Source organism: Eucalyptus grandis, chromosome 8 (genome assembly GCF_016545825.1).
Source record: "Eucalyptus grandis isolate ANBG69807.140 chromosome 8, ASM1654582v1, whole genome shotgun sequence".
Classification (NCBI taxonomy): domain Eukaryota; kingdom Viridiplantae; phylum Streptophyta; class Magnoliopsida; order Myrtales; family Myrtaceae; genus Eucalyptus; species Eucalyptus grandis.
Genome location: NC_052619.1, coordinates 472,924 through 541,712, shown reverse-complemented (window position 1 = coordinate 541,712; position 68,789 = coordinate 472,924). Strand labels below are relative to the sequence as shown.

The 68,789-nt window shown below is 40.5% G+C and overlaps 6 protein-coding genes across 8 annotated transcripts; all 6 read left to right on the top strand.

Annotated features, from left to right (window-relative positions):
* Positions 1–17,951: 17,951 nt before the first annotated feature.
* LOC104456189 (formin-like protein 1) lies at positions 17,952–23,478 on the top strand. Of its 3 annotated transcripts, none has more exons than XM_010070931.3 (5): positions 17,952–18,144; positions 18,362–20,130; positions 20,296–20,495; positions 20,891–21,135; positions 22,242–23,478. In XM_010070931.3, the coding sequence occupies exons 2-5, from the start codon at positions 18,494–18,496 to the stop codon at positions 23,064–23,066; spliced, it is 2,907 nt and encodes a 968-aa protein (XP_010069233.2). In that variant the 5' UTR covers positions 17,952–18,144; positions 18,362–18,493; the 3' UTR covers positions 23,067–23,478. The 3 variants fall into 3 exon arrangements, with proteins under 3 accessions (XP_010069233.2, XP_010069232.2, XP_010069231.2); XM_010070930.3 differs by having other exon boundaries at positions 17,952–18,194; XM_010070929.3 differs by having other exon boundaries at positions 17,952–18,236.
* Positions 23,479–41,528: 18,050 nt separating this feature from the next.
* On the top strand, positions 41,529–44,377 carry LOC104456188 (UDP-glycosyltransferase 74F2-like). Its single transcript, XM_010070927.3, has 2 exons — positions 41,529–42,341; positions 43,323–44,377. Exons 1-2 carry the CDS (start codon positions 41,604–41,606, stop codon positions 44,082–44,084), a joined length of 1,500 nt encoding a protein of 499 aa, XP_010069229.3. The 5' UTR covers positions 41,529–41,603; the 3' UTR covers positions 44,085–44,377.
* A 2,692-nt stretch (positions 44,378–47,069) lies between these two features.
* LOC104456186 (UDP-glycosyltransferase 74F2) lies at positions 47,070–52,850 on the top strand. Its single transcript, XM_039298969.1, has 3 exons — positions 47,070–47,407; positions 50,274–51,035; positions 51,871–52,850. The coding sequence occupies exons 2-3, from the start codon at positions 50,388–50,390 to the stop codon at positions 52,630–52,632; spliced, it is 1,410 nt and encodes a 469-aa protein (XP_039154903.1). The 5' UTR covers positions 47,070–47,407; positions 50,274–50,387; the 3' UTR covers positions 52,633–52,850.
* Positions 52,851–56,680: 3,830 nt separating this feature from the next.
* On the top strand, positions 56,681–59,198 carry LOC104456185 (mogroside IE synthase). Its single transcript, XM_010070924.3, has 2 exons — positions 56,681–57,398; positions 57,889–59,198. Exons 1-2 carry the CDS (start codon positions 56,706–56,708, stop codon positions 58,630–58,632), a joined length of 1,437 nt encoding a protein of 478 aa, XP_010069226.2. The 5' UTR covers positions 56,681–56,705; the 3' UTR covers positions 58,633–59,198.
* A 4,487-nt stretch (positions 59,199–63,685) lies between these two features.
* LOC104431435 (UDP-glycosyltransferase 74E2-like) lies at positions 63,686–65,847 on the top strand. The gene is made up of 2 exons (XM_039301068.1): positions 63,686–64,393; positions 64,994–65,847. The coding sequence occupies exons 1-2, from the start codon at positions 63,686–63,688 to the stop codon at positions 65,732–65,734; spliced, it is 1,449 nt and encodes a 482-aa protein (XP_039157002.1). The 3' UTR covers positions 65,735–65,847.
* A 1,978-nt stretch (positions 65,848–67,825) lies between these two features.
* LOC104416140 (UDP-glycosyltransferase 74E2-like) lies at positions 67,826–68,564 on the top strand. The gene is given in 3 exon segments (XM_010027574.3): positions 67,826–68,198; positions 68,201–68,386; positions 68,389–68,564. Coding segments are annotated over 3 exon segments (735 nt in total).
* Positions 68,565–68,789: the final 225 nt, after the last annotated feature.

Here is a 68,789-nt window from a genome sequence, read left to right as displayed (position 1 = left end):
GGCTTCACTAGGTCACCGTCGGGCGGCAGGTGGTTGGGCGAGCTCGGCACAGTCGGATCGGGCGAGCCCGAGCTCACCCAACTAAGGCAAGGCTGCCGGCCCTTGTTGGCCGATCGCCGGCCATGGCCGAGGCTGGCGACCAGCCAAAAGAAGAAAAAATGAAAAATAAAATAAAAATATTAAAAATTAAAAAAAAAAACAAAAAAAGAACACAAAATTACCAAACGTGTTTCGGTTCTTTTTTATTCTCGAAACAAGTTTATCAAACGCGTTTTTAGTAAAAATTGTTTCCCGAATAGAAATAATTTTTTCTATTTATATTCCTTAGAACAATTTTTGAACAGAAACGTTATCAAACGTACCTTTAAACTCAAATTTAGATTGAAAAAAAGCAACCATGAGGTAGTGGTTGCAGTTGTAGGCCATGAGCCACGGTATAGAAATGCAGATGATAAATGCCTATATTCTTTTTATATCCCATCATTTTTCAAAAGTAGCGTAGGACACAAGTAGCCTAGGATTTTGTGTGCAAATCAAAACAAAAAATCCATCTTCATATTCATTACAAGGCCACGATGTAGCATTTTAAGTGAGTATAAAAGCATCGTAACATTTCATGAAACTTTTTAATCATTATGAAATACTGTCATAAGACTCATACTCACGTACTGAAGTATTGCAGAATAAATTGTTGCCCAATGTACTACTAAATCTTTAGAAATTCCGGTTGTGTTTGTACTCACTTGAGAGAGGGCGGGGGAGGGGGGCATCAGGTAGAGTTGTGAATTGCAAGAAAGAGGGAAATCTTATAGAAAAGGGTTAGACAAGATGCAAGACGCAACCGTTAGCATTCAATCATACGAAGCATCTTATGATAGTGATGCTATGCGATCACTGTTTTCTTTATGGACGGATATCCATGGCTTGTATATATCAAAGGCCTAATCAACGATCCAATCCAGGTAAATTATTGCCTTATAATTGAACATTAGGGTAAACCCCTTTACATCCTAATCTAGTGCCCACTTCCTCTCCCCCATTTTCCCCTCCCCAACACTTCAGGTTCAAATTGCGCTTAACGCCGTCCAGAAGTTTGTCCTGGGAAAAAGTTGGCTTCCATGTACTTATGGCTTCCCACGTGTGTAGGCCAATGCAAATATTGGATCATCTAAAGTTAAATATATTTGGGGTATCGCTGAATTCATTAGCAATGGTCGTCATTAATTGCCCAACAAGAGGATCATAGACCCATTCCAAGAATGAGATAATGGTCATGATCGATCTGAAGGCAACTAGATCATTTATTACTAGTGGACCTAAGATATTTCATGCAGGCCGTGCCAGAGATTAGGCAAGAGAATGCCCTTAGTTTGGGAAAAGTTTTGGTACTTTTTTGTGAAATAGAGGATACAAATTCAGAAGTATGTACATGAAATCAACGGTAGAAAATAGAGAAAATCGAATTGAGGGAAAGAAGTAGAGAAAACTCAGCGATGCCAGCATAGGCACCTAGGAATTTCCTGGAATTTTTCCTAATCCCAGATCGGTGGCAGTCCAAGAAAATTGATGTTTGATAAAGTTTCAAAATAAAGAAGCCGCCACCAATCAATTAGTAACTTAGGCCGTTTTAAAAGTTGAACTATCAAGGGGACGTGTCAAGGTGACTAATTTATTTGTGAAAAAAACAATTTGAGATCAATGTTGGCAGAAGTACAGCATAAGTGCCAAAAATTGGCATGTGAGGACATTTAAGTGCCAAAAGTTATGAAATGTATATATAAGTTCTATTCTCTTTGAAAATAAGTCAATTTCAGCGAAAGGTGCCAAAAATCTTAAGTGGCATTTTTTTAATAATATAACTTGTTTACATGGCTCACCATAGAGTTAAGTCAGCAAAGAAGAAGCAAAACGACGTCATTTTGCCTCTTAATTGAATTTTAATATAAATATTAATTAAATTTAAAAATAAATTAAAAATGGATCTAATTGTAGAACAATGAGGACTTGCACAGCCCTCACCTTATGCAATCTTCTTCTTCTTCCTTTTTAAAAATAAATTTAGTCTTAAATTTACTTTAATTAGTATTTATATTAAAATTCAAATTCGAAGCAAAATAACGTGGTTTTTTGTTTTTTCTTTCCACATCAACGTGCATTTTTTGCTTATCTAACCACGTCAGTATGCAAAACAATGTTGTTTTGAACTTGCTGGCTAGAAAAATGCTAAGTTAGTCTTTTAATCGGATTTTCTTGTCATTAACACTTGATTAATCGATTTTGTTCCGATTTTGGCACTTAAATGTAATTTTCCGAACTTTTAGCATTCAAATATCCCTTACTAAGTTTTGATACTGGATATCTCGATCTATTTTCTAGGGGTTTGGTTCCGCGTGAGGAAGGATAGCCCCCTCACGCCACCCTTTTCGTTTGACATTCTTCGATCAAGTCCTTCTTGATTCACTTATCATTTGATTTTCTGAAGTATGTGAATGTGACCTTTTGTGTTTATGCAGATGTAATTTGGCAAAAGATTCGCATCACTTTATGCCCGAGAATGACTCCACGTGCCACTAATGTACATGTATCTTGAAAACATGTTTACATGATGATGACGTAGCAAAGTATGGCATGTCATGTGACGATGTGTATGCATGAGCCCTAATGTGATGTGCGTGCATGTGTGGACGATCAAATGCTTCGATTCTTTATTCGATGCCGCATGTGTGTATGTTTCGAAAGCGACGATATCGTTTTATTGCTAGGCTCATTCCGGCGCATAAACTATCTGGGAGGACACTCGCTATGCCTTCCAGTCGATTTATATTATATGGGATTCAGAAAGTCTAAATTAGTTTTATGAAATTATTTATGATGTTCGAAAGTAATATCATAAAAAATAAGAGCATGTGTTAGGCCTCAAGTCATGTTGGTTGGCGATCGACTATGAGCGTTTTGGCTTGAGTTTGGTTAGTCCTCGACAATTGACCGGTTTGAAAGTAATATCATCTTGAGCTGAATTGACCAATTTTACCTTAAGCCGGGTAGAGGTCTGTGCGGCTCACATGAGTCGGATAGTTCCTAGTTTGGTTTACCTTGAGTTAGATCATGCCTCCCCTAATCACCTTGAAACAAGTGAGCTGATGTGATTAAGTGTAGTTGATTTTTTTTTTTTTTTTTTTTTTTGCGTTTTCAATTATTCATGTTTTATTCCAAAGTCCATAACTTTTTCATCAGTCACCGGATCCACCCAATAAAAACTTGTGTTTCACATATACCCTCAAATCACGTTTAAGATTGGGATTTTAAATAAGAACCCGGGCTGTACATTGACAATTCACGCAAGTAAATTCCTAAGAAAGTTGCAAGAGTTAATAGTTAATATCAGGTCCTAAGTTTGTTTTGAGCACGTTCTCTTTTGGGGTTCCAATCGAGTTCTAGGGTTTGTCAAACAACAACGCGTCTTTTGGTCTCTCTACTCCTAATTCAATTTTTTTTAGGAGTGGTTGTTCTTAAGAAAAGTTTGTGACGAACTTTTGACTCGCCATTTCTCCCTCGTTTTAAACCCTGTTAAATGAAAAAGCTCATATTTAGACAAGAAACGTCGACAGGAGGACAGTAATATCCGGAAGGGGGGGCTGCACATAAACTTCTTGCTGAAGATTATGGCCATTTTAAAAAGGCAATTTGGACATCCTTCTGCGACAAGTTACGATCACGAGCCGTAACAAGCAGCATAGTGAGATTGGAATTGATCTGCGAAAATGTCACTGCAGCTGAAACGGACCATTTGAAGAGCCAAACCTTTTTCCTTCTCTCTCTCAAGTCACCTTCTTCCACATCATTTCTTGTCTTCGAAATGCACAATGGTCGCCGAAACAAGACGGAGGCGCCTGCAAAGGCAAAGGCAAGAATGATTTAGCTTTTGGAGTGGTGGGATGTAGTCTGCGTACTTTGTTTTTGCCATGATATGGTCATTGAATGATTCATTGATGAGATGTTAGGTATGATTATCATTTTTTCCCATTAGAACTATGACAATGTTGGTTCTTATTTAATGCGTGATATACATGGATATATGCTTATAGCATTTCTCATAGTCAATATCTGAGTGGTTTCATTTGTGATAAATAGGTAAGATATATCATGTACATACACCGAACAAGGTCCGTTTATGAACATATTGTTTAGTGATTAATTTCAGTTGAAAGGTTATTTTGGTACGGTTGCTCTAAGTCTTTTTTTTTTTTAAACTTGAGATAAAATTCTAACTAGATCATTGAATTTTGATTCTAATCACTCTTATATAGTAAAGTTTTCGTATTTTTTGTAAATGACACACTATAATACGAATTGGGTGAAGTTTTCAGCCAAAAATCGATGTGGTGGCCATGTGGGACTGATACGGCATCTAATTGAGCCACATTAGCCCTAACTATTTGAAAAAACTCCAATTGACTACCACTGGACGTAAGTTCGAGCATTGAAGCAAAGGTTTCTTCACAGTTAATGTCCTACTCCTACGAAAAACCTGTTGCTAGTAAACGAGCCTTATTCCTCTCTATAGCGCCATCAGAGTAAGTTTTAATTATATAAACTCAATTGCAACCTACGGTAACTTTTTTTGGACAAGAAGGATCGAAGAAGTCCCACGGGTGAGTGTTTCTGGAAGCCCCTAACCCGTCGAATATATCTTTCTATCAATGAGTGTTCGAACGACCTTTACGATAAAACTGACATTCATGATAGTAATAATAACGATCACAGAGATGAGCTGGGAAAAAATATTGGGTGGTCCGGGACCACCACGTTTCCCGGACCACGATAAAGGACGAAAATCGGGGTCCACTTTTCATTCTTTTGATAGTAATAATAACGTCCCGGACCACCCAATAGATGAGCTGGAGGTAGTTTACTCTATCAGAGAGTGACGTACAAGACGATCAACATGTGGGGTAGTGGAATTCTTAGACGAAGCATATTTGGTGGGAAAAGTCGGATCAGTTGAGATAGAACTAGTGAAAGAGAGCATGATGTTCCCAGGAGACCACGTGAGAAGAGACATGAAAGACCGCACAATCTAAAACTTACTCCGACTCGATGAAGTTGACGGTGGTCATCGATTCATTGTCAACGATTATTACTTGACGAATGTTTTACACAAGAGAAACCTTATTTAAAAAAGCACTTTCGAAGTACTCGTTAAGGATGCCCAATCGGAAAATCATTAATCAATCTTCAAGACCCTGGCAGGCTTAGTGTTCTAAAATCAAAATGTGTATCTTCAAAACGGTCAACATTTTACATGAGTGAATATAATACTCAGGAAGCCCCTTTCAATTATTGACATTCACCAGCCACAGGTGAGGGCTGGCCGACCCTTGCTGGCCAAAGTGAGGGCGCGTGACCCCTCACCCATAATTGGCAAGGGCCGATGAGCCCTTGCCTAGCCAGATCTAACGAAGGCATCATGGCCCTCGCCTAGAGCTAGCAAGGGGCTCAAAGCCCCCGCCTAGGGTTGGTGAAGGTCAGCAGGCCCTCACTTTGTGGCTAGCGGGTCAATCATCAACCCGATCGAGGCCTAGCTAAAAAAAAAAAAAAAAAAAATTTTTTTTTTTTTTAAAAAAAAAAGAGAAAAAAACCATAAAAATTTCAAAATATTATTAAAAAAATTATTACGTCAATACCGGTTGTCCATGTCAATAATTTCCACTCAAAATTGATTGGATAGATTTAATTGGCAAGAAGTGAAAAGATTTAGGATTGAATTGATGAAATGTGAAAATGTTTAATATTGAATATGTAAAATGAAAGGGTTAGAACTAAATTAGCAAAAATACAATAAGTTTAGGACTTTTTGGACAATATTGCCCTCAAATCACGTTTAAGACTGGGATTTTAAATGAGGACTCCAGTTACACATTGATAATTTATGCAAGTGAATTCAAAAGAAAGTGGCAAGAGATGGTAGTTAATATCAAGTCCAATCGAGTTCAAGGTTTGTTAAACAACCCCTTTTGGTCTCTTTTCTCTTAATCTTTCTTTCTTTTTTTGGGGGGGTTTTCTTAAGAAATGTTTGTCATGAACTTTTGACTCGCCATTTCCCCCCAACCCAAAAAAGAAAAGGTTCATCGCCAGACGAGAGACGTCGACAGGAGGACAATCATATCCAGAAGGGGCGGCTGCGCAAGAACTTCTTCCCGAAGATTATGGCCATTTAAAAAGGCAATTTGGACATCCTTCTGCCATAAGTTACGATCACGAGCCGCAAACAACAGCTTAGTGAGATTGGAATTGATCTGGGAAAATGTCACTGCAGCTGAAACGGACCATTTGAAGAGCCAAAGCTCTCTCTCTCTCTCTATGTCAAATCACCGTCTTCCGAATCATTTATCATTTACAAAATGCACGATCGTCGCCGAAACAAGACGGAGACACCTGCAAAGGCGAAGGCAAGGGCAAGAATGATTTAGCTCTTGGAGTGGTGGGATCTAGTTTGCATTACTTTGTCTTTGCCCTGATATCGGTCATTGAATGATTCACTGATGTGATGTTACGTATCATTGTGATTTTTTCCATTAGAACTATGACTTAATAATATCGGTTCTTATTTAATGCGTGATCTATATAGATATATGCGTATAGCAATTTTCATAGTCCATATCTAAATGGTTTTGTTAGGGCCTGCATGTTTGTGTTCATTTTTTTTGTTCATGAACACAAAACCTGTTTTTTTGTTCCGGAAAACAAAAAAGAACAAAAAACATTTATTTGCATTTTTGTTTCAAATCTATTTTTTTGTTCTCGGAAACACATTTGAAACATAAACAATAAATAAATAAATATTTTTTTAAATAAAGGTAAAGAAATATAATAGCTTTGGACAAAATACAAAAGACGGCGCCAAAGGCTTACACTCTAAGGAAGACCGAAGAGTGGAAGGGAGCTGTGACAAAAGCCAAAGGCAAGCAGACCAAAAGGAGAGGAACCACAGTTACAACACAAAAGAAGCACACCACCAGACCTCCGCCAACCATTCGAAAACGAAGAAACGGAATGATGATGAAGCTTGGAGCAGAAGGAGAGAGGAAGCGAGGAGATTAACGCTCGAGACGATCCGTAAAGATGGAGGGATCAAGATCCCAGCTTCTTTGGAGACACCTATTTCTCGGAGTGTCCGGAACACTTGTGAATGTAGTCGCTTTATCTTTGACTATCTTCATAAGGTGGTTCTTCAAAGAGGACAAAAGTGCTTCCCCTCGGAAAATAATATCATTCATTTTCTTCCAAATCAAATAACAAAGGCCACCGAAAGAGAACCGCGCAATCCGATGGTAGAAATCCTTACGGGAGAAACCCGATCGCCCAAGCAAGGTTGTCCATCCATGGCCTCGATTTCCAAGGTAAATTGCATCTCGTCGCCCAAAAATAAGCGAGCGTGGCCGAGATACGACAGTTGAAGAACAAATGATCAATAGAGTCCGGAGTAGCATTACAGTATGCGCAAGTACCCGAGACGATTCTACCAGAATGGATTAGGAATTCTGGGTGGGTAATTTGTTCTTGGTAATCAACCACAAGTTAAATTGATTTCTAGGGACAATATCGAGTTCCAAATAAAGGAGTCCCAAGAAACTCTTTCCTTCTTTGTTCTAATGAAATCCCATGCAGAGGCAACGTAAAAGGATCCGGATGAGTGATGATTCTAGGTGAAACAATCCGGTGCATCGTCCGATCCGGAGAGAGAAACCACAGCTCTCAAGTGAACTCTTAAATGCATGATCGAGGGGAGAGAATAGATCTGCAACAACAGCATGCTTAAGGAGACCCGACAACTCAATGATGGATGTCGGAAATAAAAGATCAAGGGGACCATTTTAGCCATTGATCATACCATAAAGAAACCGAAAATCCATTACCAATCTTCCAAGCGAAGCAAGACCTAAATGTTCTTAATTGCAATATTTTTTCCAGCCCCAAGAACACGTAGAAGGTGTTGAGGTGATCCAGAAATTGTCATTTTTTAAGAAATTAGAGTGGATCCATCGACACCACAACGATTCTTTGTCGGTGAAAAGGATCCATATGTACTTAAGCATAGCCGCTTTATTACAGTCTTTCAAATTCCTCATGCCAAGCCCACCTTCATTTTTTGTTCCCACGCAACCTTAGCCCCACCTTTACCAAGTGCGGATCTTTTCCATAAGAATTGTCTCAAGATTGTTTCAATATTAATCGAACCGACGGTAAGGTAAATACACTCGACCAATATGATTGAATGGAATGGAGGACTGACCTGATAAGCAGTCTTCCAGCATATGATAGAAATCTTTGAGTCCAAGATTGAGCCCTAGCAGTGATCCGATCAATTAGAGCAATACAATGAACTTTCCGAAGTCTAGAGAAGATGATGGGAACCCCGAGGTATCGCACAGGCAAGGTACCTTCTTGGAATCCAAATGCCATTTGAATATAATTGCGAAGAGCCAAAGATCCTCCCGACATAAAGATTTCGCTCTTGTTTCTATTCGGGATTAAGCCACTCCATGAAGAGAACATATCAAGGCCCTTTGTCATTAAGGTGATAGACGCCGGTCGGCCCGGGCAAAAAAGGAAAACGTCATCCGCGAAAAAGGTGGGTCGGCCCGAGTCGCCTTGCACCTCCAATAGGGATTGAATTCCTTAAGAGAAGTCTGGGAGACTAGAATTCCAGAGAATACCTCCATCACAAGCGTGAACAGATAAGGGGACATAGGATCTTCTTGTCGTAGTCCTCTCCCTCCAGCAAAGAATCCATGAAGCTCTCCATTGATTGAAATGGAATATTTGGGAGTCTGAACACAAGCCATAATCAACCGAACAAAAACATCAGGGAAGCCAAATGCCGTGAGTGTTGATTGAAGAAAATCCCAGTCGATAGTATCATATGCCTTTTGGAAATCCACTTTTATCACACATTTGGGGAGGTAAGGTTCCAAATGAAACCCGGCAAATAATTCTTGAGCCAAAAGAATGTTATCTCTAATTCTCCTCCCTTTGACAAAGGCGTTTTGAGAGTAGTCAACTAAGTTCCCAAGGACAGCAGCTAGGCGATTGGCTAATATCTTTGTAATGATTTTATAAATGGTGTTGCAACATGCAATAGGGCGAAAATCCGAGACATCACAAGCATTATGAACCTTTGGAACTAAGGTAAGGATGGTATTATTCACCTCTCTGAGCAGACAGCCCGATGTGAAGAATTCCTGCACTACCTCTGTTAAGAGCGGGCCAACAGTATCCCAGCATCTCTTGAAGAATTCGGCAGTGAATCCATCAGGACCTGGCGCTTTCCCCTTCGCTAGGGAGAAGACTGTTTCTCGAATTTCAGGGATTTGCACTGGTCTGGTTAGGTCACCGGCCTGGTCCACCGACAGGGGATTGCGTATGAACTTCCTTACCTCCTGCAGGGAAGGCTTGGACAATCCAGATTGAGGAGAAAGTAGATCAGCAAAAAACGTAACAAAGACTTGGGGAACCGCCTCAGGGTCATCGATAAAAGCACTCGAGGAGTCCTTCACCGTAAGGATTCTGTTTGTAAGTTGTCTTCTCTTGATAGAATGATGAAAAAACTTTGTATTTTGGTCCCCTTCCTTGAGCCAACGGATTCTCGATTTTTGCCTATAGAAGGATTCTTCATCTCTACGCAAGTTAACAAAGATCTTGCGGCAAACTCTTTCTGTTTTGGCGAGGTCGAATCATTAGGGTTGAGATGTAGATCAAGCCGAGCCGAGCGAAGAGCTTCCTTGCTTCCTCTGTTCTTACCTGAAATGTTTGAATAAGTATCTCTATTTAAGAGTTTAAGGCTCTTCGAGTTTTGAGTTAAGAAACAAGCCTAAACATAGCAAATCCTTGAACCTGGAATGTCCCATACTTGCTGCACAATGAGGAAGAAGTCAGGGTGCTGAGCCCATAAATCAAAATACTTGAAAGGCCTTCTCCTACGAATCGGGTCAATGACTCTGACTACCATTGGGGAGTGGTCGGAGATACCCAGGTTTAGGAAAGAGGCCTCGGAGAAGGATAATTCCATATTCCAAGTGGTATTAACCAAAACACGATCTATTTTCTGCATTTTCCTACTTGCACCCGCAGAGGTAGACCAGGTAAACCTAAGGCCAATGTACCCGAGGTCGTCCAACTCGGTTTGAGCTAGGCGGTTGCAAACTCATTAAAGTATGGAATCCAAGTATCAAGTAACTACCAAATCATCGAGATGGATCCTTGATCTTAAAATCTTATGATCAACCAACCAGGCCGTGTCTTGCATGAGAGCATTTATCCGAATAAGATCTTCCCAGTGGGCGACGGCGATAAACGAGTGTTCACCATATATAATAGAAACACAACACGTTTTTGTAGACGAGATAATCCTCACACGGCCATGCACAGCTTGAGCAGTAACCGAGATGGGATCATAGTTTATATAATCTGGGTTCCAACCAACCCATATTCTTCCACGATGGGAGTGATCATAATTTGCGATCCATTTCCAGCCATTCAACAAAGAGGAGGATAGGGAATGAAAAGTATTCTCAGGGACTTTGGTCTCAATGAGCCCAATCAAGCACATATTATGAAAATTGACAAACTTCCGTACTTCAACCCGAGTAACGGAATTCATAAGGCCTCTAACGTTCCAAGCAGCTATATACATATTTACAGAAGACGGGGGAGAGGGTTACCTCTTTCTAGAACCCTTATTCATACCCACCGTCGGAGGAGGATCTCCAATAGGAGGAGGGTCCGGGCATAACAGCAGCAGCTTGTCCTGCATTGTCACAGCTGGGGTAGTAGAGTGAGGTCCTTTCGGAGGGAAGGAGTCTACCGAAAGCAGGTCTTCATCTTCTGTCTCTTCCTGGAAGCTGGGATTGACAATCTCATCTGAATAATGAGGTACTGACAAATGGGAAGTAGTTGCTTTCCCTTTAACCGATATAGAGGGGTCTTGGCCAGCTTTAGAGGGTGCTGCACCCGCACCAGCAGACTTACGAGATGCTGGTACAGCTCTTACTCTCCTTAAAACAAAGTCTTTTAGCTTCAGCGATCGGCCTCCTTCACCAAGTGGAGCTAAACTGGAGGAGGCAGCCTTTTTTGTGAAAGGCTTTTTCTTCCTTTTGACTTGTTTCCACTCAGAATCACCCGGGAGAAGGATGGTAGATGGATCGTCTGTCATCCTCAGAACCAGTCCTTCTTCATCAGCAACGCCTTCAGTAGGCCTGACTGTGAATAGAGGATCAACTGCATCTGATTCTATAGTCTTGAGTATTCCGGCCGAGTTCCCCCCTCCCTGAGGGCTTCTGGGAATAGTCCTTGTAGCAACTATAGGGTTGATATGCGTCTCTGTAGTTCGAGTGTTCATGTGGTGGGAGCTCGATTGGCCCTGAGGCCGAGACTTAGTATGATCAGACACATTCTGAATACCAGCAGTTGCTTCAGCAGCTGGAGAGGTATCAACAGCAACAGGTCTAGCCTTAGCCGCATTGCATTTATGACCAAATATTCCACACACTGCACAGGCCGTTGGTTTCCATTCATATTCCACATCGACCATACAGGATTGGCCTTCATAAACCAGCTCAATACACTCACAATGAGGTTGGTTGGCTGTGATCTCTACACATACTCTAGCATAGGTAAGCATGTGCATCTGTTTTGTTCTTGAGTCGACATACAATGGTTTCCCGACACCACTAACAACTTTGCTTATTGATTGTGCAGACCAGAATGCAGCAGGGAGATTTATGAGTCTAACCCATACAGGCACAGTGAGGAGAGCATCTTTCCTCAATTCCAAGTCCGGTCTCCATTGTTGAAGAACTAAGGAAATCTTGGAGACGGTAATGGGCCCTCCTTCCAGCACCTTCATTCAAAATTCCCTGTCTGGGATATGAAAGAAAAACAAGCCCTTTCCATTAGCCATAACTCTCACCAAGTTGGTACCCCAAACCTTTTTAAAAGCTGCTTCAGTAACTAGAAATGATATCCTCCTCCCTATGTAGTATCCCACTAAACACTCCTGCAACTTTGGATTTGCAGCTAGGATGTCGTCCTTTGTCATTTCAACAACCGGGCGGTTACCAGCGCGGGTTGGAGGGAAATAATCAAGGTCATATCCCTTTGAGGCTACTTTAGTTACAGCCACATTCGCCCAAGAGTGAAGATTGGAGCTCCTTGAGAAGGCTCGCTGGGGGCGTTTGGAGGACGATCTTCCTCCGCTCCTGCCTCTACGTCCATCAAAGCGGAGAGAGCGAGCGCGCCCTGAATGCTTCTCCAGCAAAACAAGGACTTGGTTTTCACCACCAATGTTCTCATTCGCAATATCCATTGACAAAGATTGATTGTCACTTCCGGTTCGCATCCCAGCAGGAGGAAGAGCAGAACACGACCTGTCAGTTGCAGTCGGGGAGCTTGTGTTCGAGGGCGTGCGCCCCTTCTCGTTCGAAATAGGCCCATGAACCGAAGAACGGCCCTGGTGTTGGGGACGTGGATCAGAAGCAATAGGGCCTCCATCTACACCATGGGCCTTGGCCGAAGGCGAGGCCATCGCAGCAATAAAATGGGCGAACAGCAACAGAAACAGGTAAAAACCCTAACCAATCTCCTCCATAGCCGGCCTAAAAGAGAAACGAACCTGGGGATCTCTTTGGAGGGCTTTGAGAGGGGGCTAAGGTGCCTCTCTCTGCCAAAAACTTGTCCGAGCACCTAGAATCAACCGAAGGAGGCCCAAGCAGAGAAATTCGGTCGCCAGCAGAGGGAGCCCACTCGCTCGGGATGCCCACCGAGAGCGCGATCAACACGGCGCGGCTACGGCGGTCGAATCGGAGCGGAGTGTTCGTCGTGGTGGCGACGCGGGCTCACCGGCGCCGCTGGGGGGCGTTCGTCACTCGCTTTGGTGTCGAGGGCTCCTTGAGACCGCGTTCAAACCCGGCGGCCGCGACGGTGGTTAGATACGGAACCGGTGGCAGCGGGGGTGTTTCGCCGCCGGAGGTGACGCGCGGAACGACGAACCTGGTTGGTTGCGGGGCTCGCCGCTGCCTGCTAGGGCGAGGGTTTCGACGGACGCTCTACTTCTCAAGTCGAGAGAAGCTTTTAAATAAAAAACTTGTTTCTTGTTTTTGCAACAATTTTTAAGAACAAATTTTCTCTCTCCTATTTTTTTCTTCTTCTTTTTTCTTTGGATAGTCGTCGGCCTCGGCCACACCGACACCGGCCGTCGAGGGCCGACGACCTTGCGTAGGACATTTAGCCAAAAATTGACACTTGAATGATCGATTTTTCTACGATATGACATTCAAGTGAGCGAAAAAAGTTTTAGCATTCAAGTAAACATTGTACTAAAGTTTTGGCACTCCTCCTGTTTTTATACCCATATTACTTAGTGATTAATTTCAATTAAAAGGTTAATTTGGTAAGATGGTTCTAATTCTTCTTTTAACTTGAGATAAAATTCTAACTAGATGATAAATTTTAGTAATTTTATAAATGATATACTATAATAGGGTTTGGGTGAATTTTTCAGCCAAAAATCTATGTGGCAATCACATGGGACTGACACAGGATCTAATTGAGCCACATTAGCCCTAATTATTTGGAAGAACTCCAATTGACTACCACTATATGTAAGTTTGAGCAACTAAAATAAAGATTTCTTCAAAGTCAATGTCCTACTGCTACGTAAAACCTTTTGCTAGCAAACGAGCCTTAGTTCTCTCAATATTGCCATCAGAGTGAGATTTAATTATATAAACTCAACTGCAACCTATGGTAACTTTTTCGGACAAGAAAGATTAATGAAGTCCCATGGGGGAGTGCTTATTAAAACCTCCAATCCTTAGGATATATATTTTTGTTAATGAGTGTCCGAACGAGTCTCGTAATAAAACTGATGTTCATGATAGTAATAATGGTAATCATGGAGATGGGCTAGATATAGTTTACTCTATCGGAGAGTGACGTACAAGAGGATCAACATGTGAGGTAGTCGAATTCTCATACGAACATATTTGGTGGGAAGAGTCGGATTAGTTGAAACAGAACTAGTGGAAGAGAGCATGGTGGGCTCCCAAGTGACCACATGACAAGACATATGAAAGATCGCACCAAATATGTTGAATAAGTTGATCATGGTCATTGATTCGTTAGTGATTATCACTTAACAAACAGGTTACAAAAGAGAAACTTATACAGTAAGGGTGTGTTTGGCAAAATGTGTTTCTGTTCTTCGGAACACAAATTTTTATTCTTTTGTTTTGAGGAAAAAAAAAGAATAGAAACGCGTTTGTTCACACTTTTATTTAAAACAAAAAATTTTTTTTTGTTTTGTTTCCGGGAATAAAATCAAGAAGTAGAAAAAAACTTGTTTATTATTCTTGGAAACACTTTTTTCTTCTTCTCATTTTTTTTTTTTTAAATTTTTCTTCCTTTTGGCCATGGTCGACGACCAGCCATCGAGGGTCAGCGACCTCACCAGAGCATCGCTAGCCCTCGACGAGGCTCGGCCTCGTCTTGGCTGGGCGAGCTCGAGCTAGCCTTGATCTAGTGAGGCGGAGCTCATCGCTAGGTCGGCCTCACCCAACGGTGGCTTGTTGAGGCCAACATCACGTAGCGAGGCCGAGCCTCGTCGGTGGCCTCAGTGGCCAAGCGAGGTCACCGGTGAGGCTCAACCTCGCTTAGGTGGCGCGGGGTCGGCCTTGCCTTGCCTAGTGAGGCCGAGTCTCGTGCCGGCTAGTGAGGCTCGCCTTGCCTTGGCTAAGCGAGCTCGAGCTTGCCCAAATCTAGCGAGATTGAGCTTCACTGGTCGCTGAGCTCACTTAGCCACTAGTGAGGCTAGTCTCACCGGGCCACCATTGGGCGACACTAACCTGGCGGCCTCGTCGGTGGCTGGGCGAGCTTGACCTCGCCCAACCAAGGCGAGGCCGAGTCTCGTCGAGGTTGGCGATGTTGTCGGCCAGTCGTCAGTCATGGTCAAGGCCGACAACCTAGGTCAAAAGGAAGAATGAAGAAAAAAAAAGAAAAATATAATGAAAATATTAAAATATTAAAAAGAAAAAAAAATTATACAAATTTATCAAATGTGTTTTATTCTTGGAATATAAATTTTTTTAGTTATCAAACGCGTTTTTATATTCGAAATTGTTATCGAAACGGAAAAAAAAGAACTATTTTTATTTAAAAATTATTTTCGACATAGAAACGTTATCAAACGCTTCCTAAGTGTTTTTGTGACGTACTTGTCAAAGGATGCCTAATCGGAAAATCATTAATTAATATATGCGACACTGGGCGGGCTTAGTGTTCTGAAATCGGAATGCGTATATTCAAAGCGGTCAACATTTTACACGAGTGAATATAATAGTCGGGAAGCCCCTCTAAATTATTGACATTCCACTGTTTCGAGGATTATACTGTCCGCAGGGGAACAGAACAAGAGCGCCCCCCCTATCCTCACATGCTTTTGACGCCGTTCCCATCCAAATTTACCTGAGCCGATTCACGGGTTCGCCATTTCGCTCACCGCCTTGTACGGCCTCGGGCTTTGTGATGTGACGGTGGGGGGGTCGCTCCTCTGCTTTTCTTTTGTCTTGCCGACTGCACACGACGCCGTCTCCACTCCTACCACCGGCAAGTGTTCTAGTCCCCAGGTACTAAAATTAAAGAAAATCTGTTGTTGTTCGGTTTATCGTCTTCTCATGTCGTGCGCGATCGGTATATTAAAATTCACCGTATTTTCATTATAGATGTATGGGTCACGAGCGCACTTATGGTGACATTTCTGGCGACCCTAGTTTTCATAAAATATTTTCCTCTTGATCGGACAATAAAAACTTGAGATTGCATGTCGAATTTGGAGCTCCTCTTTGTTTGCTTTTTTGGAATTTACGGATTCTGACGAGGTCGAGTTCGTATGGTTCAGTAAGGGTCGCAGTCCATAAAGGGATGGGAGTTAAATGTTCACTGCATGCAAAAGACTTTCTAAGTGGGTTCGGTCGTATAAAGGACAGGATCGTCCTTTGAGTTCAAGTGCTGCTCAAAGCTTTTGACGGGAGTTTGACTGGAATAATTCACGTGTTTAATTTAATAGAGTATCTTTTCGTATAATTAATTGATAGCGTGGATGAATAGATGGAGTAGCATCCTTGATTTCGTTTTGCTTCCAGATTCCGAATTCGAGCTTAAACAAAATTTACTAGCTAATGTATTTGAACTTTAGATCATTAAAGACTCGATCGAGTCAGGCAAATGATTAATTAGAATGGGGTCATATGGTCCATATCAATTATTAGAGTTGATCATGTGGGTCCAATAAAAATTATGATTTTTTGACTGTGATCTAGACAAGCTTTTGTTTTTTTGTTGAGCCTTGCACATTTGAGTCAAGCTTGAACGTCGAATTCATCGATTGGATTTTGATTCATTTCACCAATTATATATAACTTTTTAAACGAACCTAATGCCAAGCGAAGTGACGTGAGCTGCAAGTAAGATTCGTTGCATCAATCATTGAAATTTGTTCGGTTCACTACCGTTAGGGGAATTTCTTCTTTGAAGTGGGTTCGAGGGCCTAAGTTTACAGCTCATATGTCATCACATAATAAATGGTAACGAGAGTCGATTAGAGATGTGCACTTTCAATTTCAATTTGCTTAAAAATGCACTTCAAATTTAATGTGTAGGAATTCCAAACGCTGGTTGTACATAATATGAAGACAATCAAACAATTCAATCTTTAAATTTTTTGAATCGGTTACTTGACAAGTATCCTCAAGTAATGATTAACAAAATCTTGATAAGATTAAAAGAGTCAACATGTGGTGTAGTGTCATCGGTTCCCGATTCGATCCAGTTCCATTTAAAAATCGAGAATCAAGGATTGGATTGGACGGTCTTTATTAGGGAACTAGAACAAGTTATCTTATCTGATCCAGTCTAATGAAATTGATCATTTAGTCAAACAAATATAAAATTATAAAAAATACTAGAGTTGTTACTATTTTAATTGCGATTTTAAAGAAATAAGCAAATATTTAAAAAAAAAAAGGCATTGATTTGGTCCGATTCTCTTTTGGAATCGAAAATCAGATTGAAAATCACTAGTTCCATTTTCGTGCAACCGGAACAAGATCGGTGCCTTCTGAAATTGGACCAAGCCGGCTAGTCTAGTTTGGTCCGGATAGTTGTTGGTTCGGACGGTCTAATATTCTCATCCCTAATCAAGCTCGGGCGACCGATTCTATAAGGGGAGGAGCGTCATGAAAGGGGAGGCAGTTGAAAAGAGAAAACAGACGGAGGAAATTACTCACCCTCGTCCTTTTTGGACCCCAAAACGAAACAAGAAACCCCCAGCAAAAAGTAGGGTTGGATTCGCAAATTCCTGCACACAAAAATAATATTCCCGAGTCTATCATTACCCCCCTCGAGAATGAGGACAATCCTCCCCAAAGATTTTCTTCTTTGTCCACTCCACTCCATTCTTCTTCTTCTTTTTTTTTTTCATTTTTATATGTCCTGTAATGTTCAACTTCAATCTCCTGTGTGCGTTAGGCAAGAGATTCAAGAAACAGCTTCCCCCTCTCTTCCCGGATCTTTTGTGCTTTTTTTATTTTTTTGGGTGGATGTGGGAGAGGCCCTCTACTCTAGTACGGGAGGGGGGGCGAGAAAGAAAGGGAGAAAAAGAAACGAGGGAAAGGAGGCTTTTCCCAAAGTGGCTTTCGCTTTCGCCCCTCTCTCTTCACCGTGGTGGTGTCGAACAGAAGTAGAACAGCTCATCCTCTTTCTCTAAACAGGACAGTGTGTCCCCCTCTCCGTGCGATCACTGTTAAGAATCTTTTGGTTTGAAATTTGAGAAAAGAAATTTTGCAAATCCCCATAATGAGCTTTGTCTTTCTCTGTCAGGCTCAGGTTTTTGACCTCTTGTGTTCCTCCCCTTCCCTTCCCTCCCTCTCTCTCTCCTCTCTGTTCTTTCCCTGTGCAATGCTCGAGTCCTCTTCTTCACCTGCCCAACAGCGATGATCTGCTGCTGGCTGTGACCGTCGCTATCACCATCAATGTCACCTCATCCTCCTCCTGCACTCTCCCTCCCTCCCTCACCCGCTTCTTCTCTTTTGGGTACGTTGGAAAAGGTCACTGTTTACTACTTACTGAAGCAGAGTTTGATGGTGGGTTTCGCTCTCTTTTCGGTTCCTTGGCTCTGAGATGGGGTTGGTTCTTAAAAACTGAACTACCATTCTCTTTTCTTTTTACTGCTTTCTCCACCCTCCTGAACATTCTCATTCTCACCCACCTAACGTGCTCTTTCTCTCTCTCTCTCTCTCTTTTCTTGCAGACATTCTTCTTGATCTTTGCAAATGCACATTCTCTTCCTTATCCTCACCTTCAACAGCAGTCATGAACTCCCAGACTGCCTGAATTGTTAGTACACCGTTTAAAAAGCTGAGCATTTTTCAACCCATAAACGATGATGCCCAGTCCCACCATTCTCTTCCTCACTCTGTTGCTCGCCATTTCCACACCCACCGCCAGGACCACCGACAGCCACCGCCACCACCGGCGGATACTCCACCAGCCCTTCTTCCCGGTAGAATCCTTCCCTCCAGCTCAGCCTCCATCGTCCTCTCCTCAACAGCAGCCAAAGCTTCCCTTCTCGACCACCCCAACAAAGCCCTCATCATCGTCTCCCGCTTCCTCAACCCCACAAAGGCCGTTCTTTCCCACCATCCCGTCGCCGCCGCCCGCTCCCTCCGGCTACCTCGCCACATTCCCCGCCAACATCTCCTCCCTCCTCTTCCCTCACTCCCCCGACGCCCCTTCCTCTTCCCCCCACCACCTCATTGCTGTCGCCGTCTCCGTCTCTCTCCTCTCCGCCGCCCTCATCCTCACCCTCGCCGCCTTCCTCTACTTCTATCGCAAGCACCGCCAACAGTTCCCTCCCTCCTCTGCCGCCGCAGCTGCCGCCGCCGACGAGAAGGAATCGAGAGTCGACAGCCTCCGCCTTTTCCCGCCCAATGCCTCCTCCACCTCTTCCTCCTCCCCTGGCGCTGCTCCTTCGGCCCGGAAAATCCCCAAATCTTCCTCCAACAATCCCAGCAGGGAGTTTCTCTATCTGGGTACTCTGCCAAATCCACAAGGAACGAGCGGCGAAATCGCCACTCCTAAATCCAGCAATGCAAGTGCAAAGATCAGCATCATCTCGGGCTTGTCTTCAGCTTCTGCGTACCAGAAGCTGGGCTCGCCGGAGCTGAAGCCGCTGCCGCCACTTCCTCGGCACAATTTCAGGCAGAGGAGTAAGAATTCTGTGGTGGAAGACAACCGTGGTGAAAATGGGAATGAGGATGATGAAGAAGAAGAGGAGTTCTTCTCGCCGAGAGGGTCGTCAGGCCGCAGAGAGAGCACCATTGTCGACGAGCCCGTCCTGTCAAGCTCCAGGCGAGAGTTCTCCGGCATAGCGGGAGTGGAACGTTATGGGAGCAGGAGCTTCAATTCAAGAACTGCATCGTACCCGTACTCGAATTCAGGGTCTTCGAGGCCTTCTCTGTCTCACAGTCCTTCTCCACCTCTGAATTCCAGTCCCAGGAGCTTGAACTCGAGCTCGCCGGATGCCTTCCTCAAAATTCCGGCTCCCTCCCGGCCACAGCCGATGATCCTGCCGCCAAAAACCCCCTCTCTGAGGTCGTGGTCTTCCTCCTCTTCGCAAACATCGGAAAGAGGGAGAGGTTCATACGATATCAAGTATATCAAGAATGCAGTAGCTTCAGATGTTTCGGGTGTGAATACAGAGCCTGTGGTGGGAATTCAGAGCGTCCCCAAGCTTCCTCCGCCGCCTCCTCCTGTGCCGCCACCAAGATTTTGGGAGAAGCCGGTGCCAATTCATGATCCGATCACGGGACGACCTCCGGTTCTCGTCGCACCTTTAAGACCTCCTGTGTTCCAAAACTTGGCGAATGACGAAATGCAGAGTGGTAGCTGCAATGTTGAGGCTACTAGGCCGAGTGACGAGACCCCCAGGCCGAAATTGAAGCCTTTGCATTGGGATAAAGTTCGAGCCAGCTCGGACCGGGCTATGGTGTGGGATCAGCTGAGATCTAGCTCCTTTCAGTAAGTATTTTCGTTTCTTTGATGAGTAGATATTAGCTACTCCTCGATCGATCCTTTTCATATTCGATATAGAAAGTTGCTCTAACGTGTCTTCTTTCGGAACATCGTGTGGATTCGGTCACTGCAGAAATTTATAAGTTTGTTGAATCTGGGTTTGGTTTGCAGACTCGATGAGGAGATGATTGAGACCCTATTTATGGTTAATAGCTCAAAATTAGGTCCCAAAGATAGCATTCCGCGTTCCGTTCTGACTTCGTTGAACCCGGAGAACCGAGTTCTTGATCCTAAAAAGTCGCAGAACATAGCAATTTTGTTGAGAGCACTCAATGTGACCATTGAGGAAGTATGTGAAGCTCTCTTAGAGGGTAAGTGCTTTTCTTCACTGGACTGTTGTACGTTCCTGCCTGTTTCTTTTTTTGGGTAAAGACCTATGTTGATTCCGTTCATATAATGTGTGCTTCTTTAAATCATATAGTTGGTAAGATCTCGACCTGATGATATCCCAGAATCTATTCCTAATGAGTTTTAAATTGTTTAATTAGGAATTTTAAATTGTTTGAATTAGTGTTTCGATTTTCTTTTTTAAAAACCAGGTAAGTGAGCATTGCGGACGTGGCCACTTATCTTTTCTCTGGCTGAAAGAAATAATGTGAGGAGGGAAAAAAAGAAACCAGTGTTCTACGTAATTGTGCAGGAGCTGCCTTTTATTAATTTGCCATCTTTCACTCTTAGTTTGAAGCATTTCGCTTCTTTCAAACAGGTAATGCTGATTCTCTGGGGAGTGAATTACTTGAAAGTTTGCTAAAAATGGCCCCGACCAAGGAAGAAGAGCATAAATTGAAAGAGTTCAAAGATGAATCACCGTTGAAATTAGGTCCGGCTGAAAAGTTTCTCAAGGCTTTGCTTGACATACCTTTTGCATTTAAAAGGGTTGATGCAATGCTTTACATCGCCAATTTTGACGCAGAAATCGAGTATCTGAGACGGTCTTTTGAAACTTTAAAGGTATTTTTTTTGTTAGATCGTGACAAAATGTGTGCATATCTATTTACTATGTCAATATATGTTGCTTCTCGCAGCCCACTCATGTGAATTGTAACTGCTCCCTACCATTATCATCAAAGTGGCATGAATGTGTTCTGAAGACGTTTCTTGGTTAAATAATTAGGATTCACTGGTCTTGTGTGATGTCTAAGCCCTGATCATCCTTTTTAAGTTTTTATCATCTATTGGACAGTTTAATCGCTCCTTGTGTGCTCAAACCATGACCAATGTCTTCTGTTTCAATCATTCCGCTTTTGCCAGCAAGCACACTATCACAAGATATTTACTTTCACTGACTTTCGAATCGAGGTATTATATGTTTACCTCATTCTCTTGTACTTTATTTTGATCTTTCAAGAAAACAGTTATGGTGTAGAATGCCCAATGGTAGGAATATTCTCTCTGGATACATGGCTATGCTTACTTATGGATAATGTCCTGCGTTGTGTATGTATAATATATGTATGACCACTATCAGAAAGGCTAGAATTTGCTGTTGGATCAATGTTAGGTCATCCAGACACGAGCTCTGGAAATGCTTTTGTTAATTGTTCAATTTAGACTGTACATCTAATATGCTGGAATACCTTCAGTCCCTGATATTCTGTCGCTTGGCTTAATGATCCAATAAATCGCAGAAAGTTCTGTTGGCACTTCCTAAAACTCCTTGCACATGGCTAAACTATTATGAACAGCTTTTTACTGAGCTATTGCTCCATCTTCTTCTCCTTTGTGAAAAACATGACGACTTCAGAGAGAAATCAACAGAAGATGAAGGCCTTGTCAATGGCCCAAGATCTGAATCCCGCCTTTCTTCACCCTTAAACGAATCAGCTTATCCTTAGTGCTGCAGTTCCATTCTTTGATGTTCCTTGCACATGGCCGAACTATGATTTATGTTTTCTTTCATGATCCTGGTGCCATTGAGTAAGATGAATGGCGTTTCTCTTGTATTCAAAATTCTAGAGGAGTTTTTCCATTTCGTGTTGGTTGATTGCTACTAATCCTGAAAAAAGAAGAAGGTTTTGTCATCCTCTAGAAGCTGCTCATGTCTTGAATGTTCACAGGCAGCCTGTCAAGAACTCAGGAACAGCAAGATGTTCTTGAAGCTACTGGAAGCTGTGCTTAAGACTGGGAACCGCATGAATGTAGGTACCAACCGGGGCGATGCGCAGGCATTCAAGCTGGACACACTTCTCAAACTTGTAGATGTGAAGGGCACTGATGGGAAAACTACTCTCCTGCATTTCGTTGTCCAAGAAATAGTCAGAGCTGAAGGTTCTCGTTTATCAGGGAGCAATCAAAATGTTGTGCCTGACATAAATCAACAGTCCTCTCTTCGGGATGATCTCGAATTTAGGAAGCTTGGTCTGCAAGTTGTCTCCAGTCTTAGTGGAGAGCTCACCAGTATAAAGAAAGCAGCTTCGATGGATTCATGTGTTCTTAGTAATGAAGTTGCAAAACTGTCTCAGGGTGTTGTGAAAGTGAGGGATATCATAAAACTATGTAGCGATGTCGCATTCAAAGATGGAGGTTTGAAATTCTTGGAATCAATGAAGGGGTTCCTCTCAAAAGCAGAGGAAGACATTGTGCGGATCCAAGCCCAAGAAAGCGATGCCCTCTTGCTGGTGAGGGAAATAACAGAATATTTCCACGGCGATTCAGCTAAAGAAGAGGCCCATCCGTTCCGGATCTTCATGGTGGTGAGGGACTTCTTGTCTATTCTCGATCAGGTGTGCAAGGAAGTGGGGAAGATCAACGAGAGAACGATATACGGTTCTGCTCGTCCATTTTCTCTGCCGGTGAATCCTGCCACTCCGCCACCTTTTCCCATTTTCATGGAGAGGAAGCAGTATGGTAGCTCGGATGATGAAGGACCATCTTCATCATGAGCATGCAAACTCTTCTCGTTCTGCATAGATGTTCTCAAGATAAATTTTGTCAGGCAATTAAAACCGGAACCTGGTCATGATGACCTGCTTGATAGGCTTCTGGGGAATTGCTTGCGGAATTGAGTCAAGCTTCACGATGTCTTTTTGGTTTATCTATTTCTTCTGTTAAAGGTCAAATATCTTATATTAGCGACTATGAAATAATTTATTTAGGAGCATCGTAATGGACACTGTAATTAGTGAGACATGTCTTTGTAAATGTATGGATTATAAGAGATGTCAGTGTAATATCCATATGACGGATCTCACTGCATGTACTATGGAACGATGAAGTTCCTCGGTGAGTTTATGGGCTATCATGTATTTTTCTGCTCATGGCTTGTGCTGTATGAATGCAATAATTTGCCTTAAATTCAAGGGCATGCGCCCTACCAAGTGCACAGCAATATAATCTCCAGATTTCTCTATGAACTGGACAGCAGGGGCAGCTTAGGCTGCGCATGGTAAAATTTCTGAAATAGATCAGAAATCAATTTCTCAATTTCTATTCCTCGGACAAGTTTCTGAACAAAGAAACCTGTTTGATAACGACTCAAAATTTCTATTTCTGAAACAGAAATCCGTTTGATAATAAAAAAAAAAATTCTATTTCTATGAATCATGCTATCCCCATCCTTTTACCTCACTCTTCTTGATGCTTGTGATGGTAATTTAATTTGATAAAAGCTGTAAAAAGAAGTGATGCAGCATTGATATGAATTCGATCTTTCCATTCACATGTTCAAAAGATAAGGAATGGACAGAGCGTGAATCTATGAACATGAACCTAGCATAGATCTTGGAAAAGAGAGGTCATGACAGGAATTCAACATGATATTACATGAGGTAGAACCAGCATGGGTGTTGGAGAAATCTTCTTGAAGTGTTTTGAAGTTGACAAATCGTTTTTATTGGCCAGTCGAAGAACTGCAGACTCTGCTATTTAAAGTCGAAGACCTTGGGACAGCCAGGACTCAAGACTCAAAGTCTATCCTTATGACAGTCTCTAATCAGTTGAAGAAAGGTTATCCAGAACTAGATGTTTCGTTGAGGATTTAACCTTATCAACTGGAGAAGATCTCATGGTGGAGAAGACATAAACGGAGTCCTTTGATTGATCGAAGATTGATTCGATAATTGAAGATCCGGTGATTGCCTAAATATTATCGGAAGGTTCTGTTTATGGAAACCGAGATCCTGATTGTATGGGCGAACATGATTGATGGGCTATCAACACGTTCCATTTATAGCTTGGACAATCTTCCTAATTGATTCCGTCAACGGGTAGATTGGAGGAATTCATTTGGTAAGTGCCAACGGGTATGATGGCATAAAGGAGTATATAAGGAAGACTGTCTTAGTTGTTCAAGGTGTGCGCGATAGAAGAATTCCAAAGTCTGAAGCTCCTTTTTGTTTAGACAAATCCTTTGAGCGAATACTTGTATACGAAAGAGAGAGTCTATATTTGTGAGAAATCTTGAGGAGGTGTGGTAGAACATCTACACTGTGGAATCAAGGCAAAGCCGTGTCTTGTAACCTCTCTCTTGTTCATAGTGGAATCCAGCCCAATAGGGTCATCGGTGAAGAAAAGAGTGGACGTAGGCTTGATATAAGCCGAACCACTATAAACCGCGTGTTCAATTTTCTCTTCTCTCAGTCTTACTTTCATTATCGTTTCATCCAACTGTCTAGTATTGTGCAATTGCTTGAGAAAAATTCTTTATATACCTATTCACCCCCCTCTAGGTACTCATACTAGCAATATCAATTGGTATCAGAGCCTGTGTACTTACTTTATTTGAAGTGTTTTACTTCATAGTAAAAGATCCATGACTAGTATGCTAGCACCAGGGCTGATGGAAGGGCAAAGCAATACCAGACCACCCTACTTTGATGGAAAGGATTACAACATCCGGAAGAACAAGATGAAAACTTTCCTTCGATCAAAGGATCCTCTGGAATGGGACGTTGTAGAAAAGGAATTACTCCTACCTGCATTAGTCTCGAAAGAGGAAAAGAAACGATGAAACCAGCGGAATGTCTCGGGAAGAAATAATCAAGAGACAAACACTCGATGCAAAAGCAATTTACTCCTTATATTGTGCTTTATCACCAACTGAATATAATAGAATATCTTCTTGTGGTACAAAGAAAAGAAGTTTGGGACAGATTGCATATCACCTATGAAGGAACAGATCGAGTGAAGGAAACTAGAATCAACATTCTTCTCGGTCAATACGAAGCCTTCAAAATGAAACCAGGAGAATCTATATCTGACATGTTTAGTCGTTTTACAGATATTGTGAATGGTCTTGAAAATCAAGGTCAACCAACTTCTAATCCCATGAAGGTAAACAAGCTATTGAGTGGATTCTCCAAGGATTGGAATCACATAAAGACTTCGATAAGAGAGACGCAAAGAATTATGCCACTATCTGTCGACGAGCTAATTGGAACTCTTCGGTCTTATGAAGTGGAACGGATCAATGAAGATGAAGATCCAAAAGGTAAGAAATCCATTGCATTAAAATCAAATGATGATTCGATGATACAGATTCGAAGAAGATATGGACGATGAGGAGCTTGCTCTCATGATAAGAAGATTCAGAAAACTGAATAAAAAAGGGAGAAGGTTCAACTCAAAGAAACAAAGCTTTCAAAGACAGCAGACCAAGTCGGTGATGATGAGGAACCAAACAAAGACATAGTCCGCTTTGAATGTAAGAAAAATAGACACATTAGACCTAACCTGTCATCTTCGAAGAAGAAGAAAGGAAAAGCTGAAAGATTTCGAAAAGCTCTCAAAGCCGAAACACGGAGTGACATAGAGTGTGAAGAAAGTGATAATGAATATGCCAATCTATATCGATGGCACAATGGCTCGGACTCTGGATCAAACTCGACAACGGTGAATTTGAGGCAAGTGATATTAAAATTCCTGTCAAAGTTTCTAAATATATTGATGAATTATGTTTTAGTCTTAAGACTTCTCTCAAAAGAATTTCCGAACTGAAAAGGAAAACTCAGCTCTAAAACAAAAGGAAAATGTTTTAGTAGAAAGAGTTAAAAGTCTTGACTTGACTATTTCCACTCTTAAAGAAAATGAAGATGATCTTTTAAAAGAAAATGCTTTTTAAAAACAGACTTATCAAATATCTCAAAGAAATTTTAATAGGGTCCGAAAAACTTGAGAAAATTCTTTCAGCTCAAAGACCTTACTTCAATAAGTCCGGTCTAGGTATGACAGAAGAAACAATTCCCCGATTGATTTTCCTAAAGTAAAAGAAAGAATTAAGAAAAGACTCTCGAGAGAGGTTTACAAAAACCACTTCAAGAAAGTTTTTGTAAAATGTAAGGAAGAAATGCTCTAAAATGTTCAAATGCAACAGTTCGGATCACTTTGAAAAATAGTGTCCTATGGTTTGGAAACCTGTTAAGAGAATATGGGCTAATACTACTTATGTTACTAACACAAAAGGACCCAAGAAAGTTTGGGTACCAAAGAAAGCTTGAGACTATTTTTTAAATGCAGGTCACCGTCAAGAAAAAGGTAAAGTGGTATCTTGACAGTGGATGCTCAAGACACATGACAAGAGACTCAAATTGTTTTATAAAGATTGCTCAAGTAAATGGTGGAAAAGTTTCATTTGGAGGAAAAAGAAAGGGAGTATTGTGGGATTTGGAACTGTGAAAACTGGAAATCTCACAATAAGTAATGTTTCCTTAGTGGAAGGACTCAATTACAATCTTCTCAGCATTAGTCAATTGTGTGATATTGGTTTCAAGATCTTTTTTCAAGAAGGAATATGTTCGGAATCGGTAAAAACTCTACTCGAGTCTTTCATGGGTCGTAGACATGGAAACATTTATCTTCCGGATGTGAAACCAAATGAATCGCAATGTTTTATCTCAATTCAAGACGAAGCAAGCTTATGGCACAAAAGCTTGGTCATGTCAACATGAAGCAATTAGCCAAAATCTCATCAAAGCAGTTTGTTTGAGGACTACCCAAATTACCTTATCAAAAGACCGATCCATGCACTCCATGTATTCGGGAAAGCGGTAAGAAATTCATTCAAGCCAATAAATCATGTCTCTACTAATCATGTACTACGATTCTTGCTGCATATGGATACCAACCAGAACACAGAGTATTGGAGGTAAGAAATATTGCCTAGTAATTGTGGACGATTACTCCCGTTTTATTTGGGTATATTTCCTTGCAAGTAAGTCTGAAACCTTCTCGTATTTTGAAAAGTTTGTTAAAAAGGTTCAAAATGAAAAAGGATGTGTTATCTCAAGTATAAGAACAGATCATTGAGGTGAATTTGAAAATCAAGATTTTACAAAATTTTGTGATGAATCGCTTTAATCATGTGTTCTCCTCTCCATATACTCCTCAAAAAATGGAGTTGTGGAAAGAAAAAACAGATCTCTTCAGAAATGGCTAGAACTCTTTTAATTGAAAGTAAGATTTCTTCACGATTTTGGGCTGAAGTTGCTTCAACAGCTTGTTATATCATCAATAGAGTCTTCTTAAGACCTATTCTAGAGAAAACCCCTTACGAATTGTTCAAAAATAAGAAGCCTATTGTTTCATACTTTCATGTATTCGGTTGCAAATGTTTTATATTGAAAAATGCAAAAGATCGAGTTGGTAAGTTTGAAGAAAGATCAGATGAAGGTATCTTCCTTAGATATTCTACATCAAGCAAAGCCTTCAGAGTCTATAACAAGAAGAGCTAGTCTATGGAGGAGTCAATGAATGTCAAATTCCAAGACTCAACACAAGATGAATCAAGTCAGACTCATCAAGAAGAGTCTGAACCTGCTTCAGATCTTCCAAAGCTTACATCTCAAGAAGCATCTCAGACTCTGGAAAACCAGCTTCAAGATGTTCGTGAAGATCCAAACAAAGAAAGAGATCATCAACCAGACAGATCAACGAGTAACTGGAAGCATAAGTCCAGTCATCCCAAAGATCTTATAATCGGCGAAATGAATGAAGGAATTCGCACCAGATCCAAAAGGCGAGAAGAGTCTAGTCTTTGTGGCTCTCGTTTCGAAATTGAACCAAAAAGCATAGAAGAAGCTTTATCGATGAAAGCTGGATTGAAGCTATGCAAGAAGAGCTCGAGCAGTTTAGCATTAATGATGTCGGGAATTGACATCCAAACCAAAAGGTAAAACTGTTATTGGAGCTAAATGGGTGTTCGAAACAAGATGAATGAGAAAGGAAAATCGTACGAAACAAAGCAAGACTCGTGGCCAAGGGATATACGCAAGAAGAAGGAATAGACTATGATGAGACTTATGCTCCGGTAGCAAGGTTAGAAGCTATTCGACTATTACTTGCGTTTGCTTGTTATAAGAATTTCAGGTTATTCCAAATGGACGTCAAAAGCGCCTTCCTAAATGGAAGTCATCCAAGAGGAAGTTTATGTGGAACAACCACCGGGGTTTGAAGACCCAAAGAAGCCGGACTCGTCTTGGACCGAAGAAGGCTCGTATGGTTTAAAGCAAGCACCTCGAGCTTGGTACGACAGATTAAGTAAGTTTTTAATACAAAATGGTTTTGTCAAAGGTAAAGTGGATATTACTTTATTTATCAAAAAGGTGAACAAAAGTTTCTTACTTGTTCAAATATATGTGGACGACATTATTTTCGGATCTTCTAATGAAAATATGTGCAAGAAATTTTCTAAGTCTATGCAGGATGAATTTGAAATGAGTATGATGGGAGAGTTAACATTCTTTCTTGGTCTTCAAGTAAAACAATTGAAGGAAGGAACCTTTATTTATCAAGAAAAATATGTTAATGATCTTGTCAAAAGATTTGACTGGAAAAGTGCAAAAAGACCGACATACCGATGTCAAGTTCTTTGAAGATAGACGAGAGATGAAGAAGGGAAGAAAGTTGATCAAAAGCTATACGAAGCATTATTGGTTCACTCCTTTATCTTCGCTTCTAGACGACATCTTGTTGAGTGTTTGCATCCGTGCTAGGTTTCAATTAGATCCTAGAGAATCCCATCTCGGTCTTTGCGAAATGCATCATTAAATACGTTGCTTCATCATCAAGCATCGGTCTTTGGTACCCTAAGAAGGAGACTTTAATCTTCTCGGGATATTCAGAGACGCGAGATCTGGCGGTTGCGAGTTGATAGAAAGAGCACTTCGGGGAACTTGCCGGTTGCTTGGAAGTAGGACGGTGTCTTGGTTTTCAAGGAAACAAAGCACTTTGTGTCTCTTTCAACAACGAAGCGAGTATGTAGCTCGGGAAAGCTGCTGTTCGCAAATTCCGTGGATAAAACAACAGCTAAGAGACTTTGAAATTGAAGACTCATGCACGGAGATTAATTGCGACAACACCGGCGCCATCAACCTCACCAAAAATCCAATTCTCCACTCAAGAGCAAAGCATATAGAGATTCGACATCATTTTATAAGAGACCATGTTCAAAATGGAGATGTTTCAATTCAATTTGTTGACTCAAAGAATCAAGCGGCGGATATATTCACAAAGCCTTTAGAGAAAAATCAATTTGAGTCTATACGCTCGAGACTCAACATTTTGAGGTATGAGGATATCAAAGTCTAAAGACTTTCAGACTCAGACTTACAAGACTTTATCTAAAAGACAGTCTTGGTACGTCCGTCAGATTGTAAGTCTTTCTCTCTTGAATCTCAACTTGAAAAGGTACGATTGTCAGACTGTGTTTAAATTGTTGCTATATTTAATTGACGTAAATATTGCATCGTTTCATTTTCAAAAGGGAAGTTATTTTTTGAAATGGCTATTTTTGCGGAAAAAGACAGTTATTTTGAAAAGGCATATTTTTATTTCCTTTATGACGGTTCGTTTATCCCTCTTCTTAACCGATCGTGAACTGTCGATTCCTCTTCACTTTTCTCTCAAAAACCCTAGAAAGCATCGATCCTCCATTCCTGTTTGTCTTCTTCGTTTAATCCTAAAAAAGTTGTCATCTTTCCCGGGAAAGTCAAGCAAGGAATCTTCCAAAAAGCGAGAAAGATGTCATCTTCAAGAAAGTCTTCGAGAATTGCAAGCAGGGGACCACGGCGGATGAGTGAGGGGCCTACGCACTTCGATCTTACTGAAGATGAAGTGACTCCAGATCAGCAAGCGAGCCCACAACATTCTCAACAGCGTCATTCTCCTCCATCTAGTCCTCAAGGTGTTGATCATCAACAACGGGGAAGAAATCATCGAGGATGCGAGACTCGTAAGAGTTCAAAAGCCCGCTTATATTTACCAGTTATATCGTGCCCTAAAAGGAATTTGTACTCCTTTGAACTATATTGATGATTTTCTTAAAGATAAAGGACATGGGAACGAATATATCTTTCGAAAAAAAATGAAAAGTTTGGGAATTGCTCGAAAAGGGGTGGTGAGGAAACCCTTGCAAATATCCCAAGTGATCCTCGTGGATTGGGGGCCGAATCGTAGATGGGAATGATGATGATAAATTGTACAGTCAATTCCAATCGAAAATGGGTGTTGCGGTTGATAACCAAGGAAAAAGGGGAGATTTGTTCAGATCAAAGGAGCAAAAGGATCTGTACTCGAAATTGCTGAAGCGTGGGGTGATAAACCCTAGGAGTGTAGATTTTGATTTTTCGGATCTTTGTGAATATGAACTTGAGGGAAAAGTTGGTTATCTTCAACTTGAAAAGTTCGCTCCGACTCTACTGAGAGGCCTATCTTTGAATTAATGCATATTTCTATTCAAATCTAAGCTTTTTGGATGCGAATAGATTCTCGTTCAACGTTAAAGACCAAGATTATGTTGTGGATATGAATATCCGAGATGTGTTAGAAGTCGAAAGAGGAAGATATCGGCCAATCAAAATTTCCATTGCTCGGGCCACTCTTGAAGCGGTGAAGGACGGGAGAACAGATGAAAAGATCACCTACTTAAGGATGGGTGCATTCAACATCTTGCTTCACAAGATTGTGATTAATTGCATCCGACCGAAATCGACTTCCAAAACTGATGTTTCAAGTTCAGAGGCCAAGTTGATGTATGCCATTCTCTTTGGAAAAATGTTTTCTCTCCCTCACACTGTGATGTTTCACATGTATAGAGCAATGATGAAGGACAGAGGTCAACTCCCTTACCCAAGCCTTGTTACGAAGTTATTCGGACATCGAATATTCAGCCTCCACAAATCTTTTGTGTTCGACCATGCGATCATATGGTGGTAGGTCTGAAAATGGTGACCAAAATGCGTCCGAAGGAACCGAGCAAGGAGTTGGAGAAATTCAAGGAGAAGACTCGCAAAATCTCATCAAATATCTTCTGCGGCTAAAAGAAAAGGGAAGGAGCCCATGGTTGCTCCATCCAAGAGAAGAAGAGCTCTCCTTATTGAGGATGAAGATGATGAGGAAGACATCACCATCTCGCATTGGCTTTGAAGAATTTAAGTCGTCTGTTCCAAAAAGAATCGGAGCAAATGATGAAAGAAGCAGAGGAGAAGGAAGAAGAAGAAATAGAAGCTGAAAAAGAAACGAGAGGAGGAAAGACCGAAGAAGAAAGAAGAGAAGAAAGAGAACTCGAAGAACACTCTTCTCCACCCGTAGGCATGGAAACAGGGGAGATCAAGAGAAATGAGTGAAGTCTTCATGTCCTGATGCTAGTGAAGGAGTCAGTCGCTCACCAGCAGACCCAGAGGATGTTTATGCATCTCAATTTTCAGAAGAAGGTCATGAAGTTTCATCGCCAAACCTGCAAGATTATGCTGATCTACCATCATCTGCATTTACTCCATCAGATCGAGCCGAAGCAAGTACTCAAATTGATAATGGAGCAGATTTTCGCAGAATCATGGATATTCTTTTGGAGATGCGAGGTCGATTTATGCCTTGGGATGCGAAAGTTCAAAGCTTGAAGAATGAAGGTCAAGCTTCTTCCTGTTCATTGAATGATAAAATGCAAGCCCTCTCTGTTCAGAATCAGGCCAATGCCAAGAGTGAGGAAATTGCACAGCTAAAGGAAGACTTTAAAAGGCTGGAAGGCATCGTTCAGTCTATGGAAGATTTCCAGCTTGTCCGTGTTCCCAAACAATCTTAACTTCATCTCATCCTTTTTAATGATGACAAAAAGGGGGAGAGATGCAAGATTTGATCAAAAACCTTTCATTCAACTTTTAAAGATTTGATCAAAAACCTTTCATTCAACTTTTAATTGTTTTTGTTGGATTGTTTTGTGGTTTGAATCTGTTTGACTTTGGTTTGTGTCTGGATGAGAACCGAACTAGACTTGGACTTGACTGCTTCTATTAACTAATATTGATATCTTATGGATGGCTTCATCATATCTTTGGACTAACCTATTTTTACGTGGTTGCGAGATTCTAGTGTTATTCGTTAAGACATTTACCTCTATAAGATATGCATATGTGTTTGAAAAATGTTTTGCGGGTCAAAGATATCCAAATGCAGGAAAGTTTTGTCACCATAAAAAATGGGGAGATTGTTGGAGAAATCTTCTTGAAGTGTTTTGAAGTTGACAAATCGTTTCTATCGGTCTAGTCGAAGGCTTGCGGACTCGCTATTTAAAGTCCGAAGACCTTGGGACAGCGAGACTCAAGACTCAAAGTCTATCCTCATTGTGAGTCTCTAATCCGTTGAAGAAAGGTTATCCAGTAACTGGATGTTTCGTTGAGGATTTAACCTTATCAGCTGGAGAAGATCTCATGGCTGGAGAAGACATAAACGAGTCCTTTGATTGATCGAAGATTGATTCGATAATTGAAGATCCGGTGATTGCCTAAATATTATCGGAGGTTCTCGCTTATGGAAACCGAGATCCCGATTGTATGGGCGAACAGGATTGATGGGCTATCAACACGTTTCATTTATAGCTTGGACAATCTTCCTAATTGATTCCGTCCAACGGGTAGATTGGAGGAATTCCTTTGGTAAGTGCCAACGGGTATGATGGCATAAAGTAGTATATAAGGAAGACTTGTCTTAGTTGTTCAAGGTGTGCGCGATAGAAGAATTCCAAAGTCTCGAAGCTCCTTTTGTTTAGACAAATCCTTTGAGCGAATACTTGTATACGAAAAAGAGAGTCTATATTTGTGAGAAATCTTGAGGAGGTGTGGTAGAACATCTACACTTTGTGGAATCAAGGCAAAGCGTGCTGTAACCTCTCTCTTGTTCATAGTGGAATCCAGCCAATAGGCTGTCGGTGAAGAAGAGTGGACGTAGGCTTGATATAAGCCGAACCACTATAAACCGCGTGTTCAATTTTCTCTTCTCTCAGTCTTACTTTGATTATCGTTTCATCCAACTGTCTAGTATTGTGCAATTGCTTGAGAAAAATTCTTTATATACCTATTCACCCCCCTCTAGGTACTCATACTAGCAATATCAATGGGCACTACATCATTGTCCAGTAGAGTTTCACTATGGAGATATACATCTAACAAGTTTAAGCATGCACCAATTCAGGACATTATAATTCAGTAATACACTTCCTTTGTTTTAGCCAAAAGCTCAGTAGCACACCTTGCAAGTTAGGAATTAACTCCTTAATGATTCGTACCTATCAAGTAGCAGCACCACAACAAAATTGTATACAGTCTATAACATGAACCTAATATGTGAAACGCCGAAATCACGATAAAATGAGGAAATGCCAAACAAGATGGCTTTAAACTCACATATTTGCCTCCTCACAGATCAACAAGTAGACATCAATTGCTTCCGCACCTACCACCAAATGCCACAAGACTTGGGAGCTGTTCTTGGATGCCAAAATATTACCAATTTGGTCGACATTCTTTAAACTTTGAATTTACAGAATAAACAGATAGCAGGGACAACATAATTATATGACAACCACTCAAACTATAAAAGCCCAGAAGCTAGGGTGTTGAAGAAAGTGTTGAAGCCAAGTACCCCCAAAACCGAAGAAATGAACAAGAACAGAGACAAGACAAAAGAGCACCATTTATTAACACAGTGATTATGCACAGAAACAGAGCAGCCCAGACTCGCAGCACAAATTGTAGAGCACAAGCACAGAACAAGCACATAACAACCAAGAAAGAGGCGAAAAGGGAAGGATCGATCGAACCTCGTGAGGAATCGAAAGCAGAAAGGGGTGACGGCGACTGGATCCACGGAATTGAGAGTGGAAGGGGATGCGGACAAAGATGGGCGACAGAGATGGGCGACGGCGACGGTGACTGGAGTTGGGCGACTGGATCCGCGGAATCGAGAGCGGAAGGGGACGCGGACGAAGATGGGCGACGGAGATGGGCGACGACTGGAGATGGGCACGGCGACTGGAGTTGGGCGACGGCGATGGCTGCTGGAGTTGGGCGACGACGACGGCTACTGGGCGATGGCGACTGGAGTGCGACTGGGGACGTGGACGGACGAGGCGGGTCCGACGGGACGATCGGAGCAAATTGGCCGGTCGAGATGAGCGGCGAGGGCGAGGGCGAGGGCGAGGGCGATGGCGATAGCGACGACGAGATGAGTGGCGATGGCGAGGATGAACAGCTTCGGAGTCGCTAGGGTTTTTGGTTGAGGTGAGGAGAAGGAATGGGAAAGCTACGGTAGTGAGGAGAGAAGGAGTCGATGTTTCTTTGAAGGAAGAAGGGGGATGGATAAGAAATAATTTATATTTCTACTTCAGAAATAGAGAAGCTAAAATTTTAGCTTCGATTTCTCACCAAAATAATTTTGAAACAGAAATCTATTTCAGAAATAGAGAAATCAATTTGCGTTACCAAACGGTTTGTTCCAAACATCCGGGGGAAGAGAAATAGAGAAACAGAAATTTTACCATGCGCAGTCTTAATGACTAGTTGGGGCATTGACGGATATAACTTTATACTAAGATTAGTCCATCACATTAAAAGGCTTCTTAGTCTTCACTCATCTGCTATTTCCAAGCTAAGCTTCATTGAGTTCCACCTTCAGGGTTGTCTCGATCAAGCTTAGGGGTGAGTATATCGGGTCTCCTAGGACTGGGAATTGCTTGGAGTGGAGTGAATTGAACTGACTAGTTTGGTCGGCTCTCGAAGACATTTGTCTGTTGTCGGTTCCGTAAAAATGGAACCGATGATTTTCGGTTTGGTTACTAGTTCCGAGGAAACCGGACCGGACCGACTCTTTCCAAAAAAATATTTTTTAATTTCTTAAAAATAGCAATAACTTTTAAATAGTAACAACTCTAATATTTTTTTAAAATGTTTTAGTTTTTTTGCTAAATGATCGGTTCCATGGGATCGGATTAGACCGATCAATTTGGTCTGGTTTCCAATCCTAGGATTGTTTATTCTGGTCTTTGGTTTGAAAAATTGGGAATTGGTCCTCCCAATTTGGTTCCCAATTTCTAGATGGAATCGGACTGGACCGGAAATCGATTATCCCTAATTAGGGCAATCAAAGGATAAAATCAACCCGAATTCTTCCTTTTGGTTAGTGCTACATAGAGGTGTCAAAATGAGTCTTAAACTCATATATGACTCACTTAAATCATAAATTAGTCATATATAAATCACTTACATCTTGAAGATATTGGTTAAATGAATTTAAAAACTGAAGGCTTAAGATAAACAGATCTTAAATAGGATGAACTTAGAACCCATTTCCAACCCAAGCATCTCTTTCCCTCTTTAACTTTTTTTTTTTAAATCGAAATTATAATTATTTTTTACAGTTAATTTTTTTTTTTTTTTCTTTCCTTTATTTTTTCTTTCTTCTTCATCCTTAGTCCTTCCTTAGCTAGTGGCTGACACAATGACGGTCAACAATCAGCCAGGTGAGGCTCGAGCTCGTTGGTGTGGGGCGAGCTTGATCTTGCCAACGACTGGCAATGCTTAAACCTTGCCAATTTGGCGAGCCTCAAGCTTGCTAATGTCAGGCAAGATCGAGCTTACTTGTGGCTAGTAGTCGACTATTGTTGTGGCTGATGACTGGCTAAAGAAGAAGAAAAAGAAAAAGAAAATTAAAAGGAGTCAAGGAGGAAAATTTAATCATCTATATTTCATACCAAACGGCAAAAAAAAAAAAAAATTCTATTTTATTTTCAAATTTGAGGGAAAAACAAAAAAATATTGTAATTTTCCTAAAAAGTACTTCTTGAAAAATATTTTAGAAACAAACTAACGTTTATTGTCAATTGAATTTGTATTGCATGAAATTTTTTTAGTAATGCAATTTTTTAAAAAATATCATAAGAAATAAGCTTTCTTAAGTTTAGTTAAATGGGTTAGGTATGAGCTAAGAATGAGTTGAGTATGAGTAAAAAAATTTTGCATTACGATGAATGAGTCATAAACAGATTAAATGTGTTGATTTGGGTCGAACAATTTATGATCCAACCCAAATCTGACCCAACTCAACACATTCCTTTGGTAGGTCTAATGCTGCATCAGTCCTTTATTCTGTCAAAATTAGAGGTGAGCAGTTTCAGGTTCCTTTCACGTTTCACTTGGAACTTGGAACCTATCATTGGATACATGTTCCTCATTTGTTAGAACCTGAAACTTGCTCGTCGGAATCTAAAACCTGGAATCTACCATGTCGTAGGTTCCAAGGTCCAACAAGTTTTTTTTTTTTTTTTGGTTTCATTTTTAGGTAAACAAAATGAAAATGAACGCAACAATACCAAACAAGCTTATCATTCACCAAAGAGAGTACAAAACGAGCAAATGCATGGTGCCCATTGGAGTTGCTCTTTTCGAGCAACTGGATGTATTTTTTCTTAGACAAGAACTAAATATCCTGTTTGTCACACTCATGGTAATTGATGGCTCTTCTTCACTTTCATTGCTTGAAAATTTCACTTTTGTGATCAGAGTCATCTCCTCACATCTAAGGTTTAGTGGTTTTAGGTTTTATACAAATTCCATTTGAAACCTAAAATTTACCAATTGGAATAAGTTATTCGTTTTTTAGAACCTAGAACCTACATATTCTAGAATTTGGAACCTACCATGTCACAGGTTTCGAGATCTATCTAAGTCTTACTTATATTATTAATTGAATGATTGAAGTAAATTAAAACCTTTAAGATCACCAGTTACTGTTATAATTTACCGACCACAACTTATATTTAGATACAAAAAAAATATGAACATTAAAATAGTAAAAGTCTTAGTTATAAAATGAAAGCCTAGACTAGTACTTTCAAATTATACACTTATCATTAAATAACCTAGAATAGTGAGGGATTGCACGAAAATTTGGACCAATAAAAACATTAAAACTTGTTTTAGATTTTAGGTTACAAGTTAGAAGTTTCGGGTTCTAGGTTTCAGGTTTCTCTAATTAAGTATTTGGAACCTAAAATCTATCTATTGAATTAGGTTCATTACTCTTTAAAACCCAAAACCTACCCAGCATTATTGGAACCTAGAACCTACAGGTTCCCATAAGTCCGGTCCTCAAGTTTCAAGTTCTACTCCAGAACCATGCTCATTTTTAATCAAAACTAGACAACCTATTAAGCCAGTCATGGGATGAACCTTGGTAGATACTTATTATTTGGCGATGTCCCACCAATTCATCATATCAAAGTGAAATAGTTTTTCCACTGCCAACCATATGCTTTATACGAGGTTTCAGCTCTCCATAAAGACCCTTTGACGGTACACGACCGTTGTTCCATAAAATGAGACTTATCCTAGGCCTCTTTCACATTTAATGTTGAACATGGCTTCATATTAGACCCAACAAGGTCTGAAACCGACTGGATTTAATTTGAGGACAAATGGAGCGATGGAAATATTTCGGGGTGCACAAAGAGGCATCGTCGAACCAATTTTCTAAATCATGTGGAGGCCGTTTGGCACGAAGCATCAATGTCAAGGCTACGAACCGGACGCACGGAAGCGAGACCGGAAAAGCTGGAAATTCCAGCATTTTATACGTCTGGTAAAAAATAAAGCAGGGACCGATTTTTGGACTCGAGCAGTTTTTTGAGATCAAGAAGATTTCGGACATCCGACTTGAGCAGTTTTTGGCCGAGAAGATTTCAGATATTTTGCCACTTCGCGCAAATGTCCGAACGCGGACCGGGCAGAAAGTAAAACACGTGGTTTGACCTACTTCGCTCGTTAGTCGTTACGTCATGTCTAAATCCAGAAAGAGCTTTCAAAGAGCCGTCGAAAGAAACCTGTTCTGGGAGACTTTCGTGATTAATTCTTGTAGGCATATTTAGGTGTAGTAAGAGTCTTGAAACTACTGTGAATGAGAGTAATTGAGCGGTTATATTCTTCGTTTTGCCCATTATAGCGGAACTATCTTTTCTTTCTCTCCTCATGGGATAAAATTACAACAAAAAAGAAATTCTAAATTTATTAAATAAATATCAATTCAATTTTATATATTTTTTTTAATTTAGCCAATATAATTTTAAACTTTTTGATGATTTGTCAATAGCACTTTTGATCAACTGATCAACTTTGGCTTACAGTGTCAATTATCTTATGAGATACGGCTGACGTTAATGTGAATAATTTTCATATTTTTAAAAAATATTTTCTGAATTTTTTATTATTTTTTTCTTTTGATTTTTCAACTATGGGCATTCAAGGGTTTCGTAGCCCTCACCAAATGTGGCCAAAGGCCATGGCCCTTGCTTGTGGCTAGTGAGGGCTTTGCGCCTATTGCCTAGTGGCCAGCAAGGATCCCAAGCTCTCGTCTATCCACAAATGGGGAAAAAAGAAGAAGAAGAAGAAGAGAAAATAAGAGAATCATAAAGTTTATGAAATTTTTTAATTTTTTCAAAAAAAAATGTAACATGCTATCTTTAGTCATGTCATGTAGGACAGTTGATGTTAATGATAGAGATTTCTAGTAATAAATCGTCAATAATTTTAGGACTAAATTTGTCAAATTAAAAAGTTTGAAATTGTATTTGCATCTGTACAATATTTTTGAGACGTTTTGGGTAATTATCCCCTTCTCATGAAGTAGATGCACCTCGAACAACCTAAACCCGCCTTGAATCATTTCAGTTTTGTCTACAGATTTTGTTCGACATTTAGGAAGACAAACGCCATGCCAGGCAACCCTTACACCATGAGCCTCGTCAGTTCTGCCTTTTCATAGGAATGCGGATCAATTTCTTTCTATAACTCAAAGCACCTTCCTCTGCATTCGTATAAAGCGCCAAGGAACTAGAGCTTAAGAAAAAAATCAAATATTACCAAGAAAAGTCGATGTTTTTCCATTAATAACACTCTAATATAACGTGTACAGGAAAGACACAATCTCCTATTTAAAATAGGAGAAGGCGGGCCAATTTTGAAAAGGAAGATCGGACCATGATTCCGAAACATACTAGGAATTGTCAAAACCCTCGATTAAATGATCAATTTCCAGTAAACCAAATTCAGAAGTTCGAAGTAAGTTCATTAAGTCTGACATATCCCCCTGTCAAGACTCCATGGAGTCCCTTTCTTGCACTCCAACCTACACGCTGGCTAGATTAAGTTAAAGAAGCCAACTCTCTAGTCAAACGATTCCTTTCTGATTGCATGCATGCGCCCACCTTGCAAAATTAAACAAATAAACACGCATGGACTACATTTGCTACACCTCTCTTACATCTATCTTTGGCATGTGGCCAGATGCGTAGTCCAATTTGCCTCATCTTTGATCCTGCCTCAGTCAAACGATTAGCTGAATAAGAAGAAGATCATTGTGTTGTTCTTCCTCAGTCAAGCATCTGCCTTATCTCACGAGTCTCAGACCATCTTGCTTTTGTTTCTTCTTCATCCTTCGATTTCATTCATACACGTACTAATCGAGTATTCAAATAACGTCTCAGCAAGCGAAAGCAAAAGGAGAAAGTAGACAAAGAGGAAACGTTTCGGATGTACAAATGTCCAACATTGTTAATTACACAGAAGATAATTAGAGATGTCTTGTTTTAAAACCAATAGAACTCTAACATCAATATATCTAATGGTTGAAGATATGTCACCTACTATTTTGCCAATCCGATATACTATATGTCCTCATCGGTGCTTAACAATGCCATATATTGAGCAATATATTGGATATTAGGAATTCTACTAATTCTATCCAATCTTTCTTTTTAATCATATTCTATCCCGTCAAATAATTTCAATATTGAAACATGAGGTGATTGATTGCCTGTATGGAAATCGAGCATTTATTTCTAAGGTAAAAACTTCAACACTACCTCACTTGGGAGTTTGAGGATGAGACAACAAGTCTATTTTTGGTCACGCCCCCATGAAATCAATATATACATGAAAATGAACAAGTATTTCAATGGGGGACCAAAAAAGTCTTTAATTTATTTTACTTGTATCAATTTAGTTTCAAATATTTCAATCATGCCAATCTAATCCTAAACTTTATCATATTTTGTCAATTGAGTCAATTCATTTAATTTTGATAAGAAATCATTAATATGTAATTTTTTTTGGATCGATCCTTGCTAGCTTTGGACAAGGGTTGCAACGCCCTTGCTGTGGCTAGCGAGGGCGAGGGCCACGATCCCCTCGTTAGCCAAAGTGAGGGCATGTGGCCCCTAGCCCAGATTTGGTTCAGTGAGGGTTGGTCGGTGATCTCTCGCCGAACTTAATCCAAAAAATATAAAAATAAAATAAAAAAACTACAAAAATTATTAAAATATTATTAAAAAAGTGCATAATTGCATTGCATTGTGCCACCTAATACAGTCAATGTTTACATCAATAATTTTGGTCCAAAATTACTTGGATAGACTCGATGAACAGTACGCGAAAATGTTTAAAGGTAAATTGACATAATTGAGATGTTTAGGACGTTAAAAAAAAAGGTTTAGAGCTAACTTTTTTTTAGTAATTTTCCCATTTGAATGGTGACCACTACTAAATTGGGATGTGAATCTCCTCAGTTACGCCCCAATTATATGTATTATATTCCTTCTTTATAAATAATTTCAGAGAAAGTCGAAAACTCACATTTTACTAGCAGAAAAAGACGCATGCGAAGGGTTTCAACGGCCCCTGCCCGAAACTTTCGGAACTCAAATGGAATATTGCTACAAAATAACGACGCCGGCATGTATAGACCTGCTCATGATCAGGGCACCTTATCTTGTGGTCAAAACTTGAGCGGCAAAATGAGAAATGGATTAATAAAAAAAGAAGGGGTCCCCCTAGCATGACGGTACGATTAGCGAACGGTGGAGGAACCCAGCACAAAAGTTTTCTTTCTCAACCACACACATTTCTCCGTGCTTGTGCTTCGCTTGGCAAGTATCCACGTGCTTGTGTTGGAGAAAGAAAACTTTTGTGCTGGGTGCCACCGTTAGCTAACCGTACCCTCACGCTAGAGGGACCCAAAAAGAAGAAGCAACTCTGTTTTCTTTCTCAGCACGTATACGCAAATGTATACAGAAGACAAATAGGAACGTCGTCGTGCTTTTTGCACTGAGGTCCGTTTTAACCTTTTTGGTTGCCTACTTAAAACCCCAGAACAATCCGATCAAGATGAGGACAACACATCTTGAGGTCATTAAATCTCGATCATTCTCTCTGGACGTCCACCAGAGAGAGAGAAAGAGAGGGAGGGAGTGGGAGATGGAAGATGATAAGGGTTGTAGAGGGCACGTATTGCTCGTGCCATACCCGAGCCAAGGCCACATCAACCCAATGCTCCAATTCTCAAAGCGCCTGGCCTCCAAGGGCCTCAAGGCCACCCTCGCCACCACCGTCTTTATCTTCAACTCCATGAAGCCTGACACGTCCCCCTTGGTCGGCCTCGACACCATCTCCGATGGCCACGACAGTGGCGGCTTCACAGAGGCCGAAAGCATCCACACCTACATCGCTCGGCTAGAGGCCGCCGGGTCCAAGACTCTGTCCGATCTCATCATCAAGTACCAGAGCACCGACCATCCCGTCGATTGCATCGTCTACGATTCGTTCCTCCCTTGGGCTCTCGATGTGGCCAAGGGGTTTGGGCTTATCGGAGCCCCCTTCTTCACTCAGGCTTGTGCGGTGAACTACATCTACTACTTGGTCCACCATGGGCATTTGAAGGTACCCGTCGAGTCTTTCCCCGTTTGCGTGCCAGGATTGCCACCGCTCGAGCTTCGCGACATGCCTTCCTTCATTTATGTGGCGGGCTCGTACCCGGCTTACTTCGAGATGGTGTTGCATCAGTTCCTCAACACCGACAAGGCTGATTGGGTTCTTGTCAACACCTTCTACGAGCTTGAGGCTGAGGTGAGAGGTTTTTGTTGGTTACTGGTGACTAGTTGTAGATGATAACACGTATAATTATCTAACGAGATGAGGCCCTTTGTCCTTTTTTTGTGGACTTTGTGGAAGTAATTTGTACTTTTTTAGCCTGTTGAAATTTCGTGTTAAATTTAGGTAAACCAGAAGATTCTTTTCTAGTCCATCACAAATGAAGTGAATTTCAACCATTAAAATGCTGGATATCGTTTGCTCAAAAAAAAAAAAAAATGCTGGATATCGCATCATGCAACAATGACTTTGATAATGTAAAATACGGTGGAGTAAATCCATATAAAAAAAATTGCATGACAAAATGCTTCTTGAATACTTTAAAACTTGCAGCTCTTACAGAGGTATATGAATCTATTGTTGTTGTGCTGCATGTAAATCTTCCTAATTCTACTATACTAGTGCTTTACATGGTCAACGAAAAGAGAGAAATCTACTTAAAAGTGCTGACCTACAGAGCTGATTCTTTCTGTTTGCTGAGCTAGTATTTTCCACCAGGCAAACTGCAGGAGCTCCATATATGGAAATCATTAAGTATTATTGATTCCATGCGAGACTCTTTGTTCTAGGACTCTATTATGCCGTCCTAGGACTTATGTGCGCCTCCTGAAGTTGATACGTGCTTCTTTTTCATCGACCCAATTATGCGCATCCAAGAATTTTTTCTAGCATTACTCATCTCGATAAATGACTACAGTTACCATGTCTTTTCTCAGCAAGACTTTTACCCCAAAATTGATTGATTAATCATCCTTAAAGGTTTTTGACTCCGAACCGTACTCAGCGCACCCCCAAGAAGTCTAAAGAACCAGTAAATGTCGTATATAGTGAGCAACGGCATGTGTGGAAAAGATGTATGCGGGCGCTGTTTTGGAGAAGAATATAGGGAAAAGAAAAACTTATGTGGAAGTTCAAATGCGACTCGATTTCATACATTTATCCAATATATTTTCGCAGGTGGTGGATACGATGTCAAAACTTTGCCCGGTGACGACTATCGGGCCGACAATCCCTTCAATGTACTTGGACAAGCGAGTGGAGAACGACATAGAATACGGCCTCAACCTCTTCACCCTGGACAAATCCACCCTCATCACCGACTGGCTCCGATCGAAGCCACCGAGCTCGGTTGTCTACGTGTCCTTCGGCAGCATGTCATCTCTGGGCCACCAACAAATGGAGGAGCTCGCATGGGGGTTGAAGCAAAGTGGATTTCAGTTCCTGTGGGTCGTGAGGGCATCTGAAGAGGACAAAGTCCCGAAGCACATCTTGAAACTAGAAGCTGATGATGAAGCTGATCACAAAGAGAAGAGCAAGAAGGGCTTGATCGTGAATTGGTGTCCGCAGCTTGAAGTGCTATCGAACGAGGCCATTGGTTGCTTTTTCACGCACTGCGGTTGGAACTCGACAGTGGAGGCGCTGAGCGTGGGGGTTCCGATGGTGGGGATGCCTCAGTGGACAGACCAGACGACGGATGCCAAGCTGATTCAGGACGTTTGGAAGGTTGGAGTTAGGGTTCGGGTGGACGAAGATGGGGTGGTGAGGAGGGGAGAGATCGAGGGTTGCATAAGAGAAGTGATGGATAGCGAGAGAGGGAAAGAGATGAGGAGGAATGCAAAGAAGTGGAAAGCTCTAGGCAGGGAGGCCATGAGCGAGGGTGGGTCTTCAGACAAGAACATTGATGCATTTGTTTCCAGCATCAAAAATCGTAGAGCCTAGGGCAAGTGGACTATTTTCTCTATCAAGGTTTGGCCCTCCTAAGACATTAGGAGGGATTTTCTGGAAGAATAATGCATGAATATTAAATCACATAGCTCAAGTCCTTTGGAGCCATTAATCACAATGATTTCCCGATTAGATTCGTATAATCAATGGTCTAGAGAGGCTTGATCCACATGATTTATGAATCATGTAATATGTATTTTTAATTTTAAATCATATGTAATTGGGAAAATAATATAAGGATTCTCATATCTTTCCCAAATAAAGAGGTGATGGCAGATTTTTTTCTACATGGGTATGATATCGATGATGATAAGGATAAATTTTAAAAGTTTCTTCCTTGGTCTCTCTCCCCTCAATTTTGACATTATCTAAGGTTATACCATAACCCTCCCATCAAATCGCAACACCCTCTCTCATCTCTCTTGTTCTTAGTCAACTTCTTGAACGAATTTGATCACTTCCAAGCTAATCGAACAGCCTCTCTTATACTGGCGAATGATATCCGCGAGAAATGACACCATAGGTATTATAACTTTTGTACGACACTTATTTAAGTGTCATAAGTTTTTTTTTTCAATCACTTAAGTATTGTAATTTGATCACTTGAGGGCCATATTTTTTAACAAGGTCTACCACAAATGCCATGCTGCATCGGATTTTTGGCATGAGTGAATGTTATCTAAAAGTTATGGCACTCAAGTGATCAATTAAAAATTATAATACTCCAATGATAAAAAGAGTTATAACACTTAAGTGAGAGTCATATGAAAGTTATGATACTTATGATATCATTGTTCCATTATCTTGCTAGTCATACGCACGCAACTCTGACCATAAGAGCTGCAACATTTCATGTCATCCTATGGGCTAATCAAAACTGATCTAGATGAGAGCCCATCTGCCTTCTCTCCTGTCAATGTCTTTGTAGGGGGCGTGCGAGAGAGAATGAGAGAGATTGTCGTAGATACTGAGGGCCGTGGCAAGATTTATGAGAGGACTGAATTTCGTTGGATCATTATGAATGAATTTTTGAAGGTTCAAACGATGAGATGATGACATTGGGTGTTTTTAACACTCCCTCACTCATAAATTGAGATTTACTATAGGATTTTTACAGGAGCGTCGTAATGTACACTGTAATTAGTGAGACATGTTTTGTAAATTTATGGATTATAAGAGATGTTGTTGTAATGTGCATATGACGGATCTCACTGTATATATTATGGAACGATGAAGTTCCTCGGTGAGTTTATGGGTTATAATGTATTTTTATGCTCATGACTTGTGCTGTATGAATGCGATAATTTGCCTTAAATTCAAGGGCATGCGCACCACTAAGTGCTTAGCAATATAATCTCCGGATTTCTCTATAGCACCAAGGAACTGGAACTTTAGAAAAGAATAAAAAATTACCAAGAAAAGTCGATGTTTTCCATCAGTTGTACTCTAATATATTGGGTATAGAAAGACACAACCTCCTATTTAAAATAGAAGAAGGGAGGTCAATTTTGACAAGGAAGATCAGACCATGATTCAATAACATATTACGAATTGTCAAAACCCTAGATTAAATGATTAATTTCCAGTACACAAAATTCAGTCTTTCGAGGTAAGGTCATCATTACTAACATAAACCCCCGCCAAGACTCCATGGAGTCCCTTTCTTGTACTCCAATCTACCCGCTGGCTACTTAAATCAAAGAAGCTACTCTCTAGTCAAACGATTCCTTTCTGATTGCACGCTCGCACCTTGAATAATTAAACAAATATATAAGCATGGACTAGATTTTGCTACACCTCTCTTACATCTGTCTTTGGCATGCAGCGAGATACGCAGTCCAATTTGCCTCATCTTTGATCCAGCCTCTGTCAAAACGATTAGCTGAATAAGAACGGGATCGTCTTGCTGTTCTTCCTTAGTCAAGCATCTGCCTTGGCTCACGGGTCTCTGAGCATCTTGCTTTTGTTCCTTTTTCATCCTTTGATTTCATTCATACAAGTACTAATCGAGTATTCAAACAACATCTCAGCAAGCGAAAATAAAACGAGAAAGTGGACAAAGAAGAAACGTTTTGGATGTACAAATGTCCAGCATTGTTAATAATAGAGAAGATAATTAGAGAGGTGTTTTGTTTTAAAAAATTAAGAGAACTCTAACACCAATATATCTAATGGTTGAAGATATGTCTCCTATTATTTTGCCAATCGGATATACAATATGTCCTCATCGATGTTTTACAAAACCATATATTGAACATCTAATTCTATCCAATCTTTTATTTTTATTTTATTTTATTTTATCATATTCTATTCCATCAAGTAATTTCGATATTGAAATATGATATGATTGATTGCCTGTCTGGAAATTGAGCATTTATTTCTAAGGTAAAAATTTTAACACTAACTCACTTGGGAGTTTGAGGACGAGGTAACATATTTTGCACAATTTGACATGTGTCACATAGTATGACCAATATCTACATCAACAAATTCCCCAAATTGATCAAATGAATTCAATTAACTAAATATAAAAAAAAAAGATATAAATTGACAAAATTAAAAATTTAGGACTGAATTGTCATGAGAAAATTGTTAAAAAAGTCTTAAACTTATTGTATGTTTGCTAATTTAGTTTTAAATCTTTTCATTTTGCTAGTTGTTGACACCTATTTTTAAACAAAAAGAAAAAGAAAAAAACAAACAAACAAGAGGTTCAAGCCCTCCTTCCAGCGACACCTTATTGATTTTACCAAAAAAAAAAAAAAGACAAAAACAAAAAGGGACGCGAGAGAGGGCGGGTCGGGCCGAATCTGGTCTTGGCCCAACCCGGCCCTCCTCTTTTCCTCTCTCTCGCGCTCTGCAGCCCGGCCCAGCCTCACTCTCCCCTCGGCCCGGCCCGCGCCAGCCTTCTCCCTACTCCAGCCATCCTCGTGCGTGGGGGACCTGCAAAAAAGCAAAAAGCAGCAACAGCAACAGCAGGGGACATCGGGCAGAACGGAGAAGATAAGGGAGAGCAGAGAAGGAAAGCAAAGGGGGAGGGAAGCAGACAGCAATAGCAGAGGATAGGAGCAGGAGCAGAAGGAGGGGACAGGACGGGGGCGGAACCAGAGAGAAGGGGGACCGAAAGCGAGGAGGAGGAGGAGGAGATAGAGAGGGAGAGGGACGGAACCAGGAGAAAGCCTGAGAGACAGAGCATCGTGAGTGAGAACAAAGCGAGAGATTGAGAGAAGAGAGCGGGAAAGAAGCTCGGCCTCGCCCGTGACCTCGCCCCCGGCCTCCATTCTTCCGGTAATAGCCCACGCGAGTCCCCGATCCCGGTGAGCTGCGATTTTGTTGTCTTAGACTTTGCTTGGTTGTTGCTTCTTCCTTGACTGTTGATTCATCTTCCAGTTGAGTTTTCATTAGCTTTTCAGTCGGCGCGCCCCAGGTTTTCGACATTCTGTCTAGGCTAGGTCTGCATATATTTTCTTTGTTCTTTTTGTGGGTTGGTCGTTGATGGTGCCAGGAAAGGGAAGGTTACCGGTAGGTGTTGGATGATGTCGGTATCAGGGCTATCTTGAATGGTACCCGGTCGTTCAGGCCGAGTTTTGTCCCCTCGGTTAATCTCGGTGGGGGCCGAGCCATGTCTCGGCCAGCAGCCGTGGCCGGCATCGGTCGGACTGAACGACCGACGCCGGATGGTGGTCTGGGCACGTCGGACGTGGTTTTATTTTGGTTATGGTTCGGCGAGGGAACCCATTTCGGAAGGAGTCGTTGAGGAAGAAGATGGGCACAGGGAAGGGACATTAAAAAAAAAAAAAAAAAAACAAAAGAAAAAGCAAGAGAAAAAAAGTGCAGCAAAAAAAAAAAAAAAAAAAAAAATGAAGAGAAGAGAAAGAAAAAGCAATTGTTGGCTTCGGGTGTGCTGAGGGGTTGTCGATGGGGAAGTACGGCGAAAAAGACAAAATGGGAAAAGACAAAAAAATAATTAAAAAATAATATTATTAAAAAAACAAAAAAGCAAAAAGGTTTTTTAATAGGTTTTGTCCTATTTAGGGTAAGTTCGTGTCCTTGGATCGGGCTACCAGGTCGGATCGGGTTTACCAAGTCCTAACCCGTTTTCCCGAATATAATAATAAATGTTAAATATTAAAAATATATTAAAATTTTCAAAAATTCAAAGTTTTTCCAAAAAAAACGAAAAAAATTTCGAAAAATTTCCCGAAAATTCAAAAACTCAGAAAACATTAAAAAATTCGACCTTTTTTTTAAAAATTAAATTTAAAAATTTAAAAAATTTGGAAAAATAAAAACTTGCAAAAATCCAGTTTTTGGGGAAAATTATTTAAAAAAAAAAAAAAAGAAAAATCATTTTTTTTCGAAAATGTTAAAATTAATCTCTTGATTTATTTTCTTTTAAACAAATGGAACTCTTTCAATTTAGAACTTGCTCAAGAGATTCTACCCTTGATTATGCAATTTTGAGTGTTGATTTGGGCTTCCATTTAGTCTAGTTAGGATTATTATTTATTTTTTATTTGATGTTAAATTTTTGCTCTTTCATGCAATTTATTTAAATGCTTTCCGTGATAACTAATTATTATTTTAATGATTGTGTACCCACATGATCACTTCACATATTTAATGATAAGTATAAAAAATAATCTAAACTGCATGACAAAAATATTTTCTTTTAAAATGAATAAGATTAGTTACCGAAATGGCTCAAATTGGTCAATTAGTATAATTAAGTCCTCGACCCTAGATTCTTTTGTTGCGTAGAAAGTGAGGTACATTCACATACCTCATTTGATTTCTAGTCAATCCCTAATAAGCTAGTGGAGATTTTTTATTGCAAAATTCTTAATAACACCTCAATGTCGCGCGGTATGGGTTTGGGAGAGTTCGAGCCTGACCATAATCATGAGCCTTAGATTCGTTTTTTAGGCAATACACCTAAACCTATTTTCTTCTCCAGAGGGGTAGGTCGCGACACTAGTTGAGTTCTAGTCCTTTTTAAGTTTTGCTAATTGAATTTATCTAGTCAATATTAGCCAGATATTGTTGATGTGAACGTAGTCATTCTATGTGGCACAACCGACGTTGAAGTAGACAATATTTAATAATAATTTAATATTTTTCAAAATTTTATTAATTTTATTTATATCATTTTCTTCTTTTTCCTTCTTTACTTTTTCTTTTTGCCCCCTTTTCCCTTCGTTGCCCATTGCTGATGTCTAGTGGAGGCCATGTGCATTAGGCAAGGGCAAACCCTTGCTCAATTTGGTGAACAGCAACCCTTGTTGGCCTGGCAAGCTCTCACTAGCCTAGGTGAGGGTGACCCTCGCTCAATTTGGTGAACGACAACCCTTATTTGCTTGGTGAGCCCTTGCCAGTCTAGGTGGCTAGGGCTCACCTAAGCTAGGGCTCCCTTTGCTAGCCTACATCCGAGCATCTCTTGCCTGAGGTCAGTGAGGATGACACCAATGGAGGGAAAAAAGGAAAAAAAAAAAAAAAAAAAATAAAAGAAGAGAAAAAGGAAAAAAAAAGAAAGAAGAAGTAAATAAAAAAAAAAGAAAATAAAAGAAAATAATTAATAAACATTTGAAAATATTAAAAAATTATTAAATTTGTTTGTATTAGCACCAATCGTGCCATGTAGGACTTGGTTAAAATTAGTTGGATAAATCCAATTGACAAGATTTGAAAAAATTTAGGGTTCAATTGACAAGAAATGTTTAGTATTGAATTGGTAAAAATATAATAAGTTTATGACTTTTTGGATAATTTTCTTGAATTGTCATAAGTACAGTAAGTTTAGAACTTTTTTGGTAATTTATTTGTTCCAATGGCGACACTACTGAATTGGGACATGAATCTCAAATTTTATTACCATCTATGCCCCAATTAAATGTATCATAGTCCATCCTAATAAATGATTTTAAAGGAAGTCTTTACTAGCAGAAAAAGACGCATGCGAGAAGGTTAGAACGCCCCACGGCCCGAAACTTTCGGAACTCAAATGGAATATCGCTACAAAACAACGACGTCTAACATTTATGTGTCTAAAAAAAAAAAAAAAAAAATGAGGCCACTCCGTATTCTTTCTCGTACACGTAAATGTGCACAACTTCAAAGGAATGTCATCATGCTTGCGCACTAAGGTCCATTTCATGCTTTGTTGTTGCCTACTTAAAACCTCAGACCAATCCGATGAAGATAAGAGCAACATCTTGAGGTCATTAAATCTTGATCACTCTCTCTGGACGTCCACCAGAGAGAAAGAGAGAGAGAGAGAGAGAGAGATGGAAGAGGGAGATGGAAGATGATAAGGGTTGTAGAGGACACGTATTGCTCGTGCCATACCCCAGCCAAGGTCACATCAACCCAATGCTCCAATTCTCAAAGCGCCTGGCCTCCAAAGGCCTCAAGGCCACCTTCGCCACCACCGTCTTCATCTTCAACTCCATGAAGGCCGACACGTCCCCCTTGGTCGGCCTCGACACCATCTCCGATGGCCACGACAGCGGCGGCTTCGCGGAGGCCGAGAGCATCCACACCTACATCACCCGGCTAGAGGCTGCCGGGTCCAAGACTCTGTCCGATCTCATCGTCAAGTACCAGAGCACCGACCATCCTGTCGATTGCATCGTCTACGATTCGATCCTCCCTTGGGCTCTCGACGTAGCCAAGGAGTTTGGGCTTGTCGGAGCCCCCTTCTTCACTCAGGCTTGTGCGGTGAACTACATCTACTATTTGGTCCACCATGGGCATTTGAGGGTACCCGTTGAGTCTTTGCCCGTTTGCATGCCGGGATTGCCACCGCTCGAGCTTCGCGACATGCCTTCGTTCATTTACGTGGCAGGCTCGTACCCGGCTTACTTCGAGATGGTATTGCATCAGTTCCTCAACACGGACAAGGCTGATTGGGTTCTTGTCAACACGTTCTACGAGCTTGAGGCTGAGGTGAGAGGTTTTTGTTGGTTACTGGTGACTAGTTGTAGATGATAACACGTATAATTATCTAACGAAATGGGGCCCTTTGTCCTATTTTTTGTGGACTTTGTGGAAGTAATTTGTACTTTTTTAGCCTGTTGAAATGCTGTGTTAAATTTGGGTAAACCAGAAGATTCTTTTCTAATCCATCATAAATCAAGTCAATTTCAACCATTAATATGCTGGATGTCTCATCATCCAACAGTGACTTTGATCATGTAAAATAAGATGGAGTAAATCCATACAAAAAAACTGCACGGAAAAATGCTTCTTGAATACTTCACTCTGCTTACGTGGTAAGCGAAAAGAGAGAAGTCGGCTTGAAAGTGCTGACCTACAGAGCTGATTGCTCTGTTTGTTGAGCTAGTATTTTCCACCAGGCGAACTGTGCGAGCTCCATATATTCAAATCATTAAATATTGTTTGACTTCATGCGAGACTCTATTCTAGGGCTCTATTATGCTGTCCTAGGACTTATGGACGCCTCCTGAAGTTAACACGTGCTTCATTTACATCGACCCAATTATGTGCATCCAAGAATTTTTCCTAGCATTACTCATCTCGATAAATGACCAAAATTCCGAAGTTGGCTGCACGTCCTTTCTCAAGGTGTTCGACTTAGAACCGTACTCAGCGCACCCCACGAAGTCAAAAGAACCAGTAAATATCGTATATAGTGAACAACAGCATGTGTGGAAAAGACGTAAGCAGGCGCTGTTTCGGAGAAAAATTAGGGAAAAGAAAAATTTATGTGGATGTTCAAATACGACTTGACTTCATACATTTATCCAATGTATATTCGCAGGTGGTGGATACGATGTCAAAACTTTGCCCGGTGTCGACTATCGGGCCGACAATCCCGTCAATGTACTTGGACAAGCGAGTGGAGGACGACATAGAATACGGCCTCAACCTCTTCACCCTGGACAAGTCCACCCTCATCACCGACTGGCTCCGGTCGAAGCCACCGAGCTCGGTCGTCTACGTGTCCTTCGGCAGCTTGTCGTCTCTGGGCCGCATCCAAATGGAGGAGCTTGCGTGGGGGTTGAAGCAAAGCGGATTTCAGTTCCTGTGGGTCGTGAGGGCATCTGAAGAGGACAAAGTCCCGAAGCACATGTTGAAACTAGAAGCTGATGATGGAGCTGATCATGACGAGAAGAGCGAGAAGAGCTTGATCGTGAATTGGTGTCCGCAGCTTGAAGTGCTATCGAACGAGGCCATTGGTTGCTTCTTCACGCACTGCGGTTGGAACTCGACAGTGGAGGCGCTGAGTGTGGGGGTTCCGATGGTGGGGATGCCTCAGTGGACGGACCAGACGACGGATGCCAAGCTGATTCAGGACGTTTGGGAGGTCGGAGTTAGGGTTCGGGTGGACGAAGATGGGGTGGTGAGGAGGGGAGAGATCGAGGGTTGCATAAGGGAAGTGATGGATAGCGAGAGAGGGAAAGAGATGAGGAGGAATGCAAGGAAGTGGAAAGCTCTAGGCAGGGAGGCCATGATTGAGGGAGGATCTTCAGACAAGAACATAGACGCATTTGTTTCCAAAATCAAAAATCGTAGAGCCTAGGGCAAGTGAACTATTTTCTCTATCGAGGTTTGGCCTCCTAGGATATTAGGAGGGGTTTTATTGAAGAATAATTTATGCATATTAAATCATATAGCTCAAGTCCTTGCTAGCCATTAATCTCACTGATTTCGTGATTAAATTCATATAATCAATGGTTTAGAGAGGCTTGGTCCACATGGTTTATATATAATGTAATATATATTTTAAATTTTAAATCATATGGAATTGGGAAAATATATAAAAATTCTCGGATCTTTCCAAAATAAAGAGGTGATGGTAGATTTTTCTCCATATGGGTTTGATGTCAATGATGATTTGGAGAAATTGTAAAAATTTCTTCCTTGGTCTCTCTCTCCCCTCATTTTTGACAAATCTAAGGTTATACCATCCCCTCTCATCAGATCACAGCATCCTCTCTCGTCTCTCTCGGTCTCATCAACCTCCTAAATGAATATTGTCACTTCCTACTTGATTGAACGACCTCTTTTACACTGTCGGATGATATCTTTGAGAAATGACATTACAAATATTATAACTTTTGTAAGACACTCATTTAATTGTCATAAGTTTTTTTTAGTTACTTAAGTATTATGACTTAATCATTTGAGTGCCATAATTTTTTAATAATGTTGACCACAAATGCCACACTGTGTTGGATTTTTGGCACCGATAAATGTTTTTTAAAAGTTATGGCACTCAAGTGATTAATTAAAAGTTGTAAAACTTAATTGAGCAATTGTTAAAAATTATGACACTCCAATGATAAAAAAGAGTTAGGGCATTTAAGTGTAATCCATATGAACGTCATGACACATATGGTGTCTTTTTTGTTATCTTACCAGTCATACGCACAGAGCTTTGACCGTAAGAGCTGCAACATTTCATGTCATTCTATGGGCTAATCAAAACTGATCTAGATAAGAGCCCATCTGCCATCTCTCCTTTCACTCTCTTTGTAGGGGGCGTGCGAGAGAGAATGACAGTGATTGTCGTTAATACTTAGGGCTGTGGCAAGATTTATTTGAGGACTGAATTTCGTTGGATCATCAAGAATGAATTTTTGAAGGTTCAAATTGTGAGATGATGACATTAAGTGTTTTTAACACTCTCTCTCATTTATAAACTGAAATCTACCAAAGATTAAATTTGTGAGGCTGGCTGAGAGTATAACCTAGAGAGTGAATAGGTAAAAAAACTTGATAAAATATTGCGGAATTAAATGTGATAAGTTTAAAGTAATCGTGACCAAGTAAAACAAACTGTTGATATAAGCATGTTTTGATTATATCCAACAATGTAATGCAGTGTTTCCATCAAATAGTAAGTAAGAGCAAAGAGATAGAGAACAATGTGCAAGAGCTTATAGTGGTTCGATTTGGTGTAAGCCTACATCTACTCTCCAAAGCTAATAGCTTATTGACTAAATTCCACTAGTTGGTCATTGAAAAGTTATAGTAGTAGATATTGCTTATACTTAAGAACTTCTACTCAAAACTGATGTTACTTATATCTAAGCAGATAGGTCTTTCTATCTCACATCTAGATATAAACTATAGTTTTGCCAACACTTCTAAAAGAGATTACGATATTAAGCTCATAGAAGATAATTTTTTTTTTTTTTTGGTTGGACACAGAAGATAATTCAAAAGGATGTAAAGCTCTTTTAAAATTTTGGAATTATGAATTCTTAATCTTTTTTATTTTTTATTTTTCTTTCTTTGGCACTTTGGTCTTCTTTTATAGTCTTTTTATCCAAGCTTCCCATTGGACAATTTTCAAGGGGATCAATCTCCATTCTAGTTGTTGCACAATTTTTGAGAAGACTAGGTAGCCATTGAGGTTGATCAATCGGAATCCCCGTTGATTTGGTTGCCCATTCAATCAAATCCTAATTTTCAAAATTGGAGTGCTTAGCTATGGAAAGAATCATGGCTTTGATCATTATCAATCAATCAAGATATTTCGCGTGATTAAATATATTGCAAAGACAATCTTTAATATAATGGTAAATCAAAATTTTCTAACATATGAATACATACCATATTACAAGCGGTCAAGTGATAAATTTTTTCAAAATAATAATCTTGAAGTTCGTGATAAGAAAAATTATTGTTGCGGGTTGCATAAGTACTCTGCTCATATTCACAATCATCACTAATATCTCATTTTATAGTATATTGCTGATATCCAACTTATACACTGTTTGATATCTACTCAATATGCTACATATATCCATGTAATACTTTGCTAATATCCAAGCTATACATTTCTTATATTCAAGTGATAGATGTATCTAGCTTCCTAGATATATTCAACTGTTTTTCTTGAAATACTTTGATTACAATAATTAGGTTTTGTAGACTTAACACCTTGACATATCCAAGATTATATGTGCTCCACATAGCTTCTTTAAGACAATTAGAATCTTTTCACTGACCATATCAAAATTCTTTTTCAACTTGAAATATAAATGATTTATGCAATTATTAATATTGATATAAATCATGAATAGTTCTGTCAATTTCAAAATAATAAAGAAGGTTGCTTGCATACAATGGATAATCCCAGTCATTTTCACAATCATGCTTTTGTTCATAGACTTTAACTTGCACTTTGATAATATCCACCAAAAGCCATTCTGTTTTACGTCGTGGCCTTTGTTTTGTCCATATGACTTGCAAGTTACTTGCTTTCGTAAGCCGTGACGAGAACATTAGTATGTTCTTGCCCGTCTTCATCTGAACGAAGTGCCGAACGAATCTCACCTAGGCACTACTTATAACAAAGCAAAAAAGTCAAGACTTGCCTTGTCGTGTAACATAATCGGTTTTGTCTTTTGTCCCCTCAAGAAATAATGGTTGGCAAATTTAAAAGAAGCAATCGATTCCAAGCTTGACCGGTTGGTGAGGTGCGTCTTTATCCTAGAAAGGTGTGGACAGGCTGGAGTCAAGACATGATTGTATTCCTCATCGACTGCAATAATTTTTATTTTGACGTGGATTGTGTGTACGACAATGACTCGGGACGATGACGATAGGCATGTTGCTCTACCTTGAGTTCTTTAATTTCAGGAACCTAGGTTCGTGAACGTGATGATCGGCGTGGAGGAGATCGTTCTAAAGGTTGGGATGAAGATCTTGATTATTACCACTTTGAAAAACAAATAAATGCTGTCCCTATATCCTATAGCAATAATTGTGGAAAATTATCTACAAAATCCTAAATCTAATGTGCAATGACCAAATTCAATCATATGCTTTTGAATAGTATTAATTTAGTCCAAATCTTTTAATGATGTGTCACTTTAAGTATAAATATTTCAATTGTGCTAATTTAGTCCTAAATTTTTTGACAATTTATTAATTTAGTTCTTTCAATTAATTTTGGTTAGACATTGAGAACATGATGATCTAATTAGCTCTGGCTATCTTACATGGTTTGATTAGCATTGATAGGGATAATTTTTGTAATTTTTCAAATTCTATTTTTACCTTTTTATCCCCCCTCTCTCTCTCTCTCTCTCTCTTCTTTTCTTATTTTACCCTTTCCCTCCGCTGGTCACCGATGAGGGCTTGATAGAGGCAGAGGGAAAAGGGGAAAAAGGAAAAAGAAAATAAAAGAAAAGGAAAGGAAGAAAAGGAAAAAGAGAAGAAAATTTTGGAAATTTTTTAAAAACTGCAAAAATTGTCCACGTTAATGTTAGGTGTGCCATATAACACAATCAATGTTGATTAGACTGCCATATCAATAGCTTTCAGCCAAAAATAGCTAGGATAACTAAATTGGAAGATTGTTAGAACTAATTGGTAAATTGTTTAAAAAGTTTAGGATTAAACTAACATGATTGAAGAGTTTAGAATTGAATTGACTACTATACAATATATTTATTACTTTTTTGAAGAATGAATATATTTATGCCCAAATCCAACAAACGGTTCAAATATCGCGTGTCAAATAAGCCCCCATCAACACGGCCGCAGCAAGCAACTACCATTCCAAGGATTATCTCGGCAAAAAATCTATCTATATAAGAAGGATTGCCTAAGACCATACGTGATCTTTATATACATTCCATGTTATCGAGTCGAGAGAGAATCTGTTCGACCAGCAAACAGCCTACCATGGATCCGGCAAAGGACGTTCACGTTCTAGTCCTAGCCCACCCAGTGCAAGGCCATATAAACCCAATGCTCCAGTTCTCCAAACGTCTGGCCTCAAAGGGTCTCAAAGTCACCTTCCTAATCCCCATCTCAACCAAGAAGTCCCTCAATCTGGTAAACGCAAGCTCCGTCCAGGTCGAGTACATTTCTGACGGGTTCGACCACCTGAGCATTGACGAGTCTCTCAAACACTTCCGGCTCTCAGTCTCTCAGGGCCTGAGCGATTTCATTCAGAAACACCAATCTTGTCAGGATAATTCGGCTACAGTTCTTATTTACGATTCCTTTGACTGTTGGGCTCTAGATGTGGCGATAGAACATGGCATGCATGGAGCTGCGTTCTTCACTCAGTCTTGCGTCGTCTCTTGTATCTATTACTTGGTTCACCAAGGAAAAGTGAAGCTCCCAGTAGAAGCTGTTGATGGACAAGGGCGTGTCCTATCTGATCCTCCGGCAATGTCTGTTTTAGGGTTGAACGATTTTCCTTCATTTGTTGTCGATGTCCATAAATATCCTGCCATACTCAAGATGGTTCTGAGACAGTTCTCTAATTTTCGGAAAGCTAAGTGGCTTTTGTTCAATACATTCACCGAGCTCGAGGAGGAGGTAAGTAGCTTCCAATCACCCGTGCAAATGATCTGGCTGGAGTGACTTTTGAGAAGGCTTTTTGGATCGCACCTGTTAAAAGATATAGCTTTCTTGATCCGAATTTCACCGTCAACTGTTGCTGGAAAAATTTTTTTTTTTTTTTTAAAGCTCCCGTGCAATTACTGCACGCTTGAAATCAATCTAACTTCTTACAATAACACATGTATTTGCTGCCCCCCCCCCCGGGCGGGGGATCCCCGATAACGTGTAAAATTTGTCGTTACTTTCAAGTAACGTGTATGTGTTATTATGGACACAAGAAAGCAAACATTAAAAAAAAAAAACCCAAATTTGTTGCGTGGTTGACAGTTCTTTCGGTGCAAAAGACGCAAGTACTAAGAGAATAGGAAGGTCTGTACGTAACTGTAAATTAATTTGTTGATTGGATCCCAGATGGTGAATTGGATGGTGAACCAAACTGTAAATTAATTTGTTGATTGGATCCCAGATGGTGAATTGGATGGGGAACCAATGGCTGATGCTAACCGTGGGACCCACAATACCTTCATTATACTTGGACAAGAGACTCGAGGACGACACAGACTACGGGCTTAGCCTCTTCAAGCCCGAAGCAGAAGCTTGCCTCCGGTGGCTGGACTCGAAGCCGCCCTGTTCCACCCTCTACGTATCATTCGGAAGCTTGGCGTCTCTCGGAGAGGACCAGATGGAAGAGCTCGCGAGCGGGCTCAGGTCGATGAAGAGCCACTTCCTGTGGGTGGTGAGAGAGTCTGAAGAGGAGAAGCTCCCACGTAACTTCTTGCAAGAGCTAGGGTTAGATGATGATAAGAAGGGATTGGTGGTGAGGTGGTGCAATCAGCTCCAAGTGCTGAGCCACGGCTCTGTCGGTTGCTTCATGACCCACTGCGGGTGGAACTCTACCCTCGAGGCACTGAGCTTGGGAGTCCCCATGGTGGTGATGCCCCAGTGGACGGACCAGCCGACCAATGCCACGTTTATCGTGGACGTTTGGAAGGTCGGCCTCAGGGTTAGGGCCAACGAGCGAGGGGTAGTGACTGGGGAAGAGATCGAGAATTGCGTGAACGAGATCATGGAGGGAGGAGAGAGAGGGAAAGAGATCAGAGAAAACTCACTGGGTTGGAAAGAAATGGCCAAACGGGCCATTGACGAAGGAGGTAGTTCCGAAAAGAACATCCAAGAATTTGTTTCCAACGTTCTTGATTTATGCACATGATGCATTTGCCCCTGCAATAATGGTGAAAAATAATCTTACTGATTTGATACATATGGTTGTAAAAAAGGGATCATCAAGTGAGTTGGTCGGTCATTGTGATGTTGACTATGCTGGAGATCAACACACATGACGATCAACTACTGGATACTCATTTAATCTTGGATCAGTAGTAGTATCCTGGTGCAGTAAAAGACAGCCGACTATGTCTTTGTCTACAATAGAAGCTAAATATAGAGCAGCAGTAATGGCAGCTCAGGAGAGCATGTGGCTAGTGCAATTATTGGATGATCTTCATCAGTCAATAGGTTATTCGACAATATTGTATTGTAATAATCTATCCACTATAAGCTTGGCAGAGAATCTAGTTTTCCATGCTAGGACTAAGCATGTGGAAGTCCATTATCACTTTCTATGAGAGAAAGTGTTGGAGGGCGAGATCAAGATGAAGTACATCAAGACAGGTGATCAAGTTGCTGATATCTTCACCAAAGGTCTTGGAGTTGCAAAGTTTGAAGAGTTTCGAGCTCAGCTTGGTATGGTCGCGAGGACTATCCTTAGAGAGAGTAGGGGGGGGGAGTATTAAATATATCATCGCCTATCTCTCGTGACTCTTCGTGTTTTGGTCAAAATGCTGTTCAGTTTCTAACGGAAGCCGTTTCGGCACACATATTAAAGTGTCTTTATTACTATTTATTTAGACATGTCTTATTCATATATCTAAGGAATGTCAAGAGTCGTGCTTTAAGCTTATATATAAATGAGTCTTGTAATCGTTTCAAAATAGAGAGTGAAATTTTTTTTTTTTAGCAAGTAGTATATTCATCTCCTTCCTTGAAGAGATTCTCTTGTGAGAGTGTTATAAGAGCTGTGAGATTCTGATATTCAATAGAAGCTCCCATGTAACTTCTTGCAAGAGCTAGGGTTAGATGATGACGAAGGGTTTGGTGGTGAGGTGGTGCAATCAGCTCCAAGTGTTGAGCCACGGCTCTGTCGGTTGCTTCATGACCCACTGCGGGTGGAACTCTACCCTTGAGGCGCTGAGCTTGGGAGTCCCAATGGTGGCGATGCCTAGTGGACGGACCGGTCGACCAATGCCATGTTTATCGTGGAGGTTTGGAAGGTCGGTCTCACGGTCAGGGCTAACAAGTGAGGGGTTGTGACTGGGGAAGAGATTGAGAGTTGCGTGAACGAGATCATGGAGAGAGGAGAGAGAGGGAAAGAGATTAGGGAAAACTCCTTGGGTTGGAAAGAAATGGCCAAACGAGCCATTGACGAAGGAGGTAGTTCCAAAAAGAACATCCAAGAATTTGTCTCCAACGTTCTTGATTTATGCACATGATGCATTTGCCCCTGCAATAATGGTGAAAAATAATCTTACTGATTTGATACAGATGATTGTATCTTAATTGAATTGTAAGATTTTATTTAGAATAACATTACAAGTTTAGAACGTCATTAGTCTCTAAATATTCAATTCCAATAGTTAAATATAATTGTAATACAATTGCAATATCTTTTATATGTCTTGTGATTCTCCAAATCTCTTAAGATTAATGTAACAACTTGGTCTGATGAGGGCGGGGACTGGTCATCGAGGCTAGAGAGTCTTGACAAGGAGTGGCTCCTGATAGGCTTATATGATAGTAAAGGGGGTAAGGAGGTACACTGAACATGGGGAGAGTGATTTTGATAAATATATATATATATATATATATATATATATATATATTTATTTATTTATGAATATGAAAACTAGGATTAACACATTGAGGCATCTTTAGACGTAATAGTAATACTTTGTTTTAAAACTCCAAAGTTAGGTGTGTTCAGATAAGAGCATTTTTAGGGAAGGTAGCCTCATGGAAAGGTGCCCATTTATACATCAAAAGATCAAAACTGTGATGCTTGGCCCGGAACAAGCCAAAGCAGACTATACATCAATGGGTTGATCTTAGGATATCACACCTAATGGACTAAAATTAACCTCTTTGCTTTGTTTTGCTGAGTTTTTGAGTCCAAGTAATGTTGTTGAGGCTCGCGCGAAATTTGTCCCTGATTATAGCTTTTTTTAATGGTCTGAACATAGTCTGATTTGGTTGTCCGATGCTTCAATGTTGCATTTATACCTCTCGGTTGAATTGATAGCAGTTTGTTTGATAAAATGCCTGAACGAATCGGTGCTCAAGTTTAAGAAACGCTCTCACTCCTTAATTATAGTTTGACTACTGCACATTTAAACTAACGATGTACAGGCTCGGTTTTATTACTCTATAATCGAATCGTGCTAATTTGGCCCATAGCTGAGACCTTCATTTACATTTAACCTACTTGATCCTTGCTTATTTCACATGTTAGTCTCGGTTCAAGTTCATACAAGTCACTTTCTGCTATGTGTCAATTTATGATAATCTGGATAATTAAAAGCACGTTTTCTATAGATTGTGTTGTGTGACCGAATATCTTGTAAAGTTGACTCCACTGGTCTGAATCTCCTGCTCGCCGGCCATGTTTGTATTCTTACTCAACTGATTATGCTTTGTTCGATTAGTTTGCTCTGATCTGATTGTGGATTTTAGAAGTCAATGAATCCCCTGCATGAACTCATTTGCTGACGTTGGAATGCTTCTTGTTCAAGTGAAGTCTTGCTAATGGCTGCAACTAATGGACATGAGCAGAGAATAGGATCATTCAGCGAAGATGTTATGCTTCATGAGTGAAGGTGAAAAATGACATTGAGGGTAGAAGGAAGGAACGAAAGAGAGAATAGAAATTTAGACGAGACTTTGTGCGGCTTAGGTGAAGGAAGTACCAAAAGAGGAGAAAGAAAGAAATAATGAATTATAAAAAAAAAATAACGAAAATAAAAAGGAGATGAAAAAGGAGAGTGCAAGTCTTAGCTAGGTAATTGCATCTTAGAAATGGTTTTAATTCGATTTCATTTGATTTAATTCCAATTAGCTTAGGAAGTCATCTTTCTTGCAACTGAAATAAATTGAATTTTTAGGATGTGCTCCCTTTAGATGAAATGGACATAAAGATAAAAATAAAATAAGAAGAAAACGATAAAAAAAACCTCATTTCCATTTATACTAGGATTATGTTTGTGATTACTTTTTCAGTCAAGCACGTCTCTCTGGTTTAGAATTAGATGTTAGCTCGATTTTAGATCTAGCTCACCGGGCTCATGTCTTGGGTTTTATAGTGAGGTGGTGTAAATTTTTTTCCTGAATTTTATCAGGTAACTTACTAGTTTTTATATTTCTTTGTTCTTTTGTTGTGTTTGAGTGATGTGAGGTTTTAATGTGAACTCATAGGGTTCATATCCCGGGTTTTAATAACAAAGTCATGTATATTTTTTGTCTGACTCGTATCAGGTTTATTTGCTCGTATTTTACTTTTGTCATCTTTATTTTGTGCTTTATATTGTTTGATGGGTGACTATTATTATCTTGAAATGATATAAGTCTTTGCCTCATGTAATCGATTGGAAATTGTTTTCACAACTAATCACGCATGAACACTTAGTGGAAAGAACCTTAAGATTCAAGACTTGATAATGCATGAAGGAAAATGCTTGAATAACGTGCCTTTAGCTTGGAAAATGGACGGTCAACCTTCAGCTGCCCATTGAGAGAGAGAGAGAGAGAGAGAGAGAGAGAGAGAGAGAGAGAGAGAGAGAGAGAGAGATGTGTTTTTCTTGGAAATTTCCATGCGCTTGCATTGGAGAAAGGAAAATTTCGTAGCCATCCTTCATTGTCACATCATCAGACGGTGATGCTAGCACAACTCCAGCATGAATCACTTAGTAGGAAAACAAAACGAGTTTTGTTATGGAAAGGATGCTATTTAGACCATTGGCATAACCAAGTCTCCAATAAAATCTCTGGTTTGTAAGAATTGGGACATCTTCTTGCGTCTCACCTGACTCTTAGTTGGCCCAACAAATTGATGGCAATTCCTGCATAGCATGGAATCTCATATCTTAGATCAAAATTGAATTTCTCAATGTCATGAGAGGTAAAGATTTGGATGAATTCATGCCAAAAGAGGGTGAGCACCTTGAATGTAAGGACTGTTCATTCTAGCTCGACATTATTCTAAATCCAATCACCCCCTAACCCCGACCTTTAGGCAGGGTAGCAACGACTATAGACATCTTCCCAAAATCCTACATTGTTTTTCGCAAATCAAATCAATGATGAGACATGCAGAAAGTTGCTTGCGTGCGCTAGACTGTCCTAGTCAATATTGGTGTTTTGCTTCCGTTCTCTATCGAAATGTACAAGATGGACCGAAGCCAATGTCTTTTCCTTCCTACAGTATATAGTAATCCATCTACTCGCTTCCAAAAGCCATGATGTCATTTTTATTATGCTGTTGCCATTCCCCAAATCTTTCTTGCCGATCGAATATATCACTTGATGGAAGCGGCGAAGTGTCCACTTTATTTGTCACATTATACGATAGCTTTTGTCTATTCTCCCTGAAATCCACGTATGCTTATACCGCAAGAACATGAACGATACTCTTAGTGATTCCCTCAAGAAATCATGATTCTCAATTTTAAGCAATGCAATCGATATAAAAATTGACCAGTATACATAATACAACTCTCTCTGTTTTACTGCAATAAGGGCTTGTTTTAGAAAGATTGATTTAAATGTGATAGAGGCCGTTAGATCGTTAAATGGCCAATTAAACGTGTGGGGGGAAGGATTCCCTGATTAGAAATGGAAGAAAAATTGAATTTCTTTTGTAATTCATATGTAAAGAACGACATACTTGGGGCGATCCAACGAAGGGGTAAGGAGATGATTGGGGATGTTGGTCGGGTCACTCGAATTTAAAGAGGCCCTGTCCCTCTTTCGTTTCGAGATAGAAGAACATGTGTAGCCCAAGTTCAACAAACGGTTCAACTATCACGTGGTGAATGAGCTCCCATCATCAATAACGCCACCGCAAGCAACTACCATTCCAAGGACTGTCTCGGCAAAAGATCTTTCTATATAACAAGGATCGGCGTCAGACCATACGTGACTTTTATACACAGTCGATGTCATCGAGTCGAGAGGGAATCTGTCCGAGCAACAGACAGCCTACCATGTATCCGGCGAAGGACATTCACGTTCTAGTCCTAGCCCACCCAGTGCAAGGCCACATAAACCCAATGCTCCAATTCTCCAAACGGTTGGCCTCAAAGGGTCTCAAAGTCACCTTCCTAATCCCCATCTCCACCAAGAAGTCCCTCAATCTGGTAAACGCGAGCTCCATCCAGGTCGAATACATCTCCGATGGGTTCGACAACGTCGAAGCAGACAAGCTGAGCACTAAGGAGTATCTCGAACACTTCCGACTCTCCGTTTCTCAGAGCCTGAGCGATTTCATTCAGAAACACCAATCTTGTCAGGAGAATCCGGCTAAAGTTCTTATTTACGATTCCTTTGACAGCTGGGCTCTAGACGTGGCAATAGAACATGGAATGCATGGAGCTTCGTTCTTCACTCAGTCCTGCGTCGTCAGTTGTATCTATTACTTGGTTCACCAAGGAACAGTGAAGCTCCCACTAGATGCTGTCGATGGACAAGGGCGTGTTCTATGTGACCCTCCGGTGATGTCGGTTTTAGGGCTGAACGATTTTCCTTCATTTGTTGCCGATGTCCATAAATATCCCGGCGTACTCGACATCGTTCTCGGACAGTTCTCCAATTTCCGGAAAGCGAAGTGGCTTTTGTTCAATACTTTTACTGAGCTCGAGGAGGAGGTAAGTAGCTCCAAATCACCTTAGTGAACATATGACTAGAAAGACTTTTGAGAAGGTTTTGTGGATGACCCAAATGACCCTTGTTAAGTGCGCTCGATAAGAGTCCAGAAGTAATTCATTAATTGACACGACTTAAATATTTATATAATCCATGATTTGACGGAAAAAAAAAAGTTCAACTGCAAAAAATTTCATAACGAGTGGCCAGTGGCCATGTTCGGCACATATTTTCCACGTTCTTATCCACTTTTGGTACTACATTAAATTAACAGATATAGCTTTTTGAATACGAATTTCACTAAGAGCTGTTACCGAAGAAAAATAAGAGATTTTTTGAGCTCATGTGCATATACGACGCGCTTGAAATCAATCTAATTTCTAAAATAACAAATATATTTGCTTTCAAATTCATGACACGAGATTGGCCACAAAAAATTGGTGACAAGAGAGGCAATCTCTTCATGAACATTTTATTGCGTGGAATGCAACTTCTGTCTTTGGGTAAAAGGGATGTTAGTATAAGTGAAATGGAACATTTTCACGTGCCGCTAGAGAATTGGTGTCGTGCGCAATTTAAATGATTTGTGCATTGAATCCCAGCTGGTGAATTGGATGGGGAATCAATGGTCGATGATGACCGTCGGACCCACGATACCTTCCGTATACATGGACAAGAGACTCGAAGACGACACAGGCTACGGGCTTAGCCTCTTCAAGCCCGAAGCAGAAGCTTGCCTCCGGTGGCTGGACTCGAAGCCGCCCTGTTCCACCGTCTACGTGTCGTTCGGAAGCTTGGCGTCTCTCGGAGAGGACCAGATGGAAGAGCTCGCGAGCGGACTCAGGTCGATGAAGAGCCACTTCCTGTGGGTGGTGAGAGAGTCTGAAGAGAAGAAGCTCCCACGTAACTTCTTGCAAGAGCTAGGGTTAGATGATGACAAGAAGGGTTTGGTGGTGAGGTGGTCCAATCAGCTCCAAGTGCTGAGCCACGTCTCGGTCGGTTGCTTCATGACCCATTGCGGTTGGAACTCTACCCTCGAGGCGCTGAGCTTGGGAGTCCCCATGGTGGTGATGCCCCAGTGGACGGACCAGCCGACCAATGCAACTTTTATCGTGGAGGTTTGGAAGGTCGGCCTCAGGGTCAGGGCCAACGAGCGAGGGGTTGTGACTGGGGAAGAGATCGAGTTGCGTGAACGAGATCATGGAGGGGGAGAGAGAGGGAAAGAGATCAGAGAAAACTCCTTGGGTTGGAAAGAATTGGCCAAACGAGCCATTGACGAAGGAGGTAGTTCCGAAAAGAACATCCAAGAATTTGTCTCCAACGTTCTTGATTTATGCACATGATGCATTTGCCCCTGCAATAATGGTGAAAAGTAATCTTACTGATTTGATACAAATGGTTGTATCTTAATCGAATTGTAAGATTTCATTTAGAATAATATTACAAGTTTAGAACATCATTAGTCTCTAAATATTCATTTCCAATAGTTAAATATAATTGTAATACAATTGCAATATCTTTTATATGTCTTGTGATTCTCCAAATCTCTTAAGATTATGTGTATATTTCCCTTAATGTAACAACTTGGTTTGATGAGAGCGGGGAGTGGTCGTTGGGGCTAGAGAATCTCGACAAGGAGTGGCTCCTAATAGGCTTATAGGATAGTAAAGGGGGTAAGGAGGTATATTAAACATGGGGAGAGTGATTTTGAATATGAAAACTAGGATTAACACATGGAGGCACCTTTAGACATAATAATAATACTTTGTTTTAACACTCCAAAGTTAGGTGTGTTCAGATGAGAGCATTTTTAGGGAAGGTAGCCTCGTGAAAATGTGCCCATTTATACATCAAAAGATCAAAACTGTGATGCTTGTGATATAGAAGTCCTCTTAATGTTAGTTGAGATGTGTGGTTGAAAATTATTTGAGAGTAGTTGAAGCTTGTAACTGAAGAATAGTCCATGTTGAACTCTTAAAGAGCACTTTTTTGGTACTATGGCAGTGGAAAAGAGCCCATATATTGGCAAGAGTGCTTAATTTTGATCATGTATGCTTGAGATCAACAATTGATGAACTGCTCCACATGGTTATATTGCGACAATCTATCAGCCATAAGCTTTGCAAAGAATCCAATTATCCACCAAGGACCAAGCATGTAGAAATACACCATCATTTTTTGTGGGAAAATGTAGTACTAGTGTAATAAAGATGGTGTACACCAAGACAAATTATCAAGTTGAGACGACTTCATTAAAATGATAGTTGATGTTTTTGGTATTGAAGTCCCCTTAGTGTTAGGTGAAATGTGTGGTTGAAATTCATTTGAAAGTAGTTAAAGCTTGTAATTGGAGATTGGTCCACGTTGAGCTCTTAAAGAGTACTCCTTCTGTACTATAGCGTTGGATTAGAGCTTATACATAGGCAACAGCGCTCAATCTTGACGATGTACGCTTGAGATAAACAATTCCATTCTTGAAATACACCTAAGCTATAAAACACAATTTCCCCACCTTGCCTTTGTTTCTCCTTTGCTTAATCTCTTGCAAAAATTGTTATTGCAAGAGTGCTCAGTCTTAATGATGTACACATAAGACCAAAATTCGCATTCTTATAATACACTTATGTTGTTAAACACAATTTCCTTTCTTGCCTATGTTGCTCCTTCGCTTGACCTCTTGCCAAAGTTTTGTACCACACACACATACACATATAGAAATTTACACTTCCACAAGCCAACAGAAGCTTGAGTCGAGAGAAAACATGGTGAAAACAAAGGGAAACCCAAGACTTGGAGGGGAAAGAGATGTGAATTTCAAGAGTGATTCTTGAGGGAATTGTGTGCGATTAGTGAGCAAAAGAATGTGTTGAAAACAAAGCAAACTGGTGCAGAATTCACGGCCGAAATTATGAGGAACCAAGGAGTTTCGACCATCGTCCCTAGTATAAATGCTGCCACTATCCTTGGCATTTACTATGTAAAAATTCATAATTTCTATCTCATTTAACTATATTTTGATTTATTTTTGGCCTAATTGCATGTCTTCTTATTAGAAAAGCCTTATGTGATATTTTAAAGTTGACAAAACCTTCTACCTTTCAAGTTTATATGATAGATGCAGATATTGTTTTATTTCTATTAACAATGATGTAAAGGACGCTTTACCACCATGATGGAATCTGAAGTACAAATTAAGAAGATCAATAAAGCTTGATGTACATTGATAAAAGGGTGAACAAGTCAAGAAGAATGGAAAGTTCATAAGGATTTGGAAGTATTGTAATAAGGTGAATAACTAAGTATTACATGAACACTGATGTACTTAGGATGGCCAAATGTGATAAATGGGCACAGATGGTGCAAAGGATGCAAGTACTAAGAGAATAGGAAGGTCTGTATGTAATTGTAAAATAATTTGTAGATTTGGATCCCATATGGTGAATTGGATGGGGAACCAATGGCCGATGCTGACCGTGGGACCCACAATACCTTCATTATACTTGGACAAGAGACTCGAGGACGACACAGACTACGGGCTTAGCCTCTTCAAGCCCGAAGTAGAAGCTTGCCTCCGGTGGCTGGACTCGAAGCCGCCCTGTTCCACCGTCTACGTATCGTTCGGAAGCTTGGCGTCTCTCGAAGAGGATCGGATGGAAGAGCTCGCGAGTGGGCTCAGGTCGATGAAGAGCCACTTCCTGTGGGTGGTGAGAGAGTCTGAAGAGAAGAAGCTCCCACGTAACTTCTCGCAAGAGCTAGGGTTAGATGATGACAAGAAGGGTTTGGTGGTGAGGTGGTCCAATCAGCTCAAGTGCTGAGCCATGTCTCGGTCGGTTGCTTCATGACCCATTGCAGTTGGAACTCTACCCTCGAGGCGCTGAGCTTGGGAGTCCCCATGGTGGTGATGCCTCAGTGGACGGACCAGCCGACCAATGCCACATTCATCGAGAAGGTGTGGAAGGCCGGCCTCCGGGTTAGGGCAAATGAGCGAGGGTTCGTGACCGGGAAGAGATCAAGAGTTGCGTAAACGAGGTCATGGACGGAGAGAGAGGGAAAGAGATAAGAGAAAACTCCTTGGGTTGGAAAGAAATGGCCAAACGGGCCATTGAGGAAGGAGGTAGTTCCGAAAAGAACATTCAAGAATTTGTCTCCAACGTTCTTGATTTATGCACATGATGCATTTGGCCCTGCAATAATGGTGAAAAATAATCTTACTGATTTGATGCCAATGGTTGTATCTTAATTGAATGGTAAGATTTCATTCAGAATAACATTACAAGTTTAGAACCTCATTAGTCTCTAAATATTCAATTCCAATAGTTAAATATAATTGTAATATGATTGCAATATCTTTTATATGTCTTGTGATTCTCCAAATCTCTTTAGATTATGTGTATATTT

Excerpts from the sequence above, each read along its gene's own strand:
- LOC104456189 (XM_010070931.3), top strand. The coding sequence starts at position 18,494 with ATGATGCCCAGTCCCACCATTCTCTTCCTCACTCTGTTGCTCGCCATT. Across the intron at positions 20,131-20,295 it reads CTGAGATCTAGCTCCTTTCA|ACTCGATGAGGAGATGATTG; the intron begins GTAAGTATTTTC and ends TTTGGTTTGCAG. Across the intron at positions 20,496-20,890 it reads ATGTGAAGCTCTCTTAGAGG|GTAATGCTGATTCTCTGGGG; the intron begins GTAAGTGCTTTT and ends TCTTTCAAACAG.
- LOC104456188 (XM_010070927.3), top strand. The coding sequence starts at position 41,604 with ATGAGGACAACACATCTTGAGGTCATTAAATCTCGATCATTCTCTCTG. Across the intron at positions 42,342-43,322 it reads TCTACGAGCTTGAGGCTGAG|GTGGTGGATACGATGTCAAA; the intron begins GTGAGAGGTTTT and ends ATATTTTCGCAG.
- LOC104456186 (XM_039298969.1), top strand. The coding sequence starts at position 50,388 with ATGGAAGATGATAAGGGTTGTAGAGGACACGTATTGCTCGTGCCATAC. Across the intron at positions 51,036-51,870 it reads TCTACGAGCTTGAGGCTGAG|GTGGTGGATACGATGTCAAA; the intron begins GTGAGAGGTTTT and ends GTATATTCGCAG.
- LOC104456185 (XM_010070924.3), top strand. The coding sequence starts at position 56,706 with ATGTTATCGAGTCGAGAGAGAATCTGTTCGACCAGCAAACAGCCTACC. Across the intron at positions 57,399-57,888 it reads TCACCGAGCTCGAGGAGGAG|ATGGTGAATTGGATGGGGAA; the intron begins GTAAGTAGCTTC and ends ATTGGATCCCAG.
- LOC104431435 (XM_039301068.1), top strand. The coding sequence starts at position 63,686 with ATGTCATCGAGTCGAGAGGGAATCTGTCCGAGCAACAGACAGCCTACC. Across the intron at positions 64,394-64,993 it reads TTACTGAGCTCGAGGAGGAG|CTGGTGAATTGGATGGGGAA; the intron begins GTAAGTAGCTCC and ends ATTGAATCCCAG.